The sequence below is a fragment of the Loxodonta africana genome, chromosome 5 (genome assembly GCF_030014295.1).
Source record: "Loxodonta africana isolate mLoxAfr1 chromosome 5, mLoxAfr1.hap2, whole genome shotgun sequence".
Lineage (NCBI taxonomy): Eukaryota > Metazoa > Chordata > Mammalia > Proboscidea > Elephantidae > Loxodonta > Loxodonta africana.
Window position 1 is genome coordinate 87,629,652 of NC_087346.1, and position 72,089 is coordinate 87,701,740.

Consider the following 72,089-nt stretch of genomic DNA (forward strand, 5'->3'; position numbering starts at 1 on the left):
AAATGTTCTAACATTAATCATGGTGATAGTTGTTCAACTCTGTGCATGCACTAACAACCATAGAATGGTACACGTTAAATTGAAGAATTGTTTGCTTTGTGAATTATATGTCAATAAAGATTAAGAAAAAAAAATTTTTTTTCTTAAAGATTTTACCAGACACAAAAAGCCTTGAATCATGATTTTCAAAAAAAATGTTGATGCAAATGTGTACGCACTTTGTCTTTAGTTTTTGTGTCAAAGAGATTGCAATCACAAGTGGCCTCACACTCACCAATGTTCTTAACACTATTCTAAAATCTATTATATAACACAGGTGAACTCTGAAATATTAGCTCTTCGATTCTTAGTTGTGTAACAATACTGATGATAAAAGGGATATTAAGTACGCTCAGGCAACCATAAGGTCATCTACACTTTGCTTTTTCCACTTGGCATCCACATGCTCTGACTATTAGTATAATGTATTTACTTTGTTGTGTACAAGTTATATTTTAACTCTTTGATAGATTTCCCCCAGGATATAAGTATGAGCAGTGGCATAAGGGAAGAGATTTTTGAAAGAAAGATATTCCTTTAACCAAGATGTCTATGAAATGGATTTCAGTTCTTCTGCTGATACAACTGAGTTGTTGCTTTAGCTGTGGAACTTGTGGGAAAGTGCTGGTGTGGCCACCAGAATATAGCCATTGGATGAATATGAAGACAATAGTGGATGAGCTTATTCAGAGGGGTCATGAGGTGACTGTTCTAACACCTTCAGCTTCCGTTCTTATTGATCCCAACAAACCATCTGCTATTAAATTTGAGGTTTATCCTACATCTCTTACTGAAGATGAGTTTGAGTATGTTTTCATGAAGTTGGTCAGGAGATGGACAAATGAAGTGCCGAAAGATACATTTTGGACATGTTTTTCAGTATTACAAGAAATCCTTTCAGAGTTTTCTGACTTTATGGAAAGACTTTGTAAAGATGTAGTTTTTAACAAGAAATTTATGATGAAACTACAAGAATCAAGGTTTGATGTCATTCTTACAGATGCTGTTTTCCCTTGTGGTGAGCTGTTGGCCGAGCTACTTAACATACCCTTTGTGTATACTGTCCGTTTCACTACTGGCTATACAGTTGAAAAGTATAATGGAGGACTTTTAACCCCTCCTTCTTACGTACCTATTGTTATGTCAGAATTACCTGATCGAATGACATTCATGGAGAGGGTAAAAAATATGATATATGTGCTTTATTTTGATTTTTGGTTCCAGTTCTTTAATGAGAAGAAGTGGGATCAGTTTTACAGTGAAGTACTAGGTAAGTTATATTTTTAGTTGGTAGAAGGAAGTCCTAACTTTTCTTGTGTCTTTGAAGGTGACTTTGTGTAAAAAAAAAGGCAGAGGAAACTTTTTTTTTTATAAGTAAAAGATGAAATGAAAAAAATGAAATGATCTATCTATCTCATGAATGTTATAGAGAGGCTTCTATTACAGAATCAGAAGAACCCGGTAGCTAATCACTAGGACAGGGGACTCCCGAGAATAAGAAACCCCCAAATGAAGACACTTGGAATTTCTTTAATCAATTACATATCCATTTTATTGTAGTTTTTATCTTCTAAAAAGGTCATTGTATATCTCCATGAATGTCTGGATGAACATAGACATGCAGATTGAAGAGTGATACATATTTCTAGAATAACTATGTATGTAGCGTTGGGAAAAATACTGTGTAGCAGTTTTGTTATTTATTTAATAGAATATTTTTCCATAGTAACTTCTCTGGATTCCTTCTCAGTTGAAAGATATACTGGCTTTATGCCAGATTCAAAAATTGTAATTTGTATCTACAATATTTTATTAATCTGCTAGCCAAATAGCCATAATCAAAATAATACAATTCTACATAGCTTGTGCTTAGTGGACCCTGAGATTTCTAATGATTCCACATTTCTTCACTAAGTGCTTACAAATCACCTGTCTCACAGGTCTACAATGTTGTGGAGGGATTGACATAAAAGTTATTAGTCTGAATTTTTTGTAAACTATGTCTCTCTGTTTAAAAAAATCCACAGTGAGCACATTTATCTCCATAATTTTTTGAAAATTTACAGCATTTACTTTCATGTAGTTTTATTAAATAATGAAATATTATTCAGCTCCTCACTTGAACTGAATACTGTAGTTGGTACAAGGGATTGAGCCATACTCACAAAAACCTCAAATTTCAGTTGGGAAACTGAATGTCAAAAATTGGCTTGCTAATTGGTAGAAACTAGACTGGGTACTTCCGGGAAAGGTGTTTCCATGGCTCTGGCAGGCTTAATTGACTGGGGAGTACAAATCCCAGTTGTTTGCATTGGTGGATCTGTTACTTTTGCAACTTTAGATAATGTAAATGCATAATTAATGCTACAGTGGCTTAGATTTAATAACTGTTTATGATGGTGGAAGTATTGATGTGACATTAGAGATGTAAGGCTCCTCTCACCCTTTTAAACATCTTTAGCCAACTATTGCAAGCTTCTCTCAGTAGATTACTTAGATGATCAGATATCAGTTTTTTCAAGTTGCCTCTACTTTTTGTTTTCTCTTTTCTTTGCAGGAAGACCAACTACATTTTCTGAGACAAGGGGGAAAGCTGAAATATGGCTTGTCCGAAACTATTGGGATTTTCAATTTCCGCGCCCTTTCTTGCCACATTTTCACTTTGTTGGTGGGCTCCACTGCAAACCTGCCAATCCCTTGCCTAAGGTAAACTTACTATAGTTGGTTTAGTATTTTCAAATGAAATCATTCTACTTTCTTCATTTAGAATGTTTGACTAAGTAAGAAAGATGTGGGATGTGTGCTAAAGTGACCTACAAATTAGAAATCTGTATATTTCCATGCCAACCCAAGTGTCTGAATATCATTATCATGATAGAATAAATGGGATACCTGTGAGACTTTGAGAATAGTGTGATAAATTAAAGCCTCCATTATCAGCACATAAGAAAGTATCAGTCATTCATTCAGAGATTATTTTTAGAGTGACTACCATATTCTGGATAAATTACTCGTGGTTGCATACACAGAGAAACTAAATAGACATGGTCCCTGCACCCTCCCATACCCCACCTCACACACACACATCTTATATTCTAGTTGGAAAAATAGAACAGATGGTAAACATACAGTGTGAAAAGTATTATAATAAGGAAAGACCACAGTGCTAAGGGAACACCCAGCAGGGATCATGGAAAGTAACCCACAGTCATTGATAATTAAGTTGAAGGGTGTGCAGGAATAGGTAGAGAAGGTGGGGGAAAGAGAAAGACAAAATGAAAGCAGGTATAGTAGTAATGGCGGTCCCCAAGATCTCCTAGTGACCAGGAAGAGGAGGTGTAAAGAGGCAGATGATATGGGGGAAGTTTAGTTGGATCCAGAAGGAGTTTGAAACATCTATTAAGAGCATTGGGGAGCCAGGGGAAAGAATGAAGCAAGAGAGAGATACGAGCAGATTTCTTTCACAAAAGAACCCTCAAGATGCAGTTACTGGATTGGATTGTGAAGGAGCAAGACTAGAATGGTGGATCTCTAAGGAGATTGTTTCAGGAGATCAGGCACAGATGATGGGAAACTAGACTAAAATGGTCATAGAATGAACACTGTTCCGGTAAGACTACCAACCTTATACGAGTGTTGTAAGAAAAATATTAGTTAATACATGAAAAACACTCCCAATGCCTCTGGCACAAAGAAAGTAATCCAAAAGTAGTATTAGCTACTATAATTATTGCTACTTTTGGCACTATTACTAATACTATTAATCATTTCATATGTGTCAGGCACTTTAAATACAAAAGAAAAAAATTTTTTTTTTTTTACTTTAGGTATACTTCTCATTAAATAAGAATTGGTTTTCAAGTAGATCAAAATTATATTCTCTAGCAAAGTCCTAAAGAACCGATATCCAGTGAAGTTTTTAAAAGTGCTTGTATACATTTTAGCAAAGAGATGAGCAGGTCAAAATGCTTAAATTTTGTTGTAAGAATTTAGGCTCTTCATCTGTTTTATAGCTAAGGGGCAGACCATTCCTAACCATTATAAACTGGTGAATATAAATGGGTGCTCCCAACAATATTCGCAGCCAACGCCATGTGTACTTTCTTGCAGCCTTAGTTTACAGCATTGAAACCATTCATTATTTGAAGCCTCACAGTTTTACATCTTTGAGAATAAAAGGGATGGTTTAGCCTATCAGAGGAAGTGTTTTCTACCATATACCAACCCTGCAGGAAATCACAGTAAAACTCCCTTGAGTATAAAAAAAAACTGAACTCACTCCACGGGATTTCCCAGGATGGGCTGGTGGATTCCAACTGCTGATCTTTTGTGTAGCAGCCATACATTTAACCATTGCAGCACCACAGCTCCCCTTTGAGTATATTTGTATCTATAGCATAGCTGCCTGATAGAATGAACACAGAAAATATATCCTGTGCATATAATGAATCCAAAAAAATTCTGTACACATAATCAAGACTAAAGAATTTCTACCACTTATACCTGAAAATTTCCCTTAGTCTGAACTTACAAAATAATTCTGTCAGCACATAGGATAATATTCCTTACGAAGGACAGCAAGAATCTATTTTAAATTACTACTACACCTTTTAGATATAAATGAAGAGCAAGCATTGTTTATGGCACTAGTATATAATTTATTAAAAGATCTGTTTTGTCTCTCTTCTTATTGGCAGCAACATAAAACTGAAATCCTCTTCAAGGATTAAAACTCAATAGTTACTCTGAGTGTAAAATTATATATATATAATGTCTTTCAAAGCGTGTAAATGCTGCGGTTAGATTAATGACTGTCTCTGCAATGTAACCTTATCCATGAAAGATTTTCCCATTCACATTAAAGGAAAATGACAGTCTTAGTACGAGGAGGAAAGAGAGGAGGGAAGAGAGGATGAATAGTAGTATAATAGTTAAAAGAAATAATATATTTACAGTTGTCATTTACATTGCAGAAACAAGATTTGAATCCAAGTCAATGATGTGAAGACTTTTCTCCATTATTATAAAAAGTGATTGTTCCCCCAATATTACTTGCTTTTCCATTAATTAGTAGACTCTCAGATTATTTGACTTTTTTTAAGAAAAGAAAGCATTTGGCAAAGCACATCAAAAGATTTAAAAATAATTATAACCTTTGACGTCATTATATACTTACACGAACCTACACAATCAAAAAAATAAGTAGTACAAAATCAATCTTTATGGCAGTGTTATTTATAAAAGTAAATAGTGACAGTAATTGAAATTCCAACATTTATGAGAGGTTAAATAACTTATGTGTATCTACACTACTGCAATTATTTCATCAAAAAATGCTTGATTACACAAAATCAATCATTATGTAAGATTAGTTGGAAACCAAGAGGCAAATTGTTAAAAAATTTACAATACCAAATTTATTGTAGAAAAAAGGTATATACAGTGGATTACAGTTTTCTAAATATATGTCGTATATAAACATCAGAAACCCTAGTGGCATAATGGTTAAGAGCTATGGCTGCTAACCAGAAGACTGGCAGTTTGAATCCACTAGGTGCTCCTTTTAAATTCTATGGGACATTTCTACACTGTCCTATATAGTCGCTATGAGTGGAATTGGCTTTACAGCAACAGGTTTTTTTTAATTTACGTTTCTGCATACGGGTAATATAAGCACTAGAATGAATGGGTACAGTGTTTAAACACTTCCAGGATGGAATTTATGGGTGAAACTTACTTTCTCTTTTACATTTTTCATACTTATCCAAAATTTTTTACAATGTGCTTCTATTATTATCATTAAGATGTCACAGAATTTGGAATGAACCAGTCCAAGTAAGCGACTAATCTATAAAAAAAAGTTGTATTGCTACAAAACTATCAGGGTCAGTCTTGTACAGCAAAGGGAGCACAAGTCAGAATAATTCTTAAACAATTCCAGATGAACATGTCTTCACCAGAAACTCTATATAGTTCCAAGTGAGCTTCTCAAGAGAGTGACCACATCCCTCCTGGAGAGAGGCCAGGTGGGCCTCTCCCATTGGGGAGAGAATGCTCTCCCCAGCACACAGTGAGATGATAATGAAGACCTCTTTTATCCACAGTTCTGCACAGCACATTCCACGGGTACATCAGTTTCATAATACAATTTTAGGACAAGAAATATCACAACTAAGAAGCCTTTCTTAGAAATATGGACATTCAGATATGTAATTACAAATGTGTATTTATGGGTTATAAATGGAAATTTTATGACACAGAAATTCTAAACTCAAAAGTTTTTTTGAATGTTAGAGAATCTTAACCTCTGGACATTAAACGGTATATTAGAGGAATATCTGGGAAACTATGAGAAAGTTTAAGGTGTGACATAAAGGATTATGTAACTGGGAGAAATATACAACCACCCCCACCATAACTAACTTTTCCTTAGTGTTCCTAGTCATGAAGTAAAATTCTAATGACTCCCAACCAAAAGAACTCATCAGAAAACCTTCTGGAATAAACACATGTGATTTGGTAGAACTGTAACCAAACAGGTGCAGTCTAGTTGATTCCAACTCATGGTGACCTCATGTGTATCAGAGTAGAACTGTGCGCCATACAGTTTTCATTGATTGATTTTTCAAAAATAGATCACCATGACTTTCTTTTGGGGCACCTCTAGATGGACTTGAACTTCCAAACTTTGGTTGGCAGCCAAGCACAGCAATTATTTGTACTGATCTGGTACTCCAGTAGAAAGAGAACTAAAGCTGAGTTAAGATCCTGCTATTGTGTTTCCTTCCTAGAATATATACTAGTAATTAATAACTGTAAATGAAGAGGGAGTGTCCTTCTCACTACTGCGTAACTGCTTAATTTCATTTCTTGCTTATATCACACCCGCATTCCCCCACACACATTTACACAATTATACATACTGAAGGCCATAGATCTCATATCACGCATCTCCTTCCAAAGGAACTGACTGATTAGTGCTGTAAAAAAGCAGCCACTATTCTAATAATTTGTCACTATCAATGAAAATCCCTGGGTGGCACAAATGGTTCAACCTTATGTACCAGTCAAAAGATTTGCAGTTCCAATGTACTCAATGGCACCACGGAAGAACGGCCTGGAGATAAGTGTCCTTAAATATTACAATGGAAAAGGAAACTGTGGAGATTTGCTCATGAGTCAGAACTGATTCTACAGCAGTGGGCTTGGGTTTGGTTGTCAGTTCTTGATTTTTCCTCTTAAGTTGTTTGTGGCCAAATCTTTAAATACTGTTCAATATTTTGTTGCTATTTCATGATGAAGCAAATGTTGTCTTCACAGGAAATAGAAGAGTTTGTCCAGAGCTCTGGAAAACACGGTGTGGTGGTGTTTACTCTTGGGTCAATGGTCAGTAACCTCACAGAAGAAAGGGCCAATATGATTGCATCAGCCCTTGCTCAGATTCCACAAAAGGTTAGATAAAGTTCCGTAATTGTGACCAACTACTTCACTAGTTTGTTCAACTCTATAAAGGGTCTGATTCTGGAAATTTCCTGTAACTACTATGACAGCCCCCCATGTGTCTGTCAGTTTGTCGCACTGTGGGGGCTTGTGTGTTGCTGTGGTGCTGGAAGCTATGCCACCATTACTCAGATACTAGCAGGGTCACCCATAGCAGGCAGGTTTCAGCTGAGCTTCCAGACATAGAGTAGGAAGAAGGATTCAGCAGTCTACTTCTGCAAGTCTGGAATAAGTGAACATAACTCCCTTCCATGTCATTTAAAAAGTAATAAGAAAGAAACAGGTTAAAATGAAATTTAGGAAATGAGAGCCAGGGTAACACATAGGTAAGAGAACATAAATATGTATATCACTGGGAATTCACACTGGTTTTTACACTAGATATAAGGTGACCCAACGGCAGTGGGTTTTTTGTTTTTTGTTTTTTTTGCTTACATGACTTCATAAAAATTCCCCAAATGCTTGAACTTGTCATTACTAATCTCAATGTTTTCAGCCACCATGTGAGAAACGTCATAATTACATATAAGGTAATTACCTGATGCTATATATGTTCCTTCAAACTGAGTATTCCTATTTACTTCAGTCTTTTAGTAGTTTTGATTTCTACCATCTCTTGTCCTCTTTTCCTCTGTCTTATGAAGGGGTTTGACTAGATGACCTTTTTTTTTTTTTTATTAACTTTTATTGAGCTTCAAGTGAACATTTACAAATCAAGCCAGACTGTCACATATAAGTTTATACACACCTTACTCCATACTCCCACTTGCTCTCCCCCTAATGAGTCAGCCCTTCCAGTCTCTCCTTTCGTGACAATTTTGCCAGCTTCCAACTCTCTCTACCCTCCCATCCCCCCTCCAGACAGGAGATGTCAACACAGTCTCAAGTGACCACTTGATATCATTAGCTCACTCTTCATCAGCATCTCTCACCTACACACTGTCCAATACCTTTCATGTCTGATGAGTTATCTTCGGGGATGGTTCCTGTCCTGTGCCAACAGAAGGTCTGGGGACCATGACCACCGGGATTCCTCTAGTCTCAGTCAGACCATTAAGTATGGTCTTTTTATGAGAATTTGGGGTCTGCATCCCACGGATCTCCTGCTCCCTCAGGGATTCTCTGTTGAGCTCCCTGTCAGGGCAGTCGTCAATTGTGGCCGGGCACCAACTAGTTCTTCTGGTCTCAGGATGATGTAGGTCTCTGGTTCATGTGGCCCTTTCTGTCTCTTGGGCTCTTAGTTGTCGTGTGGCCTTGGTGTTCTTCATTCTCCTTTGCTCCAGGTGGGTTGAGACCAATTGATGCATCTTAGATGGCCGCTTGTTAGCATTTAAGACCCCAGAAGCCACATTTCAAAGTGGGATGCAGAATGTTTTCATAATAGAATTATTTTGCCAATTGACTTAGAAGTCCCCTTAAACCATGGTCCCAAAACCCCTGCCCTTGCTCCGCTGACCTTTGAAGCATTCATTTTACCCTGAAAACTTCTTTGCTTTTGGTCCAGTCCAATTGAGCTGACCTTCCATGTATTGAGTGTTGTTGTTCCCTTCACCTAAAGCAGTTCTTATCTACTAATTAATCAGTAAAAAACCCTCTCCCACCCTCCCTCCTTCCCCCCCTCGTAACCACAGAAGTATGTGTTCTTCTCAGTTTATACTGTTTCTCAAGATCTTATAATAGTGGTCTTATACAATATTTGTCCTTTTGCCTCTGACTAATTTCACTGAGCATAATGCCTTCCAGGTTCCTCCATGTTATGAAATGTTCCATAGAATTGTCACTGCTCTTTATCGATGCGCAGTATTCCATTGTGTGAATATACCACAATTTATTTAGCCATTCGTCCATTGATGGACACCTTGGTTGCTTCCAGCTTTTTGCTATTGTAAAAAGAGCTGCAATAAACATGGGTGTGCATATATCTGTTTGTGTGAAGGCTCTTATTTCTCTAGGGTATATTCCGAGGAGTGGGATTTCTGGGTTGTATGGTAGTTCTATTTCTAACTGTTAAAGATACCGCCAGATAGATTTCCAAAGTGGTTGTACCATTTTACATTCCCACCAGCAGTGCATAAGAGTTCCAATCTCTCCACAACCTCTCCAACATTTATTATTTTGTGTTTTTTGGATTAATGCCAGCCTTGTTGGAGTGAGATGGAATCTCATCGTAGTTTTAATTTGCATTTCTCTTATGGCTAATGATCGAGAGCATTTTCTCATGTATCTGTTAGCTGCCTGAATATCTTCTTTAGTGAAGTGTGTGTTCATTTCCTTTGCCCACTTCTTGTTTGGGTTGTTTGTCCTTTTGTGGTTGAGTTTTGACAAAATCATATAGATTTTAGAGATCAGGCGCTGGCCGGAGATGTCATAGCTGAAAATTCTTTCCCAATCTGTAGGTGGTCTTTTTACTCTTTTGGTGAAGTCTTTAGATGAGCACAGGTGTTTGATTTTAGGAGCTCCCAGTTATCTGGTTTCTTTTCGTCATTTTCAGTAATGTTTTGTATTCTGTTTATGCCTCGTATAAGGGCTCCTAAGGTTGTCCCTATTTTTTCTTCCATGATCTTTATCATTTTAGTCTTTATGTTTAGGTCTTTGATCCACTTGGAGTTAGTTTTTGTGCTTGATGTGAGGTATGGGTCCTGTTTCATTTTTTTGCAAATGGATATCCAGTTATGCCAGCACCATTTGTTAAAAAGACTATCTTTGCCCCAATTAACTGACTCTGAGCTTTTGTCAAATATCAGCTGCTCGTATGTGGATGGATTTATATCCGGGTTCTCAATTCTGTTTCACTGGTCTATGTGCCTGTTGTTGTACCAATACCAGCTGTTTTGACTACTGTAGCTGTATAATAGGGTCTGAAATCAGGTAGAGTGAGGCCTCCCACTTTCTTCTTCTTTTTCAGTAATGCTTTGCTTATCAGGGGCTTCTTTCCCTTCCATATGAAGTTGGTGATTTGTTTCTCTATCACCTTAAAAAATGACATTGGAATTTGGATCGGAAGTGCGTTGTGTGTATAGATGGCTGTTGGTAGAATAGACATTTTTACTATGTTAAGTCTTCCTATCCATGAGCAAGGTACGTTTTTCCACTTAAGTATGTCCTTTTTAATTTCTTGTCGTAGAGCTTTGTAGTTTTCTTCGTATAGGTCTTTTACAGCCTTGGTAAGATTTATTCCTAAGTATTTTATCCTCTTGGGGGCTACTGGGAATGGTATTGATTTGGTGATTTTCTCTTCGATGTTCTTTTTGTTAATGTAGAGGAATCCAAGTGATTTTTGTATGTTTATCTTATAACCTGAGACTCTGCCAAACTCTTCTACTAGTTTCAGCAGTTTTCTGGTGGATTCTTTGGGGTTTTCTGTGTATAAGATCATGTCATCTGCAAACAGAGATAATTTTACTTCCTCTTTGCCAATCCGGATGCCCTTTATTTCTTTGTCTAGCCTAATTGCTCTGGCTAGGACTTCTAGCACGATGTTGAATAAGAGCAGTGATAAAGGGCATCCTTGTCTGGTTCCCGTTCTCAAGGGAAATGCATTCAGGTTCTCTCCATTTAGAGTGATGTTGGCTGTTGGCTTTGCACAGATGCCCTTTATTATGTTGAGGACTTTTCCTTCAGTTCCTATTTTGGTGAGAGTTTTTATCATAAATGGGTGTTGGACTTTGTCAAATGCCTTTTCTGCATCAATTGATAAGATCATGTGGTTTTTGTCTTTTGTTTTATTTATGTGCTGGATTACATTAATGGTTTTTCTGATATTAAACCAGCCTTGCATACCTGGTATAAATACCACGTGGTCGTGGTGAATTATTTTTTTGATATGTTGTTGAATTCTATTGGCTAGAATTTTGTTGAGGATTTTTGCATCTATGTTCATGAGGGATATAGGCCTGTAATTTTCTTTTTTTGTAATGTCTTTACCTGGTTTTGGCATCAGGGAGATGGTGGCTTCTTAGAATGAGTTGGGTACTATTCCGTCATTTTCTATGCTTTGAAGTACCTACAGTAGTAGTGGTGTTAACTCTTTTCCGAAAGTTTGGTAGAACTATGCAGTGAAGCCGTCCGGGCCAGGGCTTTTTTTTTGTTGGGAGTTTTTTGATTACCGTTTCAATCTCTTTTTTTGTTATGGGTCTATTTAGTTGTTCTACTTCTGAATGTGTTAGTTTAGGTAGGTAGTGTTTTTCCAGGAATTCATCCATTTCTTCTAGGTTTTCAAATTTGTTAGAGTACAATTTTTCATAATAATCTGATATGATTCTTTTAATTTCAGTTGGGTCTGTTGTGATGTGGCCCATCTCATTTATTATTTGGGCTATTTGTTTCCTTTCCTGTTTTTCTTTAGTCAGTCTAGCCAATGGTTTATCAATTTTGTTAATTTTTTCAAAGAACCACCTTTTGGCTTTGTTAATTCTTTCAATTGTTTTTCTGTTCTCTAATTCATTTAGTTCAGCTCTAATTTTTATTATTTGTTTTCTTCTGGTGCCTGATGGATTCTTTTGTTGCTCACTTTCTATTTGTTCAAATTGTAGGGACAGTTCTCTGATTTTGGCTCTTTCTTCTTTTTGTATGTTTGCATTTATCGATATAAATTGGCCTCTGAGCACTGCTTTTGCTGTGTCCCAGAGGTTTTGATAGGAAGTATTTTCATTCTCATTGCATTCTATGAATTTCCTTATTCCTTCCTTGATGTCTTCTATAACCCAGTCTTTTTTGAGCAGGGTATTGTTCAGTTTCCAAGTATTTGATTTCTTTTCCCTAGTTTTTCTGTTATTGATTTCTACTTTTATTGCCTGTGGTCTGAGAAGATGCTTTGTAATATTGTGATGTTTTGGATTCTGCAAAGGTTTGTTTTATGACCTAATATGTGGTCTATTCTAGAGAATGTTCCATGTGTGCTAGGAAAAAAAAGTATATTTTGCAGCAGTTGGGTGGAGAGTTCTGTATAAGTCAATGAGGTCAAGTTGGCTGATTGTTGTAATTAGGTCTTCTGTGTCTCCATTGAGCTTCTTACTGGATGTCCTGTCCTTCTCCGAAAGTGGTGTGTTGAAGTTTCCTACTATAATTGTGGAGGTGTCTATCTCACTTTTCAGTTCTGTTAAAGTTTGATTTATGTATCTTGCAGCCCTGTCATCGGGTGCATAAATATTTAATATGGTTATATCTTCCTGATCAATTGTCCCTTTTATCATTATGTAGTGTCCTTCTTTATCCTTTGTGGTGGGTTTGTCTAAAGTCTATTTTGTCAGAAATTAATATTGCTACTCCTCTTCTTTTTTGCTTATTTTTTGCTTGATATATTTTTTTGCATCCTTTGAGTTTTAGTTTGTTTGTGTCTCTAAGTCTAAGGTGTGTCGCTTGTAGGCAGCATATAGACGGATCGTGTTTCTTTATCCAGTCCGAGACTCTCTGTCTCTTTATTGGTGCATTTAGGCCATTTACATTCAGGGTAATTATAGATAAATAAGTGTTTAGTGTTGTCATTTTGATGCCTTTTTATGTGTATTGTTGACAATTTCATTTTTCCACTTTTTTGTGCTGAGACGTTTTTCTTAGTAAATTGTGAGATCCTCATTTTCATAGTGTTTGACTTTATGTTTGTTGAGTCGTTACATTTTTCTTGGCTTTTATCTTGAGTTATGGAGTTGGTATACCTCTTTGTGGTTACCTTAATATTTATCCCTATTTTTCTAAGTAAAAACCTAACTTGTAATGTTCTATATATCGCCTTGTATCACTCTCCACATGGCAGTTCTATGCCACCTGTATTTAGTCCCTCTTTTTGATTATTGTGATCTTTTGCATATTGACTTCAATGATTCCCTGTTATGAGCATTTTTTTTTAATTAATCTTAATTTGTTTTTGCGATTTCCCTATTTGAGTTGATATCAGGATGTTCTGTTTTGTGACCTTGTGTTGTGCTGGTATCTGATATTATTGGTTTTCTGACCAAACAATATCCTTTAGTATTTCTTGTAGCTTTGGTTTGGTTTTTGCAAATTCTCTAAACTTGTGTTTATCTGTAAATATCTTAATTTCACCTTCATATTTCAGAGAGAGTTTAGCTGGATATATGATCCTTGGCTGGCAGTTTTCTCCTTCAGTGTTCTGTATATGTCATCCCACTGCCTTCTTGCCTGCATGGTTTCTGCTGAGTAGTCTGAACTTATTCTTATTGATTCTCCCTTGAAGGGGACCTTTCTTTTCTCCCTGGCTGCTTTTAAAATTTTCTCTTTATCTTTGGTTTTACCAAGTTTGATGATAATATGTCTTGGTGTTTTTCTTTTTGGATCAATCTTAAATGGGGTTCGATGAGCATCTTGGATAGATATCCTTTCGTCTTTCATGATGTCAGGGAAGTTTTCTGTCAGGAGATCTTCAACTATTTTCTCTGTGTTTTCTGTCCTCCCTCCCTGTTCTGGAACTCCAATTACAAGCAAGTTATCCTTCTTGATAGAGTCCCACATGATTCTTAGGGTTTCTTCATTTTTTTTAATTCTGTTGTCTGATTTTTTTTTAGCTATGTTGGTGTTAATTCCCTGGTCCTCCAGATGTCCCAGTCTGCATTCTAATTGCTCGAGTCTGCTCCTCTGACTTCCTATTGCGTTGTCTAATTCTGTAATTTTATTGTTAATCTTTTGGATTTCTACATGCTGTCTCTCTATGGATTCTTGCAACTTATTAATTTTTCCACTATGTTCTTGAATAATCTTTTTGAGTTCTTCAACTGTTTTATCAGTGTGTTCCTTGGCTTTTTCTGAAGTTTGCCTTATTTCATTTCTGAGGTCATCCCTGATGTCTTGAAGCATTCTGTAAATTAGTTTTTTATATTCTGTATCTGGCAATTCCACGATTGTATCTTCATTTGGGAAAGATTTTGATTCTTTTGTTTGGGGGGTTGTAGAAACTGTTATGGTCTGCTTCTTTATGTGGTTTGATATCGACTGCTGTTTCCGGGCCATCACTAGTGGTTTATTCTATAATTGCTCACTGAGTCTTATCTTGTTTTGTTTTCTTTCAATATACGTGGATGGGCTACTAGATTGTGCTGTCTTGTTTGTTGTAGCCCTTGACTTACTTATGACCTATTACCAGCTGGTTTAGGCTGTTACCAGATGTATATGCCTGAGTCTATTCACTACTCTTGAGAGAATCTGATTTTGGGTTATCAAGTGTGTGCTGCACCCTAACACCTATCCACCTTGAGAAGTAGTGGTGACAGTTGTGTGCACCAGATTCTATTAGCTGCTGGGGTTCACACTCCGGGGGGGGCAGCATGCTGACAGGCTTCCCCCAAGTGTCAGTGAGGTAGGTGTGTCTCTATTCCTATAACACCTTGGTGGGAGGGCACTGCAGCTATACCTTAGGCCCACAATGCAAGTATCTCTACTGATTGGTAGGTGTCACCCTCCTCAGACCCCTAAGGCAAGAGACTAGGTGGTCTGGGGGGAGCTTCAGCCCTCAGTTCCCCGTTGTGGGTCAGTTAGGACTCTGTTGAATAAGCAGAGATATCAAACCTGGGAAACTTGTTTTTCCAGAAAATCCGCTGAGTGGGACGCTGGCTCCAGGCTCTGAAAACAATCGCTGCTTCCCCGTATTTGTTCGTTCTCCTCCGTCTCTAAATCTGTGTTTGTTGTTCAGGGTTCATAGATTGTTATGTATGTGATCGATTCACTTGTTTTTCCGAGTCTTTGTTGCAAGAGGGATCCGAGGTAGCATCTACCTAGTCCACCATCTTGGCCCCGCCTCCCCTAGATGACCTTTTAATGTTTACAAAGTTCTAACTTGCTATAACTTTTCAGTTGTATTCATGGAATAAAGTATTTTCTTCATCTTCCTAGGTGCTGTGGCGATTTGATGGCAAGAGACCAGATACCTTAGGACCCAATACTCGGCTCTATAAGTGGATTCCCCAGAATGACCTTCTAGGTAAGACTAGAGAGCAAATAATGAAAATATGGGTAGCAGCTAATCAGAGGGATAATAGTTAAACAGAAAATCAATTCTTGAGCATTTATTATAGAAGAATTTAAAAACTAAAGCATAAGTTCTGTATATTTATTTTCTAGTTCTAGGTAGAAAAAGATTAAATATAATAATTGGCGTTTTCTTATATACGGTCACAATCTTTTGGCCAGAAGTATGATATCTATATTTCACGTGTAATCACCTCTCAAACGAATTTTTTTTAAAGCCTCCTGGATCATCATCCTAATACTCTCACCTCATACCTTTTCTTTCCATTGCTGAAGCGGTATTTCAAATGCTGCTGAACAGTAAGAGCACCTCCTTTAGAACCAGTGACCCCCACCCCATTTTGTATCGGAAAATATCCACAATCTTTATCATGAAGTGATGAAACATTTCATGATAAAAGATCACCATCCCTTCTTCTGAGTCCAGCTCCACCATCATCACAGTTCCTCCCGCCTTGAACATACCACATATCAGACTCCATCTTTTTTCTCACTGTTTCTCTAAGACAATATGCTCTAATGTGTCCCTTTATTTGTTCATTTGTTACTTCTATCCAGAATATTCTCCTTCAACTTGTCCACCTGACAATCTTCTATTCTCTTTTCAAGTATCCAGGCACACATCATTTCTTTCATGAAGCCCTCATTTACTACTGCAGTAGGCCTAGTTATTCCTGCTCAGAGATCTAAAAACAATTTATATATAATTTCATGGGCATGATAATCTGTTTTCTAGAAAACACTGCCTCATTGAGTTCCCTGTATTTCCCATTTCTCATTTTATTTCTAAGAATTATAGTGAATAATTTTGTTAAATTTCACCCCTTCCTAGGTCATCCAAAGACCAAAGCTTTTATAACTCATGGTGGAGCCAATGGCATCTATGAGGCTATCTACCATGGGATCCCTATGGTGGGCATTCCCTTGTTTGCAGATCAACCTGACAACATTGCTCACATGAAGGTCATGGGGGCAGCAGTGAGACTGAACATGGACACAATGACAAGTACAGATTTGTTCAATGCTTTGAAGACAGTTATCTATGACCCATCGTGAGTAGTTAGAATAAGTTTTTTTTTTGCTTTTTTTGTGCGGAGGGTGATGTTGGGGAAATGATTAGTCAGAGGTTTCAGGACAATGAGAGGTTTGAGAACAAGGATGAAGTTTTGAAAAAGCCAGTAAGGAGAATGAGAAGAATTACTAAAGTTGGACATGGAAGAATTAGGAGATGAGATCGAAGTTGAAATAGGGACCATGAATGTTAAAACAACAGGACTCTGCAAGGCCGTGTAACTTTGTCTCAGCATGAGACTCGTTAATTCTTTTAAACTATTCTAAAATGTTTTAAATAAATCAGCAAGAGATAATCAACCTCAAATTTCTATTACATTTAACGCTTCCGAAAATTTCTACCCTAACATTTAGATCCCAGTACCGCAAATGGTTAACAACTAAAACCAAACAAACCAAACCCATTGCCATGGAGTCAATTCTGACTCCTAGTGACCCTATAGGACAGAGTAGACCTACTCCATAGAGTTTCCAAGGAGCGCCTGGTAGATTCGAACTGCTGGCCTTTTGGTTAGCAGCCATAGCACTTAACCACCAGGGATTCATTAAACAACTAAGGCTGAAAATTTATTCAATTGAAACCATGAAAAATGAGGATATCAAACCAAACTCATTGCTGTCATGAATGTATGAAAAGTCTTAGTTCTTCTGGGTGTGATTATTTTGATTATATTTGGAAGAGTTTTAAAGTTAAAAAGGGATTGATTTGGAAGATAAATACTGGACTGTGGTGGTTGTTAGGTGTCATCGTGTCCGTTCCCGACGTATAGCAATCCTGTGTACAATAGAAGGAAACACTGCCCGGTCCTGCACCATCCCCAGAATCATCGCTATGTGAAAGCCCATTGTTGCAACCAGTGTCCCAATTTATCTCGCTGACCCTTTACCAAACATGACATCCTTCTCCAGGGACTCTTCCCTTCTGATAACATATCCAAAGCACATGAAAGGAAGACAGTGTCATACTATAGCACTTTGGGATTCAGAATTCATAACCATTTGCCTTTTTACAGCTCTTCTTGCTTGACCATAATCATTTTCAAAAGAATGAAACAAACATAATTGCGATGCCTCAAAGTGAAATGTTGAGAACGCTCCAGATTCTAAAATAACAAAACTAACAAGAACAACAAGAATAATAGCAAACATTTACTGAGAGTCCACTATATGTTAGGAACAAGTCTAAGTATTCAAAGACTACATCCATTATTCTTCACAACAATCAGATTAAAAAACGCTATCCACATCCAGTTCATTTTAGCAAAGAGACGACTGAGCCATTAAGAGACAACTGAGGCACAAAGAGAATAAATAACTTGCACAAAGCAGACAGCTAGTAAGTTTCAGAATCAGGATTCAAACCAAGGCAATTCACTTTCACACTTTTAACCACTCAATCACTGATACAAAGTCAATACCAATTCCTGACCAGCCTTGCCTGGACATGTCCCTGGACCTCATCATGGACCTGCCTCCAATATTCAGATAATGATATTATTTTGAACCTTGTACACCAGATTCATTAACAATTCCTCACTGGATAATTCAAACTCTGCACAGTCAGATGATGATGTTTTTCTTTTCTTTGAATTTTTTTGTCATTAAGGCTTAGCACTTTCCATTCTCTATCCTAAAAATACATGGCCTCCCCCAACTCCTATCTTTCTTTACATCCTATAATCCTACACATTCAACAAATTCTAGCCCATATACTAAAATGTCTGTCATCATCTCGGAAGAAAATAATACATTTTTCTTCCAATCTTACGTGGCACATATTTTTGCCATCGGCATGAAAATTTCACTTATTGATCTTTTCTGGTTTCTTCTCTAAATTGATTTCTATTTGATTTTTCTTCAGCTATAAAGAGAACGCTATGAGGTTATCAGCCATTCATCGTGATCAGCCTGTTAAGCCCCTGGATCGAGCCGCCTTCTGGATCGAGTTTGTCATGCGCCACAAAGGAGCCAAACACCTTCGCCCAGCCGCCCTCAGCCTCACCTGGTACCAGTACCACTCTTTGGATGTGATTGGGTTTCTACTGGCTTGTGTGGCAATTGTTAGTTTTCTTGTCATAAAATGTTGCTTGTTAGGTTATCAAAAGTTTTATAAGACAAGAAAGAAGAAAAAGAGAGAGTAGGCCTCTTTAAGACAAAAGACTAATAGGCATGATAAGTGAGAGCGTTATATTTAATTCAACAATTATGGTTTAAGTTGTGGAAAGATTCTCCTCCATATTTTGCAGGAGCTGAGCCTTTTCTGATTTCCGAGGATATGCTATTCTTGGGTAATTTTTCTGGTGTTATTTAATTCTTGCCTAATTAAGAATAATCTTACATGTTTTAAATAAATTTCCCCTCAAAATTCCTCTTGAAATAGGCAGTTCCAGTCATCAGGTGGATTATATTCAAGGTATTATTCTCATTTGGTAAATCGTGAAAAAATTCTATGTTTGTGATGAGTTATGTATATTTTTATAACTGGAAAACAACATGAAACTCTCTGGAACCACAACCTGTTGATGTGAAAAGATCAGGAAGCTTGATGTTTTCACTGTGCATTTTTGGAAACATTTTCTATATAAATGATGTGCATTCATACAAAATATATGTATGCCTCATGAAACATGAAGTATTTCTTCCTGAAATTTTTCTTTCATTCAGAAGTTCTGAGTGGTTTTAAGTGGCTTCCTCCCTAAAATTATGTAATACTATGAAGTCCTTGGTTAGAAAGAGTCAAAATATTTTCCACACCACCCTTGAATATGCTTGAGTCATTGTTTTCCCTTTATTGAATGACTCTTTGGAATTGGATAGTAAAAACAAAAAAATCCCAGCCTATTGCTATCAAATCAATTCTGACCAATAGCGACCCTATAGGACAGAGTAGAACTGCCCCATAGGGTTTCTAAGGAGTGCCTGGTGGATTTGAACTGCCAAACTTTTGGTTAACAGCTGTAGCTCTTCACCACTACACCACCAGTGTTTGCAATTGGATAGTAAGACACAAAATAAAAGGAGTAGTTCCCTTGATTAGGAATGATAGGTGGGGCCCAAGAAGTGTAGCCCAGTGCCTCTGAGTTACAATGTTAAAAGCTCCTGTAATAATATCTCTTATTTTTGGCCTTAACTTAGCAATTCCCATACTTTAATACCTACCCCACTTAGGCTAGGAAAACCAGAATGCTATTTAAATCTTTTATATTGATTCTTCTCTCTTTTTGCATAGAAGAAGTAAATTGCAGAGAAAGAGCCAAATTTTGTTATGTGCAACAATTTTAAAAGCTATGCACCCGATGAGTCTGAATCGACTCAACAGCACAGGCTTTGGGTTTTTTTTTTTTTTTCATGCATTTTAAAGCTTTTGATAGGGCAAGAAGATCTCCAAAAAAGTCTTTGAATATCAGCAATTAGAACCTTAGGATGAGGAAATAATGAACCCCAGAGAAGAAAGAAACCCTTCCTTTGTAGTTTCTTCTGCCTGATAAGAGATAGTTTAAACATCTGGATGGAGGAAAGGCATAGCTAGCATTTTTGACACCTGGAAATATTTCTAAAACTCTTCTGTACGACAACCCAGGAGTTCCTGGGTGGTATAAACTTTTAAGTGCTCCACTACTCACTTAAAGGTTGATGATTTGAACCCACCCAGAAGTCCCTCAGAAGAGAGACTTGGCAATCTGCTTCTGAAAGATCACAGCTGTGAAAGCCCTATGGAGTACAGTTCTACTCTGTACTCATCGGGCGTCCATGATTCGGAATCTGCTGGACAGCATCTGGTTTGGTATTGGTTTTCATTTCTACATGGCAAAGACATTTTCAGTAATAATTGTAAATGATATTAATTATGACAATAATGGTTGGAAATTAAACAATGAATATTTTCATTATTAAACTTTTACATCTTTTATTAAACTTTGAATCATGTCACTAAAAAGTAAAAAATAAAATATTACAATACAAAAGAGAAAAAGTAATGCATTAATGCTTTTTTCTTACATTAACATTGTTTTTGTTTTTAAGTGGAGGGTAACCTATACCTACACACTAGTCTGAGACAATGAAGAAGCTCGACATGTACTACCTATGCCAAATTCCTATTGAGTTCTGTTTTAAAAAATAACTTCTGCAGGTTTGTTAATGACATTGTTCAAACTGATTTTCTTTGCAATTCTTAGACCACATAGTCAGATATATCAATCTATAGCTACTCATCGATGATCAAAGAATACTTTTATTCATTTTAATTTTGAAAGTTTTTTTTCCACATAAAGTGGCATATATATATATATATATATACACACACACACATATAGTTAGGAAATGCCACAAACATGAAGGTACATTTGGCAGAAATCATAAAAATCCCGCTATATATTAAATTGAACAAATTGTAATATTTTCCATGTGGTTTTTTCCTCAGGATTTTTCAAGCAACTTTCAAATGTCTCAGCAGTCAAAAATTTTTAATACAAATAAAAACTTGAAGTTTTCACATAGAATGACAGAATTAAGGTAACTGTCTTCACCTTTACCATCTGTGTGCTACTTTTGTTTATTTCTCATCTAACGTTTAATGGCAGGCATATACAAGTATCACAGTGGATGGAGACAAAAATCAATGATTATGAACTTAATCTTGAAAAGAACACAAGAAGCAGAGTCTTTCTATGTTGGAGACTGGCAATACAATTAGGAGTTTTCTGAATTAATTTCCATGTAAAATTAAATATTTATTAAAAGATATGTACTGCAAATATGCTAATCAGAACTTTCATATTTAATCTTATAATCCAACAATAATCACAGCCTTCACTCAATCATAAGAATAAAGCGGGAGTGACCTTGGCAGAGATTTGTCATTCTGGTGCTTTCTGTTGGTAAAGCTTACCATCCAACCAGCTAGCAAAAAGAAACATTTAGGGGTTCCAGAGTCAAAACACAGAGCTGAATTTAGAGCTGAGATACAATAACTCAAAAACTAGCACAACAGACAATATTCAAATTTTTCTTGACATCCCAAAAGCTTTTGAGCCTCTGAGCAGTGCCTTTGGATAAGATTCAGATGAGTGAGAGGCATGGTTTTCTTTTGAAATTAAATACGTGAAAGTGGGGGTACGTAGAAACCTAGTAATAGAGTCCTGACAAAAGTCAGCTTATAGAAGGTCCATTAGGTCTGCAGTCCCACCCATGGTCAAGTCCCTGTTCCCCAAATGTGTAGTCAGAATACTAGCATTTTGGATTGCAGGTAGCAGCAGTAGCTAGATCACATGGCTCATGACAGTCCATTCTGCTGGGCAATCCCATCACCACTCTGTTCATGCACCCAGCAAACCAGCACTGCAGTAACAAATGATTTGGTGCCGTCCCCACAGTTGGTAATAATTTTTACCAATTCAAGGTGCATGAAAATGTATCTCATCAATTTAATTGGCAAATCCTTCAGTATTAAACTGGTTGATCTTTTTTTTTTTTTTTTGTATGTTTAGTATCCAGGTGTTTTACTCTATGTCCATATATGCACTCAAGTTTTATTTTGGTGCTTTTCTGCTGACTCTAATTTGGTGTATAGAGGTTACAAAAGGCAAATTTGTTATTTATAAAACTCTAGAATCCCAGGTCATGGATGACAGTGGCTCAGAATGACTGGCAAAGACACAAGATCAATAAAGCTAAGGTAAACTCTGGAAAAAAATTAAAAATCTGAGGTCATGGCAGATAAGATTTTAGAGATGAGTAGATCAGTTATAGTGAGGACATGCAGGTTGCAGGAGTCAGGATAAAGTGAACTAAAAGTCATGGCAAACATGTTGAATAAACTCAAAAATACAGCAGTGAAGTGCAGATTGGGAGATTAAAACCAGGAAAACAATTAGAAGCAAAGGACCTTTAGAAGTACAGCAGGTTGTTAGGAGGGCCCTAATGTAAGATGTCAGCAAAGAACATATACGCTAAATCATTATCTGGCAACTCCTAGAGCCTTCAGGTGATTCTTAGTAGAAGGACTATCAGTCAAGTTTCACCCAGAAGAACAAATGTAAAATAAGTAAACAGATGCTTACAATACCATTTTCCAGTGTGCTAGAAGAACAAAAGTCTGGAAAGATCATCACCTATTTCGGATTTGCCTAAAAAAAAAAAAAAATTCAGGATATTTCTACTAATGCTGCTTAGGTCAGGAAACCCCATCATGGTTCACAGCTGTTCCACAGCCTTGGGGTGATTGTCGTGGAAAATGCCACATACCATAGTGTAATATCATATCTGCTAAAGCCCATTCATCTTCCCACTACTGCTCAATGAAGAATAATATGACTTCTTTCTCTATTTTGTCTTCCCAATCCTAAAAGAGTGCATCTCATTGACAGACTATGACTCACACCCAGGACCCTAAAGCAAGGACCCTAGAAAATTTAATCCCAAGTGAAACATGGGAGAACATAGAAGACAGTGGTCAATGCTGGTGCCAAAAACGAAGACCAAATAATTTCCAACACAGACACAGAACTCCATCTTAGAATTTGTTGCTAGACAAGACAGAAACAAGTTAAAAAGAGGGTCTAGTAATGTCATATCAGCTTCTCATAAGCCGACCCACCCAGAACTTTCTCCAGTTTCACATAAGTTCACATTTTCAGAAGCTAAGTTTCTTCAAGAATTGGAAAACTAATTTGGCCATTGCAAATAATTTGGTCAAGATCATGGGATGGCATCTAAAATTCATATTTTCCTACTCAATCAACAAGCAACTGTCTCTGACTCTTTTTTGACTTTATTTATCCAATTTGACTCAACATTCTTTTACCCAACAACAGGCAGGTTATCTGCCATGTATAGCATACCATGTCAGGCACTCTAGTGAATGATAGTATTAATAAAGTACTGAGGAGGCGGAGCCAAGATGATGGAATAGACAGACGCACAGGGCGAGCCCTCTTTACAACAAAGACATGAAAAAACAAGTGAAACGAGAATATGTATGACAAGCTAGGAGCCCTGAGCATCAAAGGCAAGCTTAGAAAATGAACAGAGTGGCAGAGGGAGGAAGAGACAATTCAGAGGCGGAGGGGAGTTACCGGACCTGAATCATGGGGAGCCCTGAGGCACCATTCCCGAGGGGCAGAGACAGGCTGGCACTAGCATTTCGCCGCAGTTTCCTTAGGGAGAAGCAGCCAGCCACACAGCCTACTCACACCTCGGCAACCAGAGAAAAACGGGACTCTTGGCAAAAGCTAAGTACTTGCGTATATTTTACCTTGCCCCTCCCACACCCAAGCCAGCTTCCACAGCTGAATTCCGTGGATCTGAGATAGGCACTGTTGAGCACCTAGAGGCATCTTTCCAGCCTTGGTGAAGGAAAAAGTTGCAGTTGGGGGAAAAGATAAATTGCCAAATCCAATAACCGTGGTAGCTCAGGACAAAAGCAACTCCTGCCCAGGCATAAATAGTCCATGGACTTTGAGCACCTTTTCCCTCTCCATGGACCTGTGTTGGCCTATTTCAGGAGAATAGGCCCTTGTTTGCAGACTCCAACCTTTTCACCTGTGCGGTAGAGAGGTGGCTATTTCATGTTTGAAATTGCTGTGCCTATTGAACAGAGTCCTCGCCTCCCCACCTCAGGGTCCTAAGGCCTGGTAGCTCCACTCAGGTCACCCAGCCACCCATGACAGGGGTCCAAGGGTAACTGGTACCTCCCAGTCCTTACAACCAAAAACATTGGGTGCCCATGGTCCATCTGCAAAACCCACCCACCTGCAAAACCCACCCACCTGCACGCTCTAGGGAACAGGGACGTGTTTTCCTCAGAGATACTCGGGGGTCAGTTCTCAGCCCTCTGCCTTCTTCAAAGCCTGACCCCCTGCTGCAATCAGATACCAGTACATACACCAAGCATTCCTGCTCTTCTAAGACTATAGGACAGAGCCTGTACCACACACTTGATGTTCAGCTCCATAGACACCTGAGCTGAATTCATACAAGAACACTGAATGGACTCCTAGACTGATATACATGATAACAGCTCTAGCCATCTGGGGGCAGGATGTCAGAGCTCCAAAGGTGAAAATAATCAAGCTAGCACACTCAAGCAAACCATTTGGGCATATCAAAACAAAACAAAGCAAGAAGCTACAACCCAGTAAGCAAACATAAACTAATACAATAACTTATAGATGGCTCGGACAACAGTCAATATCAAGTCACATAAAGAAACAGACCATGATCACCTCAACAAGTCCTCAAAACAAAGAATCCAGGGATCTTCTAGATGAAAGTGCATTCCTGGAATTACCAGAGGCTGAATACAAAAGATGAATATACAGAACACTTCAAGACATCAGGAAGGAAATGAGGCAATATGCAGAATGAGCCAAGGAATACACAGATAAAGCAACTGAAGAAATTAAAAAGATTATTCACGAAAATAAAAAAAAATTAATAAGCTGGAAAAATCCATAGACAGATAGCAATCAGAAATTCAGAAGATTAACAATAAAATTATAGAAGTAGACAACTCAATAGAAAGTCAGAAGAGCAGTATTGAGCAAGTAGAAGCCAGAATTTCTGAACTTGAAGATAAAGCACCTGACACTAATATATTTGAAGAAAAATCAGATAAAAGAATTTAAAAAAATGAAGAAACCTTAAAATCATGGGACTCTATCAAGAGAAATAACCTACGAGTGATTGGAACACCAGAACGGGAAGGGATAACAGAAAATACAGAGAGAATTGTTGAAGATTTCTTGGCAGAAAACTTCCATGATATACTGAAAGAGGAGAAGATATCTCTCCAAGATGCTCATCGAACTCCACACAGGGTAGATGTTAAAGAAAGTCACCAACACATATTATAAACAAACTTGCCAAAACCAAAGATAAAGAGAGAATTTTCAGAGCAGCTATGGATAAATGAAAAGCCGCCTAAAAAGGAGAATCAATAAGAATAAGCTTGGACTACTTGGCAGAAACCATTCAGGCAAGAAGGCAATGGGATGACTTATTTAAAAAATTGAAGGAAAAAAATTGCCTGCCAAGAATCACACAACCAGCAAAACTGTCTCTTAAATATGAAGGTGAAATTAAGACATTTCCAGATAAGTAGAAATTTAGGGAATTTGTAAAAAACAAACCAAAAGTACAAGAAATACTAACGGGAGTACTTTGGTTAGAAAATCAATAATATCAGGTATCAACCCAAGACTAGAACACTGGGCGGAGCAATCAGAAGTCAACCCAGACAGGGAAATCAAAAAAAAAAATAAACCAAGATTGAAAAAAAAAAAAAGCTGAAAATAGGGTAACAGCGATGTTGTTATAAAAAAGAAGACAGCGTTAAAACAATAAAGAGGGACTTAGAAATGTAATCATAGGTCTTCCACACAGAGAGGAAGATATGGTGATACAAAGAAATAAAAGTTAGGTTTAAATTTATAGAAATAGGGGTAAATAATAAGATAACCACAGAGGAGACAAACTATCCTACTCATAAAAATAAAATGCAAGAAGAAAATAGAGACTCAGCAGAAACAAGATAAACAACAACCAATATGAGGAACAGACAATATATAAAGATAATCTACACATCGAATAAAATTAAGTGGGAAAAAGAAACTGTCAACAACACACAAAAACAGACATGGAAATGATATCACTAAATTCATGCCTATCCATAATTACTCTGAAAGTAAATGGACTAAATGCACCAATAAAGAGGAGAGTGGAAGAATGGATTAAAAAACATGATCCGTCTATATGCTGCCTACAAGATTCATATCTTAGACTTACACACAAAAAAAACTAAAACTCAAAGGATGGAAAAATATATATCAAGCAAACAACAGTAAAAAAAGATCAGGAGTGGCAAAATTAATTTCTGACAAAATAGACTTTAAACTTAAATCCATCATAAAGGATAAGGAAAAACACGACATAATGATTAAAGGGACAATATACCAAGAAGATATAACCATATTAAATATTTATGCACCAAATGACAGAACTGCAAGATACTTAAACTCTATCAACATTGAAAAGTGAGATAGACAGCTCCACAATAATAGTAGATTTCAACTCACCACTTTCGCTGAAGGACAGGACATCCAGAAAGAGGCTCAATAAAGGCACGGAAGAGCTAAATGCCACAATCAACCAACTTGACCTCACAGACATATACAGAACACTCCACCCAACAGCAACCAAGTATTCTTTCTTTTCTAGTGCATATGGAACATTCTCTAGAAGAGACCACATATTAGGCCCTAAAGCAAGCCTTAGCAGAATCCAAAACATTGAAATATTACAAAGCATCTTCTCTGACCATAATGCCATAAAAGTGGAAATCAATAATGGGAAAAGAAATCAAACACTTGGAAACTGGGCAATACCGTGCTCAAAAAAGACTGGATTAGAGAAGACATTATGAATGGAATAAAGAAATTCAGAGAACCCATTGAGAATGAAAACATTTCCTATCAGAACCCTTGGGACACAGCAAAAGCAGTGCTCAGAGGTGAATTTATATCAATAAATGCACACATCCAAAAAGAAGAAAGGGCCAAAATCAAAGAATTATACCTACAACTTGAACAAATAGAGAGCAACAAAAGAAACCCTCAGGCGCCAGAAGAAAACAAATAATAAAAATTAGAGCAGAACTAAATGAAATAGAAAACAGAAAAACAACTGAAAGAATTAACAAGACCAGAAGTTGATTCTTTGAAAAAATCAACAAAATTGATAAACCATTGTTCAAACTGACAAAAGAAAAACAGGAGAAGAAGCAAATAACCCGAATAAGAAATGAGACTGGTGATATCACAACAGACCCAAATGAAATTAAAAAAATCATATAAGATTACTATGAAAAATTGTACTCAAACAAATTTGAAAACCTAGAAGATATGGATAAATTCCTAGAAACACACTACCTACCAAAACTAACACAAACAGAGGTAGAACAACTAAATAGACCCATAACAAAAGAAGAGATAGAAAAAGGTAATCAAAAAACTCCCCAAAAAAAAAAGCCCAGGCCCAAACAACTCACTGGAGAGTTCTACCAAACTTTCAGAGAAAAGTTAACACCACTACTGCTAAAGGTATTTCAGAGATAGAAAAGGACAGAATACTCCCAAATTCATTCTATGAAGCCACCATATCCCTGATACCAAAACCAGTAAAAACCCCACAAAAAAAAAAGAAAATTACAGACCTATTTCCCTCATGTACTTAGATACAAAAATCCTCAACAAAATTCTAGCCAATAGAATTCAACAACATAACAAAAAAATAATTCACCATGACCAAGTAGTGCATACCAGGTATGCAGGGATGGTTCAACATTAGAAAAACAATTAACGTAATCCATCATATAAATAAAACAAAAGACAAGAATCACACGATTTTATTAATTGATGCAGAAAAGGCATTTGACAGAGTTCAACACACATTCATGATAAAAACTCTCAGCAAAATAGGAATAAAGGGAAAATTCCTCAGCATAATAAAGGGCATTTATACAAAGCCAATAGCCAGCATCATCCTAAATGGAGAAAGCCTGAAAGCATTCCCGTTGAGATCGGGAACCAGACAAGGATAACTTTTCGACATTGTGCTGGAGGTCCTAGCCAGAGCAATTAGACTAGATTAAAAAATAAAGGGTACCCAGGTTGGCAAGGAAGAATTAAAAGTATCTGTGTTTGCAGATGACGTGATCTTATACACAGAAAAGGCTAAGGAATACTCCAGAAAACTACTGAAACTAATAGAAGAGTTCAGCAATGCATCGGGATACAAGATAAACACACAAAAATCAGCTGGATTCCCCTACACCACAAAAAACGTGAAAAAGAAAACCACCAAATCAATACCATTTACAGTAGCCCCAAAGAAGATAAAATACTTAGGAATAAATCTTACCAGAGATGTAAAAGACTTATACAAAGAAAACTACAAAACACTCCTGCAAGAAACCAAAGGAGACCTACACGAGTGGAAAAACATGTTGCTCATAGATAGGAAGACTTAACATTGTAAAAATGTCTATTCTAGCAAAAGCGATCTATATATTTAATGCAATTCTGATCCAAATTCCAACGACATTCTTTAACGAGATGGAGAAACAAATCACCAACTTCATACGGAAGGGAAAGAGGCCACGGATAAGTAACGCATTACCGAAAAAGAAGAACAAAGTGGGAGGCCTTACTCTACCTGATTTTAGAACCTATTATACTGCCATAGTAGTTAAAACAGCCTGGTACCGGTACAACAACAGATACATAGACTAACAGAACAGAATTGAGAATCCAGACATAAATCCATCCACATATGAGTAGTTGATATTTGACGAAGGTCCCAAAAAAGTTAAATGGGGAAAAGACAGTCTTTTTAACAAATGGTGCTGGCATAGCTGGATATCCATCTGCAAAAAAATGAAACAAGACCCATACCTCTCTCCGTGCACAAAAACAAGCTAAAACTTGATCAAAGACCTTTACATAAAATCTAAAATGATAAAGATCATGGAAGAAAAAATAGTGACAACGATAGGAGCCCTAATGCATGGCACAAACAGTACACAAAACATTACTAATAATGCAGAAGAAAAACTAGATAACTGGGAACTCCTAAAAATCAAACATCTATGCTCATCCAAAGACTTCACAAAAGAGTAAAAAGATTACCTACAGACTGGGAAAAAGTTTTTAGCTATGACAATTCCTATCAACGCCTGATCTCTAAAATCTACATGATACTGCAAAAACTCAACTGCAAAAACACAAATAACCCAATTAAAAAATGGGCAAAAGAGATGAACCATCACTTCACTTAAAGAAGACATTCAGGTAGCTAACAGATACATGAGGAAATGCTCACGATCATTAGCCAATAGAGAAATGCAAATCAAAACTACAATGAGATTCCATCTCACTCCAACAAGGCTGACATTAATCCAAAAAACACAAAACAATAAATGCTGGAGAGGCTGTGGAGAGATTTGAACACTTCAACACTGCTAGCGAGAATATAAAATGGTACAACCACTTTGGAAATCGATTTAGCACTTCCTTAAAAAGCTAAAACTAGAACTACTATACGATCCAGCAATCCCACTCTTTGGAACACAGCCTAGAGAAACAGGGGCCTTTACACGAACAGATATATGCACACCCATGTTCCTTGCAGCACTCTTTGTTGTTGTTAGGTTTTTAGGTGCCGTCGAGTCGGTTCTGACTCATAGCGACCTATGCACAACAGAACGAAACACTGCCTGGTCCTGCACCATCCTTACAATTGTTGATTTGCTTGAGCTCATTGTTGCAGCCACTGTGTCAACCCTCCTTGTTGAGGGTCTTCCTCTTTTTGACTGATGCTGTAATCTGCCAAGCATGATGTCCTTCTCCAGGGACTTATCCCTCCTGACAACATGTCCAAAGTATGTAAGACGGAGTTTCGCCATCCTTGTCTCTAAGGAGCATTCAAGTCGCACTTCATCTAAGACAGATTTGTTCGTTCTTTTGGCAGTCCATGGTATATTCAATATTCTTTGCCAACACCACAATTCAAAGGCGTCAACTCTTCTTCAGTTTTCCTTATTCATTGTCCAGCTTTCACACGCATATGATGTGACTGAAAATACCGTGGCTTGGGTCAGGCACACCTTAGTCCTCAGGGTGATATTTTTGCTCTTCAACACTTTGAAGAGGTCCTTTGCAGCAGATTTGCCCAATGCAATGTGTCTTTTGATTTCTTCACTGCTGCCTCTATGGCTGTTGATTGTGGATCCAAGTAAAATGAAATCCTTGACAACTTCAATCTTTTCTCCATTTATCATGATGTTGCTCATTGGTCCAGTTGTGAGGATTTTTGTTTTCTTTATGTTGAGGTGCAGTCCATACTGAAGGCTGTGATCTTTGATCTTCATTAGTAAGTGCTTCAAGTCCTCTTCACTTTCAGCAAGCAAGGTTGTATCATCTGCATAAAGCAGGTTGTTAATGAGTCTTCCTCCAATTCTGATGCCCTGTTCTTCTTCATATAGTCCAGCTTCTTATAGTATTTGTTCAGCATACAGATTGAATAGGTATTGTGAAAGAATACAACCCTGACACACACCTTTCCTGACATTAAACCAATCAGTATCCCCTTGTTCTGTCCAAACAACTGCCTCTTGATCTATGTAAAGGTACTTCATGAGCAAAATTAAGTGTTCTGGAATTCCCGTTCTTCGCAGTGTTATCCATAGTTTCTTATGATCCACACAGTGGAATGCCTTTGAATAGTCAATAAAACACAGGTAAACATCCTTCTGGTATTCTCTGCTTTCAGCCAGAATCCATCTGACATCGGCAATGATATCCCTGGTTCCATGGCCTCTTCTGAAACCAGCCTGAATTTCTGGCAGTTCCCTGTCGATATACTGCTGCAGCCGCTTTTGAATGATCTTCAGCAAAATTTTGCTTGAATGTGATATTAATGATATTATTCTATAATTTCCACATTCGGTTGGATCACCTTTCTTGAGAATAGGCATAAATATGGATCTCCTCCAGTCGTCCAGGAAGCTTTCTTCCATATTTCTTGGCATAGACGAGGGATCACCTCCAGGGCTGCATCTGTTTGTCGAAACATCTCAATTGATATTCCATCAATTCCTAAAGCCTTGTTTTTCACCAATGCCTTCAGAGCAGCTTGGACTTCTTCCTTCAGTACCATCGGTTCCTGATCATATGCCACCTCTTGAAATGGTTGAATATCGACTAATTCTTTTTGGTATAATGACTCTGTGTATACCTTCCATCTTCTTTTGATGCCTCCTAAGTCATTTAAAATATTCCCCTTGGAATTCCTCACTATTACAACTCGAGGCTTGAATGTTTCCTTCAGTTCTTTCAGTCTGAGAAACGCCAAGCGTGTTCTTCCTTCTCCAGCTCCTTGCAATGTCATTATAATACTTTACTTTGTCTTCTCGAGAGGCCCTTTGAAATCTTCTGTTCAGTTCTTTTACTTCATCAATTCTTCCCTTTGCTTTAGCTGCTCAACTCGCGAGAGAGAGTTTAAGAGTCTCCTCTGACATCCATCTTCGCCTTTTCTTTCTTTCCTGTCTTTTCAGGGACCTCTTGCTTTCTTCATGGATGATGTCCTTGATGTCATTCCACAACTCGTCTGGTCTTCGGTCACTAGTGTTCAATGCATCACATCTGTTCTTCAGATTGTCTCTAAATTCAGGTGGGATATACTCAAGGTCATTTTTTGGCTCCCGTGGACTTGCTCTGATTTTCTTCAGTTTCAGCTTGAACTTGCATATGAGCAGTTGATGGTCTATTCCACAGTCGGTCCCTGGCCTTGTTCTGACCGATGATATTGAGCTTTTCCTTCATCTCTTTCCACAGATGTAGTCAATTTGATTTCTGTGTATTCCTTCTGGTGAGGTCCCTTTGTACAGTCACCATTTATGTTGGTGAAAGATGGTATTTGCAATGAAGAAGTCGTTGGCCTTGCAAAATTCTATCATTCTATCTCTGGCATTATTTCTATCACCAAGGCCATATTTGCCAACTGCTGATCCTTCTTTGTTTCCACCTTTCGCATTCCAATCACCTCTAATTATCAATGCATCTTGATTCCATGTTCGATCAATTTCAGACTGTAGCAGCTGATAAAAATCTTCTATTTCTTCATCTTTGGCCCTAGTGGTTGGTGCATAAATTTTAATAATAGTCTCAATAACTGGTCTTCGTTGTAGGAGTACGGATATTATCCTATCACTGACAGCATTGTACTTCAGGACAGATCTTAAAACATTCTTTTTGACGATGAATGCAACACCATTCCTCTTTGAGTTATTCCCAGCATAGTAGACTATGTGATTGTCTGATTCAAAATGGCCAATAGCAGGCCATTTCAGCTCACTAATGCCTAGGACATCGATGTTTATGCGTTCCATTTCATTTTTGACAATTCCCAATTTGCCTAGATTCATACTTCGTACATCCCAGGTTTCGATTATTAATGGATGTTTGCAGCTGTTTCTTCTCATTTTGAGTCATGCCACATCAGCAAATGAAGGTCCCAAAAGCTTTATTCCATCCATGTCATTAGGGTCGACTCTACTTTGAGGAGGCAGTTCTTCCCCAGTCATCTTTTGATTGCCTTCTAACCTGAGGGGCTCATCTTCCAGCACAATATCAGACAATGTTCTGCTGCTATTCATAAGGTTTTCACTGGCTAAGGCTTTTCAGAAGTAGACTGCTGGGTCCTTCTTCCTAGTCTGTCTTAGTCTGGAAGCTCAGCTGAAACCTGTCCTCCTTGGGTGACCCTGCTAGTATCTGAATACCAGTGGCATAGCTTCCAGCATCACAGCAACACACAAGCCCTCACAGTACGACAAACTGACAGACACGTGGGGGGCAGCACTGTTTATAATAGCAAAGAGATAGAAGCAACCAAGGGGCCCATCAACAGATAAATAGATAAATAAATTATGTTATATTCACACAATGGAATATCACGCATCGATAAAGCACAGTGATGAATCAGTGTAACATTTCATAACATGGAGCAATCTGGAAGGCATTATACTGAGTGAAATTAGTCAGTTGCCAAAGGAGAAATATTGCATAAAACCACTATTATAAGAACTGAAGAAATGGTTTAAAGAGAGAAGAAAATATTCTTTGATGGTTTTGAGAGAGGGGAGGGAGGGAGGGCAGGTGAGGAGTATTCACTAATTAGATAGCAGAAAAGAACTACTTTAGGTGGCGGGAAAGATAACACACAGTACAGGCGAGGTCAGCACAACTGGACTAAAACAAAAGCAAAGAAATTTTCCTGAATAAATTGAATGCTTTGAAAGCTAGCATTGCAGGGGCAAGAGTTTGGGAACCTTGATTTCAGGGGACATCTAAGTCAATTGGCATAATAATATCTATTAAGAAACATTCTGCATCCCACCTTGGAGAGAGGCATCTGGAGTCTTAAAACCTAGCAAACGGCAATCTAAGATGCATCAATTGGTCTCAAACCACCTGGAGCAAAGGAGAATGAAGAACACCAAGGACACAAGGGAATTACGAGCCCAAGGAACAGAAAGGGTCACATAAACCAGAGTTTCCATCAGCCTAAGATCAGAAGAGTTAGATGGTGCTGGGCTACAACCAATACCTGCGCTGACAGGGAACACAACTGAGAACCCCTGAGGGAGCAGGAGAGCAGTGGGATGCAGACCCCAAATTCTCATAAAAAGACCAGACTTAATGGTCTGACTGAGACTAGAGGAATCCCGGTGGTCATGGTCCCCAAACCTTCTGTTTGGCCCAAGACGGGAAACATTCCCAAAGCCAAGTCTTCACACAGGGATTGGACTGGACAGTGGGTTGGAGAAGGATGCTGGTGAGGAGTGAGCTTTTGGGATCAGGTGGACACTTGAAATTTTATTGGCATCTCCTCACTGGAGGGGAGATGAGAGGGTAGAGGGGGTTAGAAGCTGGCAAAATAGACACAAAAATAGAGAGTGGAGGGAGGGAGCAGGCTGTCTTATTAGGGGAAGGGAATTGGGAGTATGTAGCAAGGCGTATATAAGTTTTTGTGTGAGAGACTGACTTGGTTTGTAAACTTTCACTTAAAGCATAATAAAAATTAAAATAATAATAATAAGATACTGAACCTACTCTCAAAGATCTTAGGATTTAGTAGGGAACAATAAACATCTATAGTGTGGCATAGCAAAAATCAGAATGTAACAAGTGTCAAATGTCAACTATCAAGTTCACGTAATTGTTTTTGCAGTGAAAACAGCTTTTGCACTTACTCTAATCGTGTCAATAACTCATATTCCAGGTAAGTAATTCAGATAATGCAAAAAGAATAAATAAAATTAACATAAATTTTCACCATCCTTTGGTAAGCATCATTAAAACTTTAGCAATTATAAGATCATATAACATCTTATCTTTGTGAATCTGTACACACAGGTATTTATTTTTACATAAATGTTACATCATAATTCTATCAAATATGCCTTTTTAAAAAGTATACTCTTTTCTGGCCTTCCTCCAATTTCCTCCCTACCCCTGCCCAACCAGCAGGCAGCGGCACCCCACCTTCCAGTGACTGGCGTTGATAACCTCATGTGTATCCTTCCCTTTCTTTCCCCACATACAAGCACGTACACATATGTAAGGGAGGTTGTCATGATTTGTTTTACTAAAGTCTATCATATGTCATGGGGGATTATTTTTTTGATAAGTTATTGAATTCTATTGCCTAGAATTTTGTCGAGGATTTTTGCATCTAAGTTCTTGAAGGATATAGGTCTGTAATTTTCTTTTTTGGTGATGTCTTTACTTGGTTTTGGTATCAGGGAAATGCTGGCTTCACAGAATGAGTTTGAGACTATTCCATGCTTTTCTATGCTCTGAAATGCCTTTAGTAGTAGTGGTGTTAGCTCTTCTCTGAAAGTTTGGTGGAACTCTCCAGTGAAGCTGTCAGGACCAGGTTTATTTGGCTGGGAGTTTTTGAATTACCTTTTCTATCTCTCCTTTCGTGATGGATTTATTTAATTGTTCTACCTCTGTGTTAGTTTATGTAGATAGTGTGTTTCTAGAAATTAATCCATTTCTTCTAGGTTTTCAAATTTGTTAGAGTGCAATTTTTCACAGTAATCTGATATGATTCTTTTAGTTTCAGTTGGGTCTGTTGTGATACCACCCATCTCATTTCTTATTTGGGTTACTTGCTTCCTCTTCTGTTTTTCTTTTGTCAGTTTGGTCAATGGCTTATCAATTTTGTTGATCTTTTCAAAGAACCAGTCTTGGTCTTGTTAACTCTTTCAGTTCTTTTCCTGTTTTCTATTTCATTTAATTCTGCTCTAATTTTTATTATTTGCTTTCTTCTGGTGCCTGAGGCCTTCTTTCAAAGCTCTCTTTCTATTTGTTCAAGATGTGGAGATAATTCTTTCATTTTGGCTCTTTCTTCTTTTTGGATATGTGCATATATTGCTATAAATTGAACTCTGAACACTGACTGCTTTAGCTGTGTCCCATAGGATCTGGTAGGAAGTGTTTTCATTCTCATTTGAGTCTATGAATTTCTTTATTCCATCCTTAATTTCTTCTACAGCCCATTGGTTTTTGAGCAAGGTGTTGTTCAGTTTCATGCCTTTCATTTTTTCTTCCTTGCTTTTTCTGTTATTGATTTCTACTTTTATGGCTTTAGGGTCAGAAAAGATGCTTTGTAATATTTCAATGTTTTGGATTCTGTTAAGTCTTACTTTCTGTCCTAACTTGTGGTCTATTCTGGTGAATGTTCCATGCACATTGGGAAAAAAAAAAAGTATACTTGGCTGCTGTTGGGTGGAGTGTTCTGTATATGTTTATGATGTCAAATTGGTTGATTGTGGCATTTAGATCTCTGTGTCTTTACTGAGCTTCTTTCTGGATGTTCTGTCCTTCACCGAAAGAGGTGTGTTAAAGTCTCCTACTGATATTGTGGAGCTGTCTCTCTCTCTTTTCAGTGCCATTAGCGTTTGTTTTATGTATTTTGAGTACCGTCGTTGGGTGTGTAAATATTTATGATGGTTATATCCTTCTGGTATCCTGTCCCTTTAATCATTACATAGTGTCCTTCCTTATCCTTTATGGTGGATTTTACTTTAAAGCCTATTTTCTTAGGAATTAATATTACCATTCCTGTTCTATTTTAGTTGTAACTTGTATGCTTGATATTTTTTTTTCCATCCTTTGAGTTTTAGTTTGTTTCTGTCTTTAAGTCTAACATATGTCTTTTGTAGGCAGCATACAGATGGAATCTGTTTTTTTTTTAATCCATTCTATCACTCTGTCTCCTTATTAGTGTATTTAGTACATTAGTGCTGTTATTTTGATGTCTTTTTTTTTTTTCTGCTGTTGACAGTTTTTTGTTCCACGTAATTTTCTGTGCTGAGTCATTTTCTTTATATGTTTTCTTTTTTTTGTTCTTGCTTTTGTATTTGCCGAGTCTTTATGTTTTTTTATTTTGTTGTGTAGGATTTGGAGTTTCCTTTGTGGTTACCTTAATATTTACACCTATTTTTCTTCTTTTAACGCTATCTTTTATTTCTTTTTGTCACCTTGACTTCATTTCCATATGCGAGATCTATGACTACATTTTTTAGTCCCTCTTTTTGTTTTCATGTTGTCCTCTTATACACAACGACATCTCTGTTTTCTGGTTCTGAGTGGTTTCTCTTGGATTTATTTTTGTGATGTTTCTTTCTGGGTTGCTATCTGGTTACTTTGTCCCATGTTTTACTCTTGGGTTGTTGTGTTACCGATTTTCTAACTGGAGGATTCCCTTTAGTATTTCTTGTAATTTTGGTTTGGTTTTTTGCAAATTTCCAAAACTTCTGTTTATCTGGAAACATCCTAATTTTGCCTTCATATATGAGAGACAGTTTTTCTGGATATATGATTCTTGGCTGGAAATTTTTTTCCTTCAAGGCGTTATGTAGGTTATCTTAGTGCCTTCTTGCCTGCATGGTTTCTTCTGAATAGTCTGAGCTTAGTTTTATTGACTCTCCTTTGTAGGTGACATTTCGTTTATCCCTAGCCACTCTTAAAATTCTCTTTATCTTTGGTTTTGGCAAATTTGATTGTAATATATCTTGGTGACTTTCTTATGAGATCTACCTTATGTGGGGTTTGATGAACATCTTGGATAGATATCTTCTCATCTCTCACAATTTCAGGGAAGTTTTCTGCCAACAAGTCTTCAGCAATTCCCTCTGTATTTTCTGTTATACCCCTCTGTTGTGGTACTCCAATCCCTCATAGGTTATTTCTCTTGTTAGAGTTCCACATAATTCTTAGGGTTTCTTCATTTTTTAAAAATTCTTTCATCAGATTTTTCCTCTAATAGGTTGGTGTCAAGTGCTTTATCTTCAATTCCACCAATTCTAACTTCCATTTTCTCAATTCTGCTCCTATGACTTTCTATTGAGTTGTCTAATTCTGAAATTTCTTCTGGATTTCTGTTTGCTGTCTCTCTATGGATTCTTGTAGCCTGTTAAATTTCTACTTATGCTCTTCTCAAATCTTCTTAAGTTCCTCTAATGCTTTTCCTGTGTCTTTCTTGGCTTATTCTTCATTTGACCTGATCTTCTCCCTGATCTCTTTAAGAGTTCTGTATATTAATCTTTTGTAATTTACCTCTAGTAAATCTGGGCAATTCTCTTCCTCCAGATTCTTGATTCTTTGCTTTGGGAGATTGGTGAAGCCATCATGGTCTGCCTCTATTAATGTGATTTGATATTGACTGTTGTTTCTGAGCCATCAATAATTTATTGCATTTGTTTATCTTATGTATGCTTACTCTGTTCTGGAAACCCTGGTGGCATACTGGTTGATATCTAAGCTGCAACCAAAGGTCAGCAGTTTGAATTCAGCAGTTTGGAAACTCTATTGAGCAGTTATACGCTGCCCTTCAGGGTCGCTATGAGTTGGAATCAACTCAATGGCAATGGATTTTTCTTTACTTTTTTTTGTTGTTGTTGTTGTTACTCTGTTCTAGCTTCTTGTTTAATTTTTTTTTTTTTTTTTTTTTTTGATATGCCCACATAGGCTGCTCGCGTGAGCTAGTTTGATTATTGGTGACTTTGAGACAATAAGGTCCTGCCACCATGAGGTTAAAGCTGCTAGTATGTAAAAACGCTCAGGACTCCATTTGATTTTCTTATATGAATTCTGCTTAGGTGTCCAGGTAGTTGATCACCAAGTGTGTGGTGAAGGCTCTCACCTACAGTCATAGATAAGCAGGGGTGATTGGTGTAGGCACAAATATCTGGCTGAAGTGGGGGTCACACAAAGAGCAAGACAGGGGCCTGAATATAACCCTTGAGAGTGTGTGATGAAAGCATGTCCGTGTTCCCTAGAGCACACAGGAGGGTGGGTTTTGCAGCTAGAGTACGGGCACTCAACCCTGTTGGCTGTAAGGACTGGGAGGTACCACTTATCCTTTGACCCCTGTCATGGGTGGCTAGTGGGGTGGGTGGAGCTTCCAGTCCTCAGGCTTCTGGTGTGGGTAGGTGAGGACCCTGTTTAATAGCCAGATGTCAAATATCAAAAACCTACATCTCCATCATACAACTGAAACAGTTTAGGTTAAATTTTGGGTATGTAATTACCCTATTGTACTGTGCTAAAGAGGCTCTATAATGTTGAAATGGGCCCACGCAGGTATATGCAGAGGTGAAAGGCATTCAAAGTCTGTGGACCCCTTATGCCTGTGCCTAAGCAAAGGAGCTGATTCTGCCCTGAGTTCCTGGCTTAGGGGAGCCAGCAGATTATTTTTCCCCCTATCTGTTAATCTGTTCCTTCTCCAAGGCTGAGAGAATGGCTCAAGCATGCAACAGGTCCTACTTGCAGCCCAAGGAATGTGGCTATTACTGATGCCAACTAGGGACCCTGTGCAGAGTGGGGAGGAGTTAGATACATGGGAGAGAGTTTTTTCCAAATGGGTGATTTTTGCTCTGCACAGTAGATTAGACACAAGTACTTAACTTTTTGCAAGTGTACACCCATTTTCACTGATTCTGGAGGTGTGCGTGGACTCTCCTTTACTTGGTCTCTTCCGATGTGGAAAATGCATTCCAAATGCCACTGCTTGCTTCACCGCACTTGCACCAATGAAACCAGTCTGCTAGGTGCTGGCTCCTGTCTGTTCGAGACTGGCAACTCTTCATTGCTTCTGAACAATTTTTCCCTCCCCTACCACTCATTTTGATTCCTCAACTTTGTCTTTGACTATCAGGCTTCCCAGATATTCCTGTATAATCAATACACTTGTTTTTTTTGGGGGGGGGTCTTTACTGTAAGAGGGGCCACAGGAAGCATGTGAGTACTCTGCCATTTTTGCTCCACCTTCTATTTTTATTTCTTAAATAAAGATTTAAGAATTTTACATTTTAAGTTTTTTTTTTTTTTGTTATATTTGGATGCTAGTCTTCTTTACAAATAAAACACCTAGATTTTTCTCGACCTGGACCACTTTGACCTTATGTACTGCCTCTGAAGTTCCAGTTTTAGGAAGACCTTGAAAATACTTCTGATTTGATTTTCTATAATTTTTTTTTTTTTTTTTTTTTTACTACTTATGTTGTAGATGATTGAGATTATGCATAGAGGGCCTACTTTGAAAAGAAAATGATAATTATATTATTTTACCTATGCCGAAGTGTTCAATGTTTCCTTATTAGGGGTGTAAGAGAGATGAGACAACAGATATTTTTTAAAATTGTAGTGAAAATATACACAACAAAACATAACACAATTCAAAAATTGTACATGTATAATTCAGTGACAGTGTTTCCATTCTTCAAGTTGTGCAACCATTCTCACTACCTGCAGCGTGATGGATCACTGTTGTGTGGCCTTTCTAGCCAGGGTCCTATAACTCACAGCCAAGTGACTGGGTGAGACTGAGTGATAGGGTAATTGTGACCCACCAAAGGAATTGGCCATTTTTGTCATTCCTTCCGGCTTGAAATGAGCCACTCCAGAGGCAAGAAAGAGAAGATATCACCACCACCAAGGAAGAACAGCCAGGAACCAGCACATCCTTTAGACTCAGGACCTCTGCACTGAGAAGCTCTTGAATCAGGAGACAGAGAGAGATGTAACACTGAAGACAGCAAAACCCAGTAGCAGAGACCCAGCAGCAGGAAACGGCCTGTTGGGCTTTCTGGCCCATGGGGAGAGACAGATGAGTGCCTTTGGGCAGAGGTCTAGGGCCAGGGAGAGATATGCCTGCGATCATGGCTGGGAAGAGGCTGTCCTGATGGAAGAACTGTATCCTTGGGTGTTCCTGAGCCTGAATTGTAAACTTTTCCTTTCCTAACAAGTCCCATGATCAAAGACTAAAAATGAGAGTGAAAGCAGCCAGATTAATCTTTTTAAAGGGCCTTGAAGAGAACAGGATTAGCTAGTGAATTCAAAGCCTTTCTCAAATAGCTCAGTTTTATAGTAGAAAGTACATAGGGATCATTGTATTTCAATTCCACATAAATTCCCCTTAAAAATGACTTAAGCTTGAAGAAGGAAAACATCTTACCACGTCTCTTATGTAAGGAGTGATGCTGAGGCTGGATGCATAGTAAAAGTTAAGCAACACTACTATTTATGTATTTGAAAATTCCAATTTATAAGCCAAATGTACTATGATGATCCAAGTAAAAATATATTTCTCCTTTTGAATCATTTGTATTTTTAATATTTTGTCAGAACTATTTTCAAAATGGGCTTGACATCCTTAAGCAAATTAATTTCTTTTGAATCTGTTGCCTTTTTTTTTTCTCCTTTAGCTATAAAGAGAATGCTATGAAATTATCAAGAATTCATCATGATGAACTAATAAAGTCTCTAGATGGAGCCATCTTCTGGATTGAGTTTGTCATGCGTCACAAAGGAGTCAAACATCTTTGGATTGTAGCCCATGACCTTACCTGGTTCTAGTACCACTCGTTGGATGTCATTGCATTCCTGCTGGCATATATGGCAACTGCTACATACATCATCACAAAATGTTGTCTACTTTTTTGTCTGAATTTTTCTAAGACAGGAAAGAAGAAAAAAAAAAAGGAGCGGTTGTATCTGAGGTCTGAATCTTGTATTCTGATATATGGAACTCCATTAGTTTATTCAAACAGGAATATGTTGCAATATCATATTATCTTCATCATGTAACAAAACAACTTTTCACATTTTACTGATTAAGTCAAAATTTTCTTTCAGGAGATTTATTACCTATTTAAGACTTTGAAAATTTTCATCCTCCCCAAAAAACTGGGGAAATATAAAAATAAATATACATGTAAGTGTATATTTATGTGTATTGTTCCAATACATGAGTTATACCCCACAAAATTATGGAGCTGAACTATCACACATTGTGCTAAGAGAAGAGAACATTAAAAATTATGTGTACGCATCAATATTATTTTATAAAAACTCAGTACATTTTGGCTTCATCTTGGTGCAGAAATTTCTATAGTTTCATCTGTTGCTGAAGAAACTATTGAAGAATTAGAACTGTGTAAAAAGATTCATCCATCCTTTTGGTTTGGGGAGACCAGCAGTGCTGCTTAACTTTTACCATGCATCCAGCCTCAGCATCACTTCTTACCTAAGAGACATAGTGAGATATTTTCCTTCTTCGAGCTTAAGTAATTTTCAAGTGGAATTTACGTGGAATTAGAAATATAATGATCCCTACGTACCTCCTACAATAAAACTGAGCTGTTTGAGGAGGCTTAAAATTCACTTGCTAATCTTCTTCTATTCACGGACCTTTAAAAGGCTAATCTGGGTGCTTTCACTCTCGTTTGTACTCTGATAATATTGTTTCAGTTGTAGTTTATAATAATACAGAGTCTGCACTCTAAAGGAACTTATTGAATTTTCATTCTATTCAAAGGCACATATGTCCACTTCTGTCAAAACATGACACACTATATCACTTAGCTAGTTTGTAAAAATGTTGCAAAATTTAATGTATTCTGAACACCGTTTGAAATGATGACTACTATTCTAAATAACTAAACTTTAGGTAAGAATGTTTGACTCTTACTTCCTTTCCTTGAAAATGCATTGCCCCATTCAAAGAACTTGAACAGACATGTCACCAAAGAGGATATCCGAATGAACAACGCTCACCTGAAAAGATGCTCATATTCATTAGTCATTCCAAAACAAACAAACAAACAAAACAGTAATGCCATCGAGTCAATGCCGACTCATAACGGTCCAATAGGCTAGAACTGAACTGCCCTACAAGCTTTCCAAGGAGCAACTGGTAAATTCAAACTGCTGGTCTTTTGGCTAGCAGCCAAACTCTTAAGCACTGTGCCACCAGGACTCAAACTATCCCTTAGGAAGATGCAAACCAAAACCACAACAAAGTACCATCTCAACCCTAATAGAATGGTATTGATCAAAAAAAAGGAAAACTTTAGATGTTAGCAAGATTTGTGTGGAAACAGAAAATCTCATCCTTTGCTGGTTGGAACGTAAAACAGCACAGCCACAGTGAAAAACAGCTTGGTGGTTCTTCAGAGTTAAACATAGAACTACCATATGGCTCAGCAATTTACACCTGAAAGAAGCTACGCATAGAGACACGTGTACACCAAAGTTCATTGCAGCACTATTCACAATAGCCAAAAGGCAGAAAGAACTAAAATGTCAACTGAAGAATGGATAAACAAAAAAGGTATATACATTCAAGGGAATACTACTGAGCCATAAAGAGGATTGAAGTCCTCTTATTGCCACAAGATGGATGAACCTAGAAAACATGATGAGTAAAACAAGACAGTCACAAAAGGACAAATAGTGTATAATTTAACATACATGAAATAAGCAAACGCATGGGAACCAAAAATTATTAGTGATTACCAGGGATGAGAGAGAGGGGAAAGAGGAGAATTTGCTTAGGGTGCATTGAATGTATGTTAATGGTGTTGAAATAATTTGAAAAATGGTAGTGTTAAAATGGCGTGGGGGTAGTGTCTGACCTCCTCTAACTTCACCAGGAGAAAGGATAATCAAGATCAACAGCCGAAGGTTGATTCCTATGAGACAGGGGTCAGATGTGCCTCCTCCGTCAACCATCTTTACCAAAACTGACACCAGCTGTCCATCCCACAGCATTCTCTAGTTCTCTGCTGGACTCAATTTTTCATTGCAATGGCCACACAGAAGTCAGAGACCATACACATAATTACGGGACTTGTTAGGAAAGGAAAAGTTTACAATTCAGGCTCAGGAACACCCAAGGATACAGTTCTTCCATCAGGACAGCCTCTTCCCAGCCATGATCACAGGCATATCTCTCCCTGGCCCTAGACCTCTGCCCAAAGGCACTCATCTGTCTCTCCCCACGGGCCAGAAAGCCCAACAGGCCGTTTCCTGCTGCTGGGTCTCTGCTACTGGGTTTTGCTGTCTTCAGTGTTACATCTCTCTCTGTCTCCTGATTCAAGAGCTTCTCAGTGCAGAGGTCCTGAGTCTAAAGGATGTGCTGGTTCCTGGCTGTTCTTCCTTGGTGGTGGTGATATCTTCTCTTTCTTGCCTCTGGAGTGGCTCATTTCAAGCCGGAAGGAATGACAAAAATGGCCAATTCCTTTGGTGGGTCACAATTACCCTATCACTCAGTCTCACCCAGTCACTTGGCTGTGAGTTATAGGACCCTGGCTAGAAAGGCCACACAACAGTGATCCATCACACTGCAGGTAGTGAGAATGGTTGCACAACTTGAAGAATGGAAACACTGTCACTGAATTATACATGTACAATTTTTGAATTGTGTTATGTTTTGTTGTGTATATTTTCACTACAATTTTAAAAAATATCTGTTGTCTCATCTCTCTTACACCCCTAATAAGGAAACATTGAACACTTCGGCATAGGTAAAATAATATAATTATCATTTTCTTTTCAAAGTAGGCCCTCTATGCATAATCTCAATCATCTACATGAGTAGTGAAAAATAATTTTATAGAAAATCAAACCACAAGTATTTTTTTTTTAATCTTTGAGTTTAAGATTTAAAATTCTTAAATCTGTATTTAAGAAATAAATTAAAATGCTGGGGCCAAAATGGCAGATTAATCAGATGCTTCCTGTGACCCCCTTACAATAAAGACGCCCTCCCCCAAAAAACAAGTGAATTGATTATACAGGAATATCTGGGAGCCGTGAACATCAAAGGTGAATTTGAGGAATCGAACTTAGCAGCAGCAAGAGGAAAAAATTGTTCAGAAGCAGTGAGGAGTTGCGAGACCCGAATAGACAGCCACCAGAATGTAGTAGGCTAGATTTGTTTGTCCAAGTGTGGTAAAGCAAGCATTGTTGTTCGTAATGCATTTTCCAAATCAGGAGAGACCTCCAGAATCAGCGAAAAGTGGCATGCAATTGGCAAAAGATAAATACTTGCATCTAATCTACTGTGCAGAGCAAAAACCACCATTTGGAAAAAAAAAAAAAAAACCCTCTCCCTTTTGTCTACCTCCTCCCCACTCTGCACAAGGTCCCTAGTTGGCATCAGTGATAGCCACATTCCCTGGGCTACAAGTAGGACCTGTTGTATGTCCTGAGCCATATTCTCAGCCTTGGAGAAGGAACACACTAACAAATAGGAGAAAAAATAATCTGCTGGCTCCCCTAAGCCAGGAACTCAGGGCAGAATCAGCTCCTTTGCTTAGGCACAGGCATAAGGGGCCATGGACTTTGAATGACTTCCGCCCCTGCATAGACCTGTGTGGGCCCATTTCAACATCACAGATGCACATTAGGACAGTAGAATAGACTAAAAAAAAATTGCCGTAGATTTGGTTGCGACCCATAGTGACCCTATAAGACAGAGTAGAACTGCCCTGTAGAGATTCCAAGGAGCACCTGATGGATTAGCAGCTGTAGTACTTATCTACTATACCACCAGGGTTTCCATACAACAGAGTATATACCCAAAATCTAACCTCAACTGTTTCAGATGTGTGGTGGAAATGTATGTTCGTGACATTTGACACCACTCTGACTATTAAACAGGGTCCTCAATTACCCAAATCAGTGACCTAAGGACTAGCGGCTCCACCCACGGCACCTAGCCACCCACAACAGGAGTCCAAGGGTAAGTGGCACACCCAGTCCTTACAACCAACAGCATTGAGTGCCCATAGTCTAGCTGCTCTTATGTGCTGTGAGGAACAGGGACACACTTACCTCACATGCTCTTAAGGGTTCTTGTCAGGGCCCTGCCTTGCTCAGTGTGTGACCCCCTACTCCATCCAGATAGTTGTGCCTACCTATGCCAATCACCCCTGTTTATCTATGACTGTAGGTGAGAGCCTTCACCACACACTTGGTGATCGACTACCTGGACACCTAACCAGAATTCATACAAGAAAAGTAAATGGACTCCTGAGCTTATATACATAGTAGCAGCTCTACCCTCCTGGTGACAGGAATTTAGAGCTTCAAAGTCACAAATAATCAAACTAGCTCACTTGAGCAGCCTACGTGGGCATATCAAAACAAAGTAAAACAAGAAGCTAGAACACAGTAACCAAAAAAAAAAAAAATCCATTGCCATCGAGTCAATTCCAACTCATAGCAACCCTATAAGACAGAGTAGAACAGCTCCATAGAGTTTCCAAGGAGTGCCTGGTGGATTCGAGCTGCTGACCTTTGGTTAGCAGCTTAGACCTTAACCACTACACCACCAGGGTTTCCAGAAAACAGTAAGCAAACAAAGAATCAAGAAATCTTCCAGGGGAAGAGAATTGCCCGGTACTACCAGAGGTAAATAACAAAAGATTAATATACAGAACTCTTCAAGAGATCAGGAAGAAGATCAGACAAAACGACAAGCAGCACACAGAAAAAGCATCAGAGGAACTAAAGAAGACTAGAGAAGAGCATAATGAGAAATTTAATAGGCTAGAAGAATCCATAGAGAGACAGCAAACAGAAATCCAGAAGATTAACAATAAATTTCAGAATTAGACAACTCAGTAGAAAGGCACGGTAGCAGAATTGAGAAAATGGAAGTTAGAATTAGTGGAACTGAAGATAGAGCACTTGACACCAACATATTTGAGGAAAAATCAGATGAAAGAATTAAACAAAAATGAAGAAACCTTACAAATTATGTGGAACTCTAACAAGAGGAATAACTTATGAGGGCTTGGAGTACCACAACAGAGGGGTATAACAGAAAATACATAGAGAATTGTCGAAGGTTTGTTGGCAGAAATTGTGAGAGATGAGAAGACATCTAACCAAGATGCTCATCAAACCTCACACAAGGTAGATCTCAAAAGAAAGTCACCAAGATATATTACAATCAAATTTGCCAAAACCAAAGATAAAGAGAATTTTAAGAGTGGCTAGGGATAAATGAAATGTCACCTGCAAAGGAGAGTCAATAAAACTAAGCTCGGACTACTCAGAAGAAACCATGCAGGCAAGAAGGCAATAAGATAACCTATATAACACCTTGAAGAAGAAAAAAAATTTCCAGCCAAGAATCATATACCCAGGAAAACTTTCTCTCATATACGAAGACAAAATTAAGATGTTTCCATACAGACAGAAGTTCGGGGAATTTGCAAAAACCAAACCAAAATTACAAGAAATACTAAACGGAGTCCTCCAGTTAGAAAATAAATAACAACCCAAGCCTAAAGCATGGGAGATAACAACCAGATATCAACTCGAAAAGGAAAACCACAAAAATAAATCCAAGCCAAACCACTCAGAACAGGAAACAGAGATGTCATTCTGTACTAGAGGACAACATTGAAACAAAAAGAGAGACAAAAAAATGTAGTCACAGATCTGTCAATGGAAACTAAGTCAAGGTAATATAAAGAAATAAAAAATAGTGCTAAAAGGAGAAAAATAGGGGGAATGTTAGGTAACCACAAAGGAAACTGCCAATCCTACACAACAAAATAAAAAAACAAGAAAAACATAAAGACTCAGCAAATACAAAGGCAACAAAAAAAGAAAATATATAAAGAAAAATGACTCAGCACAGAAAATTAAGTGGAACAAAAAACTGTCAAAAACAGAAAAAAAGGACATCAAAATAACAGCACTAAACTCATACCTATCAATAATTATGCTGAATGTAAATGTACTAAATGCACCAATAAAGAGACAGAGAAAGAATGGATAAAAAAACAGGATCCATCTATATGCTGCCTACAAGAGACATATCTTAGACTTAAAGACACAAACTAAAACACAAAGGATGGAAAAAAAATATCAAGAATACATGTTACAACTAGAAAAGAACAGGAGTGGTAATATCAATTCCTAACAAAATGGACTTTAGAGTAAAATCCACCACAAAGGATAAGGACGGACACAATATAATGATTGTTGTTGTTGTTAGGTGCCATCGAGGCGGTTCCGACTCATAGCAACCGAATGCACAACAGAATGAAACACTGCCCGGTCCTGAGCCATCCTTGCAATCTTTGTTATGCTTAAGCTCATTGTTGCAGCCACTGTGTCAATCCACCTCGTTGAGGGTCTTCCTCTTTTCTGCTGACCCTGTACTCTGCCAAGCATGACGTCCTTCTCCAGGGACTGATCCCTCCTGACAACATGTCCAAAGTATGTAAGACACAGTTTCACCACCCTTGCCTCTAAGGAGCATTCTGACCACACTTCTTCCGAGACAGATTTGTTCGTTCTAGCAGTCCATGGTATATTCAATATTCTTTGCCAACACCACATTTCAAAGGCGTCAACTCTTCTTCGGTCTTCCTTATTCATTGCCCAGCTTTAACATGCATGTGATGCAATTGAAAATACCATGGCTCGGGTCAGGCACACCTTTGTCTTCAGGGTGACATCTTTGCTCTTCAACACTTTGAAGAGGTCCTTTGCAGCAAATTTGCCCAATGCAATGCGTCTTTTGATTTCTTGACTGCTACTTCCATGGCCGTTGATTGTGGATCCAAGTAAAATGAAATCCTTGACAACTTCAGTCTTTTCTCCGTTTATCATGATGTTGCTCATTGGTCCAGTTGCGAGGTTTTTTGTTTTCTTTATGTTGAGGTGCAGTCCATACTGAAGGCTGTGATCTTTGATCTTCATTAGTAAGTGCTTCAAGTCCTCTTCACTTTCAGCAAGCAAGGGTTGTTTCATCTGCATAAAGCAGGTTGTTAATGAGTCTTCCTCCAATTCTGATGCCCTGTTCTTCTTCATACAGTCCAGCTTCTTATAGTATTTGTTCAGCATACAGATTGAATAGGTATTGTGAAAGAATACAACCTTGACACACACCTTTCCTGACATTAAACCAATCAGTATCCCCTTGTTCTGTCCAAACAACTGCCTCTTGATCTATGTAAAGGTACTTCATGAGCAAAATTAAGTGTTCTGGAATTCCCGTTCTTCGCAGTGTTATCCATAGTTTTTTATGATCCACACAGTGGAATGCCTTTGCATAATCAATAAAACACAGATAAACATCCTTCTGGTATTCTCTGCTTTCAGCCAGAATCCATCTGACATCAGCAATGATATCCCTGGTTCCACATCCTCTTCTGAAACCAGCCTGAATTTCTGGCAGTTCCCTGTCGATATACTGCTGCAGCCACTTTTGAATGATCTTAAGCAAAATTTTGCTTGTCTGTGATATTAAAGACATTGTTCTATAATTTCCACATTCAGTTGGATCACCTTTCTGAGGAACAGGCATAATTATCTATCTCTTCCAGTCAGTTGGCCAGGAAGCTTTCTTTCATATTTCTTGGCATAGAGGAGTGAGTACCTCCAGTGCTGCATCTGTTTGTTGAAATATCTCAATTGATATTCCATCAATTCCTGGAGCCTTGTTTTTTGCCAATGACTTCAGAGCACCTTGGACTTCTTCATTCAGTGCCATCTGTTCCTGATCATATGCCACCTCTTGAAATGGTTGAATATCAACTAATTCTTTTTGGTACAATGACTCCGTGTATTTCTTCCATCTTCTTTTGATGCTTCCTGGGTCGTTTAATATTTTCCCCCATGGAATCCTTCACTATTGCAACTTGAGGCTTGAATTTTTTCTTCACTTCTTTGAGCTTAAGAAACGCTGAGCATGTTCTTCCCTTTTGGTTTTCCATCTCCAGCTTTTTGCACATGTCATTATAATACTTTAATGTCTTCTTGAGAGGTCCTTTGAAATTTTCAGTTCTTTTACTTCATCAATTCTTCCTTTTACTTTAGCTGCTCGATGCTCAAAAGCGAGTTTCAGAGTCTCCTCTGACATCCATCTTGGTCTTTTCTTTCTTTCCTGACTTTTCAGTGACCTCTTGCTTTCTTCATGGATGATGTCCTTGATGTCATTTCACAACTCGTCTGGTCTTCGATCACTAGTATTCAATGCATCAAATTTATTCTTGAGATTGTCTCTAAATTCAGGCGGAATATACTCAGGGTCATATTTTGGCTCTCATGGACTTGCTCTGATTTTTTTCAGTTTCAGCTTGAACTTGCATGGAGCAATTGATGGTCTATTCCACAGTCGGCCCCTGGCCTCGTTCTGACTGATAATATTGAGCTTTTCCATCGTCTCTTTCCACAGAGGTAGTCAATTTGATTTCTCTGTGTTCCATCTGGCGACGTCCATGTGTATAGTTGCCGTTTATATTGGTGAAAGAAGGTATTTGCAAGGAAGAAGTCGTTGGTCTTGCAAAATTCTATCATTTAATCTCTGGCATTGTTTCTATCACCAAGGCCACATTTTCCAACTACTGATCCTTCTTCTTTGTTTCCAACTTTTGCATTCCAATCGCCAGTAATTATCAATGCATCTTGATTGCATGTTTGATCAATTTCAGACTGTAGTAGCTGAAAAAAGCTTCTATTTCTTCATCTTTGGCCCTAGTGGTTGGTGCATAAATTTGAATAATAGTCGTATTAACTGGTCTTCTTTGTAAGAGTATGGATATTATCCTATCACTGACAGCGTTGTACTTCAGGACAGATCTTGAAATATTCTTTTTGATGATGAATGTAACACCATTCCTCTTAGAGCTGTCATTCCCAGCATAGTAGACTATATGATTGTTCTATTCCAAATGGCCAATTCCAGTCCATTTCAGCTGACTAGTGCCTAAGATATCGATGTTTATGTGTTCCATTTCATTTTTGACGGTTTCCAATATTCCTAGATTCATACTTCATATATTTCAGGTTCCAATTATTAATGGATGTTTGCAGCTGTTTCTTCTCATTTTGAGTCATGCCATATCAGCACATGAAGGTCCCAAAAGCTTTACTCCATCCCCCACGTGTCTGTCAGTTTGTCATACTATGGGGGCTTGTGTGTTGCTGTGATGCTGGAAGCTATGCCACCAGTGTTCAGACACCAATCAGGGTCACCCATGGAGGACAGGTTTCAGCTGAACATATAGACTAAGACAGACCAGGAAGAAGAATCTGACAGCCTACTTCTGAAAAGCATTAGTCAGTGAAAACCTTATGAATAGTAGCCAAACATTGTCTGATATAGTGCTGGAAGATGAGTCCCACAGGTTGGAAGGCATTCGAAACATGACTGGGGAAGAGCTGCCTTCTCAAAGTAGAGTCAACCTTAATGTAATGATTAAAGAACAATATACCAGGAGGACATAACCATAATAAATATTTACACACCCAAAGACAATGCTCAAAATACATAAAACAAACCCTAACAGCACTGAAAAGAGAGATAGACAGCTCCACAGCAACAGTAGGAGATTTCAATGCACCACTTTCAGTGATGGACAGAACATCAGGACAGAAGCTCAGTAAAGACACAGAGGATCTAAATGCCACGATCAACCAATTTGACATCATAAACATATACAGAACACTCCACCCAACAGCAGCCAAGTATACTTTCTTTTTTTTTCCAATGTGCATGGAACATTCACCAGAATAGACCACATGTTAGGACAGAAAGCAAGACTTAACAGAATACAAAACATTGAAGCATCTTTTCTGACCCTAAAGCCATAAAAGTAGAAATCAATAACAGAAAAAGCAAGGAAGAAAAAACCAAACACATGAAACTGAACAACATCTTGCTCAAAAACCAATGGGCTGTAGATGAAGTTAAGGATGGAATAAAGGAGTTCATAGACTCAAATGAGACTGAAAACACTTCCTACCAGATCCTATGGGACACAGCTAAAGCAGTCAGTGTTCAGAGTTCAATTTATAGCAATATATGCAACTACTCAAAAAGAAGAAAGAGCCTAAATGAAAGAATTATCTCTACAACTTGAACAAATAGAAAGAGAACTTTGAAAGAAGGCCTCAGGCACCAGAAGAAAGCAAATAATAAAAATTAGAGCAGAATTAAATGCAATAGAAAAAAGAAAAGAACTGAAAGAGTTAACAAGACCAAGACTGGTTCTTTGAAAAGATCAACAAAATTGATAAACCATTGACCAAGCTGACAAAAGAAAAACAGAAGAGGAAGCAAATAAACCAAACAAGAAATGAGATGGGTGATATCACAACAGACCCTACTGAAATTAAAAGAATCATATCAGATTACTATGAAAAATTGCACTCTAACAAATTTGAAAACCTAGAAGAAATGGATTAATTTCTAGAAACACACTATCTGCATAAACTAACACAGAGGTAGAACAACTAAATAAAAACATCACAAAAGAAGAGCTAGAGAGGCGGGGCCAAGATGGCGGACTAAGTAGACGCTACCCCGGATCCCTCTTGCAACAAAGACTTGGAAAAACAAGTGAATTGATCACATACATAACAATCTACGAACCCTGAGCAACAAACACAGATTTAGACACGGAAAACGAACAAATACAGGGAAGCAGCAACTGTTTTCGGAGCCTGGAGCCAGCGTCCCAGTCAGGTAACCTGGGCGTCGGGCATCTGGGCCCAGGGGAGCTGAACTCATAAATCTTGTGACTGCGCAAACAAGGGATGCAGCCCTGCCCCCATGAACTGAACCCGGGAGGGGGCCCAGCCAGTCCGTGGGGGCAGCGTGGCGACGCGGCTGGTGGGAGAACTCCCCGGGAGGCAGTGACTGGCTTTGGAGCCGGGAGTGCTGCGTCCCAGCCGGGGAACCCTGGCGCCGGGTATTTGACTGGGCGCTGTCACGGCGCAAGCACGGGGCGCAGCCCTACTCCCCTGAACTAACTCCGGGAGAGGGCCCAGCCAGTCTGCGGGGGCAGCGCGGTGACGCGGCTGGCAGGACAAGAAATCCCCGGGAGGTAGCAACTGATTTTGGAGCCGGGAGTACTGCGTCCCAGCAGAGGAACCTTGATGCTAGGATTTGGACTGGCAGCAGAGGATCTGACCACGGCTTCAGGGGGCCAGACCCCGGGGGGCAATCTCCACACAGCCAACACACATAGGCAACACGCCCCTCGGTAATCTCAGATATAATAGTCATTCCAAGCAAGACAAGAAACTCTGGCTATATTCCGAGGTGCTACTCTCCTACCTCTCTGATCCCTCCCCCACCCTCCCCAGTCGGCTTCATTAACATTGGAATTTCCTGAGCCAGAGGGAGAACAGCTCCGGCTCCGCGGCGGCTTTGCTTCCCTCCCTTTTTTTTTCTTTTGGTCTGTTCCTAACCCACTCTTCGGGCCTGAGAGAAGGAACCACAAAAACCCCAGGGACCAAAAATCCTTCCCTAATTTTTTTTTATTTAATTGGACTAAAAACACAGAACCAGCAACAGCCAAGCATATATGATCCAAATCTCAGACTTTCATTCTCACAGGGAACAAGGTGGCAGTTATAATCCAAAGGCACTTCTGATAGGGATCTGACTGCATTTTTTTTTAGCAGAATTTCTGGAAAAACAAGCTTACCGGTGATGGCTCAGAGACAGCAGTCAATATCAAACCACATAAAGAAGCAGACCATGACAGCTTCTACAATCCCCCAAACAAAAGAATCAAAATCTTTCCCAAATGAAGATACAATCCTGGAATTATCAGATACAGAATATAAAAAACTAATTTACAGAATGCTTCAAGACATCATAAAAGAAATAAGGCAAACTGCAGAAAAAGCCAAGGAACACACTGATAAAACTGTTGAAGAACTCAAAAAGATTATTCAAGAACATAGTGGAAAAATTAACAAGTTGCAAGAATCCATAGAAAGACAACATGTAGAAATCCAAAAGATTAACAATAAAATTACAGAATTAGACAACGCAATAAGAAGTCAGAGGAGCAGACTCGAGCAATTAGAATGCAGACTGGGAAATCTGGAGGACCAGGGAATTAACACCAACATAGCTGAAAAAAAAAAAAAAAGATAAAAGAATTTTAAAAAATGAAGAAACCCTAAGAATCATGTGGGACTCTATCAAGAAGGATAACTTCCGAGTGATTGGAGTCCCAGAACAGGGAGGGGGACAGAAAACACAGAGAAAACAGTTGAAGAACTCCTGACACAAAACTTCCCTGACATCATGAAAGACAAAAGGATATCTATCCAAGATGCTCAACGAACCCCATTTAAGATTGATCCAAAAAGAAAAACACCAAGACATATTATCATCAAACTTGCCAAAACCAAACATAAAGAGAAAATTTTAAAAGCAGCCAGGGAGAAAAGAAAGGTTTCCTTCAAGGGAAAATCAATAAGAATAAGTTCAGACTACTCAGCAGAAACCATGCAGGCAAGAAGGGAATGGGATGACATATACAGAGCACTGAAGGAGAAAACTGCCAGCCAAGGATCATATATCCAGCAAAACTCTGAAATATGAAGGCGAAATTAAGATATTTACAGATGAACACAAGCTTAGAGAATCTGCAAAAACCAAAACAAAGCTACAAGAAATACTAAAGGATATTGTTTGGTCAGAAAACCAATAATATCAGATACCAGCACAACACGACGTCACAAAACAGAACATCCTGATATGAACTCAAATAGGGAAATCACAAAAACAAATTAAGATTAATTAAAAAAAAAGCTCATAACGGAATCACTGAAGTCAAAATGTAAAAGATCACAATAATTAAAAAGAGGGACAAAATACAGGTGGCATAGAACTGCCATGTGGAGAGTGATACAAGGCGATATATAGAACAATACAAGTTAGGTTTTTACTTAGAAAAATAGGGGTAAATATTAAGGTAACCACAAAGAGGTATACCAGCTCCATAACTCAAGATAAAAGCCAAGAAAAACGTAACGACTCAACAAATATAAAGTCAAAAACTACGAAAACGAGGATCTCACAATTTACTAAGAAAAAAGTCTCAGCACAAAAAAGTATGTGGAAAAATGAAATTGTCAACAACACACATAAAAAGGCATCAAAATGACAACACTAAACACTTATTTATCTATAATTATGCTGAATGTAAATGGCCTAAATGCACCAATAAAGAGACAGAGAGTCTCGGACTGGATAAAGAAACACGATCCGTCTATATGCTGCCTACAAGAGACACACCTTAGACTTAGAGACACAAACAAACTAAAACTCAGAGGATAGAAAAAAATATATCAACCAAACAAGTAAAAAAGAATAGGAGTAGCAATATTAATTTCTGACAAAATGGACTTTAGACTTAAATCCACCACAAAGCATAAAGAAGGACACTACATAATGATAAAAGAGACAATTGATCAGGAAGATATAACCATATTAAATATTTATGCACCCAATGACAGGGCTGCAAGATACATAAATCAAATTTTAACAGAACTGAAAAGTGAGATAGAGACCTCCACAATTACAGTAGGAGAATTCAACACACCACTTTCAGAGAAGGACAGCACATCCAGTAAGAAGCTCAATAGAGACACAGAAGACCTACTTACAACAATCAACCAACTTGACCTCATAGACTTATACAGAACTCTCCACCCAACTTCTGCAAAGTATAATTTTTTTTCTAGCACATATGGAACATTCTCTAGAATAGACCACATATTAGGTCATAAAACAAACCTTTCCAGAATCCAAAACATCGAAATATTACAAAGCATCTTCTCAGACCACAAGGCAATAAAAGTAGAAATCAATAACAGACAAACTAGGGAAAAGAAATCAAATACTTGGAAACTGAACAATACCCTCCTGAAAAAAGACTGGGTTATAGAAGACATCAAGGAGGGAATAAGGAAATTCATAGAATGCAACGAGAATGAAAATACTTCCTATCAAAACCTCTGGGACACAGCAAAAGCAGTCCTCAGAGGCCAATTTATATCAATAAATGCACACATGCAAAAAGAAGAAAGAGCCAAAATCAGAGAACTGTCCCTACAATTTGAACAAATAGAAAGTGAGCAACAAAAGAATCCATCAGGCACCAGAAGAAAACAAATAATAAAAGTTAGAGCTGAACTAAATGAATTAACAACAACAAAAAAAAATGAATTGGAGAACAGAAAAACAATTGAAAGAATTAACAAAGCCAAAAGCTGGTTCTTTGAAAAAATTAACAAAATTGATAAACCATTGGCTAGACTGACTAAAGAAATACAGGAAAGGAAACAAATAACCCGAATAAGAAACGAGAAGGGCCACATCACAACAGACCCAAATGAAATTAAAAGAATCATATCAGATTATTACGGAAAATTCTACTCTAACAAATTTGCAAACCTAGAAGAAATGGTTGAATTCCTGGAAAAACACTACCTACCTAAACTAACACATTCAGAAGTAGAACAACTAAATAGACCCGTAACATAAAAAGAGACTGAAACGGTAATCAAAAAACTCCCCCCTAAAAAAAGCCCTGGCCCGGACGGCTTCACTGCAGAGTTCTACCAAACTTTCAGAGAAGAGTTAACACCACTACTACTAAAGGTATTTCAAAGCATAGAAAATGACGGAATACTACCTAACTCATTCTATGAAGCCACCATCTCCCTGATACCAAAACCAGGTAAAGACATTACAAGAAAAGAAAATTACAGACCTATATCCCTCATGAACATAGATGCAAAAATCCTCAACAAAATTCTAGCCAATAGAACTCAACAACATATCAAAAAAAATAATTCACCACGATCAAGTGGGATTTATACCAGGTATGCAAGACTGGTTTAATATTAGAAAAACCATTAATGCAATCCACCATACAAATAAAATAAAAGACAAAAACCACATGATCTTATCAATTGATGCAGAAAAGGCATTTGACAAAGTCCAACACCCATTTATGATAAAAACTCTCACCAAAATAGGAATTGAAGGAAAATTCCTCAACATAATAAAGGGCATCTATGCAAAGCCAGCAGCCAACATCACTCTAAATGGAGAGAACCTGAAAGCATTTCCCTTGAGAACGGGCACCAGACAAGGATGCCCTTTATCACCGCTCTTATTCAACATCGTGCTAGAATTCCTAGCCAGGGCAATTAGGCTAGAAAAAGAAATAAAGGGCATCCAGATTGGCAAGGAGGAAGTAAAATTATCTCTATTCGCAGATGACATGATCTTATACACAGAAAACCCCAACAAATCCACCAGAAAATTACTGAAACTAATAGAAGAGTTTGGCAGAGTCTCAGGTTATAAGACAAACATACAAAAATCACTTGGATTCCTCTACATCAACAAAAACAACATCGAAGAGGAAATCACCAAATCAATACCATTCACAGTAGCCCCCAAGAAGTAAAATTCGTAGGAATAAATCTTACCAAAAATGTAAAAGACTTATACAAAGAAAACTACAAAGCTCTACTACAAGAAATTAAAAAGGACCTACTTAAGTGGAAAAACATACCTTGCTCATGGATAGGAAGACTTAACATAGTAAAAATGTCTATTCTACCAAAAGCCATCTATACATACAATGCACTTCCGATCCAAATTCCAATGTCATTTTTTAAGGTGATAGAGAAACAAATCACCAACTTCATATGGAAGGGAAAGAAGCCCCAGATAAGCAAAGCATTACTGAAAAAGAAGACGAAAGTGGGAGGCCTCACTCTACCTGATTTCAAAACCTATTATACAGCCACAGTAGTCAAAACAGCCTGGTATTGGTACAACAACAGGCACATAGACCAGTGGAACAGAATTGAGAACCCAGATATAAATCCATCCACATATGAGCAACTGATATTTGACAAAGGCCCAGTGTCAGTTAATTGGGGAAAAGATAGTCTTTTCAACAAATTGTGTTGGCATAATTCGATATCCATTTGCAAAAAAATGAAACAGGACCCATACCTCACACCAAGCGCAAAAACTAACTCCAAGTGGATCAAAGACCTAAACATAAAGACTAAAATGATAAAGATCATGGAAGAAAAAATAGGGACAACCCTAGGAGCCCTAATACAAGGCATAAACAGAATACAAAACATTACTGAAAATGATGAAGAGAAACCAGATAACTGGGAGCTCCTAAAAATCAAACACCTATGCTCATCTAAAGATTTCACCAAAAGAGTAAAAAGACCACCTACAGATTGGGAAAGAATTTTCATCTATGACATCTCCGACCAGCGCCTGATCTCTAAAATCTACATGATTCTGTCAAAACTCAACCACAAAAAGACAAACAACCCAATCAAGAAGTGGGCAAAGGAAATGAACACACACTTCACTAAAGAAGATATTCAGGCAGCTAACAGACACATGAGAAAATGTTCTCGATCATTAGCCATTAGAGAAATGCAAATTAAAACTACGATGAGATTCCATCTCACTCCAACAAAGCTGGCATTAATCCAAAAAACACAAAATAATAAATGTTGGAGAGGCTGCGGAGAGATTGGAACTCTTATACAGTGCTGGTGGGAATGTAAAATGGTACAACCACTTCGGAAATGTATCTGGCGTTATCTTAAACAGTTAGAAATAGAACTCCCATACAACGCAGAAATCCCACTCCTCGGAATACACCCTAGAGAAACAAGAGCCTTCACACAAACAGATATATGCACACCCATGTTTATTGCAGCTCTGTTTACAATAGCAAAAAGCTGGAAGCAACCAAGGTGTCCATCAACGGAAGAATGGTTTAATAAATTATGGTATATTCACACAATGGAATACTACGCATCGATAAAGAACAGTGACGAATCTCTGAAACATTTCATAACATGGAGGAACCTGGAAGGCATTATCCTGAGCGAAATCAGTCAGAGGCAAAAGGACAATATTGTATAAGACCACTATTAAAAGATCTTCAGAAATAGTATAAACTGAGAAGAACACGTACTTTTGTGGTTACGGGGAAGGGGGAAGGGAGGGAGGGAGGGAGAGGGTTTTTTACTGATTAATTAGTAGATAAGAACTGCTTTAGGTGAAGGGAAAGACAACACTCAATACATGGAAGGTCAGCTCAATTGGACTGGACCAAAAGCAAAGAAGTTTCTGGGATAAAATGAAAGCTTCAAAGGTCAGCGGAGCAGGGGCTGGGATTTGGGGAACATGGTTTGAGGAGACTTCTAAGTCAACAGGCAAAATAATTCTATTATGAAAACATTCTGCATCCCACTTTGAATTGTGGCGCTTGGGGTCCTGAATGCCAACAAGCGGCCATCTAAGATACATCAATTGGTCTCAACCCACCTGGAGCAAAGGCAAAGGAAGAACACCAAGGCCACACGACAACTAAGAACCCAAGAGACAGAAAGGGCCACATGAACCAGAGACCTACATTATCCTGAGACCAGAAGAACTAGTTGGTGCCCGGCCACAATCGATGTCTGCCCTCCTAGGGAGCACAACAGACAACTCCTGAGGGAGCAGGAGGCCAATGGGATACAGACCCCAAATTCTCTTAAAAAGACCATACCTAATGATATGAATGCGACTAGAGGAATCCCAGAGACAATGCTCCCCAGAACTTCTGATGGCACAGGACAGGAACCATCCCCGAAGACAACTCATCAGGCATGAAAAGGACTGGTCAGCGGAGGGGAGAGAGATGCTGATGAAGAGTGAGCCAATTAAATTAGGTGGACACTGGAGAGTGTGTTGGCAACTCTTGACTGGAGGGGGGATGGGAAGATAGAGAGAGAGGGAAGATGGCAAAATTGGCACGAAACGAGAAACTGAAAGGGCTGACTCAATAGGGGGAGATCAAGTGGGAGAAGGGAGTAAGATGTATGTAAACCTACATGTGGCAGACTGATTGGAATGGTAAATGTTCACTTGAAGCTTAATAAAAATTAATTAAAAAAAAATAAACTAACCCTTTCATAAGAAAAATTCAATAACTTATCAAAAAAAAATTCCCCATGACATATGATAGACTTTAGTAAAACAAATCATGACAACCTCCCTTACATATGTGTATGTGCTTGTATATGGAGAAAGAAAGGGAAGGATACAAGTGAGTTATCCATGCCAGTCACTTGAAGGTGGGGTGCTGCTGCATGCTGGTTGTGCAGGGGGAGGGAGGAAATCAGAGGAAGCCCAAAAAAGAGTATAATTTTAAAAAAGGCATATTTGATAGAATTATGATGAATCACTTTTGGAAAAATAAATATCTGTGTGTACAGAATCACAAAGATGTTATATGATCTTATAATTGTTAAAGTTTTGATGATTACCATAGGATGGTGAAAATTTATGTTAATTTTATTTATACTTTTTGTATTATCTGAATTATTTACCTGGAATATGAATTATTTACACAATTAGAGTAAGTGAAAAAGCTATTTTCACTGTAAAAAAAAATTATGGGAGGCGAGGCCAAGATAGCTGACTAGGTAGACGCTACCTCGGATCCCTCTTGCAACAAAGACTTGGAAAAACAATTGAATCAATCACATACATGACAATCTACTAACCCTGGCCATTAAACACAGATCTAAAGAGTTGACCTGAGTGACAGATGAGCGAAAACCTGCGCCCTGAACCAGAGGCTGCTTCTGGAACCTGCGACCTGCTCCACAGCCTTGAGCCCTAGCGGTTCCCTGGTGCCGAGTGGCGGGGCTGATTGTGGCTTGCTGAGGCGGGACAGGCTCAGGACACAGCCCTAACCCCTAGCCCCCTGGGGTAACCTCCTTAGAGACTCAGCCACCACAAGCAGGCTGCACACTGACCCGGCTAACAAGAGAACGAACAACCAGGGGGAAGCAGCGACTGTTTTCAGAGCCTGGAGCCAGCATCTCAGTCAGAAAACCAAGGCGCCAATGTTTGGACTGGGCTCAGGGGAGCTGAGCATAGCATACTGAGAAGGCACAAACACGGGATGCAGCCCTAGCCACCTGACGTGACCTCGGGGGAAGCCCAGCCAGTGTACGCAGGTAGCACAGCAATGCGGCTGACAGGAGGAGAAGTCACCAGGAGGTAGCAACTGGTTTTAGAGCCTGGAGTGCGGCATCCCAGCCAGGGAACCTTGGCTCTGGGCTTTGGACTGAGAGCAGAGGAACTGACCACGGCTTCTGAGACAGCACAAGCACAGGACTTGGGCCTGACCCTTGGGGGGCAATCTCGACCCAGCCAGCACACACAGGCTACACGCCCCTCGAGAATCTCAGATAAAACAGTCAATACCAAACAAGGTAAGTAACTTTGTCTATATTCCTGGGTGCTACTCTCTCCTATCTATCTGATCACTCCCCCCACTTCCCAGGCGGCTTCATTAACATTGGAATTTCCTGTGCCAGGGAGTGAAGTGCTCTGCGGTTTTTTGTTTTGTTTTGTTTTTGTCTTTTCCTAACCCATTCTACTGGCCTGAGAGAAGCAAATACAAAAAACCCAGGGACCAAAAATCCTTCCCTGACTTCCCGAAATTGGACTAAAAACACAGAACCAGCTCCAGCCAAGCATATGAGATCCACAGTCTTGGGCTTTCATGCTTACAGGGAACAAGGTGGCTATTGTAATGCAAAGGCATTCTGATAGTGATCTGACTGTAATTGTTTTAGGGGATTACTGGAAAGACAAGCTTCCCAGGTCTGATATCTCTACCTATTAAATAGAGCTCTCACTGACCCACAACGGGGAACTGAGGGCTGAAGCTCCACCCAAATCACCTAGCCTCCTGCCATAGGGGTCTGAGGATGGTGACACCTACCAATCTGTAGAGGTACATGCATTGGGTGCCTAAGGTACAGCTGCAGAGCCCACCCACCAAAGTGCTTTAGGAATAGAGACACACCTATCTCACAGGCACTTGGGGGAAGCCTGTCAGCATCTTGTCCCCCCTGGAGTGTGACCCGCTGCTGCTACTAGAATTTGGTGCACACAACTATCACCACTACTCCTCTAAGTGAATAGGTGACACTTTACACCACACACTTGGTGACCCAAAATCAGATTCTACTCAAGAATAGTGAATGGACTCTTAGGCTTATATTTCTGGTAACTGCCCAAACCAACTGGTAATAGGACGTAAGTGATTCAAAGGCAACAACAATCAAGAAGCGCAATCTAGTAGCCCATCTAAGTATATTGAAAGAAAACAAAACAAGATAAAACCCAGTGAGCAAACATAAAATAAATCATTGCAATATGTTATAGATGGCTCGGAGACAGCAGTTGATATTAAACCACATAAAGAAGCAGACCATGATTGTTTCTACAACTCCACAAATAAAACGATCAAAATCTTCCCCAAACGAAGATACAATCCTGGAATTGCCAGACGCAGAATATAAAAAAACTAATTTACAGAATGCTTCAAGACATCAGGGATGACCTCAAAAATGAAATAAGGTAATCTACAGAAAAAGCCAAGGAACACACTGATAAAGCAGTTGAAGAAATCAAAAAGATTATTCAAGAACATAGTGGAAAAATTAATAAGCTGCAAGAATCCATAGAGAGACAGCATTTGAAATCCCAAAAGATTAACAGTAAAATTACAGAATTAGACAACTCAATAAGAAGTCAGAGGAGAAGAATCAAGCTATTGGAATGCAGAGCGGGGGAGGTGGAGGATAAGCAATTGACACCAATATAGTTGAAGAAAAATCAGATAAAAGAATTTAAAAAAATGAAGAAACCCTAAGAATCATGTCGGACTCTATCAAGAAGAATAACTTGCGTGTGATTGGAGTTCCAGAACAGGGAGGGATAACAGAAAATACAGAGAGAAGAGTTGAAGATCTGTTGGCAGAAAACTTCCCTGGCATCATGAAAGATGAAAGGGTATCTATCCAAGAAGCTAATCAAACACCATATAAGATTGATCCAAAAAGAAAATCACCAAGGCATATTATCATCAAACTTGCCAAACCAAAGATACAGAGGAAATTTTAAAAGCAGCCAGGGATAAAAGAAAGCTCTCCTACAAAGGAGAATCGATAAGAATAGGTTCAGACTACTCAGCAGACACCATGCAGTCAAGAAGGCAATGGGATGACATATACAGAGCACTGAAGGAGAAAAACTGCCAGCCAAGGATCATATATCTAGCAAAACTTTCTCTCAAATATGAAGGTGAAATTAAAACATTTACAGATAAACACAAACTTAGAGAATTTGCAAAAACCAAACCAAAGCTACAAGAAATATTAAAGGAAATTGTTTGGTCAGAAAATCAATAACATCAGACACCAACACAACACAAGGTCACAGAACAGAACATCCTGATATCAACTCAAATAGGGAAATCACAAAAACAAATTAAGATTAATTTTAAAAAGAAAAAATGCTCAAAACAGGGAATCATTGAAGTCATTATGTAAAAGATCACAATAACCAAAAAGAGGGTCGAAATACAGGTGGCATAGAACTGCCATATGGAGAGGAAAACAAGGCGATATAGGATGATACAAGTTGAGTTTTTACTTAGAAAAATAGGGGTAAATATTAAGGTAACCACAAAGAGGTCTAACAATTCCATAACTCAAAATAAAAACCAAGAAAAACATAATGACTCAGCAAACATAAATTCAACTACTATGACAATGAGGAACACACAATTCACAAAGAAAAAGTATCAGCACAAAAAAGTAAGTAAAAAAATGAAATTGTCAACAACACACACACAAAAGAATCAAAATGACAGCACTAAACACATACCTATCTATAATTACACTGAATGTAAACGGGCTAAATGAACCTATAAAGAGACAGAGAGTCTCAGACTGGATAAAGAAACACGATCCGTCTATATGCTGCCTACAAGAAACACACCTTAGACTTAGAGACACAAACAAACTAAAACTCAAAGGATGGAAAAAAATATATCAACCAAACAATAAGCAAAAAAGAGCAGCAGAAGCAATATGAATTTCTGACAAAATAGACTTTGAAGTTAAATCCAGCACAAAGGATAAAGAAGGACACTACATAATGATTAACGGGACAATTGACCATGAAGATATAACCATATTAAATATTTATGCACCCAATGACAGGGCTGCAAGATACATAAAACAAACTTTAACAGAACTGGAAAGTGAGATAGACACCTCCACAATTATAGTAGGAGACTTCAGCACGCCACTTTCGGAGCAGGATAGGACGTCCAGTAAGAAGCTCAATAGACACACGGAAGACCTAATTGCTACAATCAACCAACTTGACCTCATAGACTTATGCAGAACACTCCACCCAACAGCTGCAAAGTATACTTTTTTTTCTAGTGCACATGGAACATTCTCTAGAATAGGTCACATATTAGGTCATGAAACAAAATTTTGCAGAATCCAAAACATCAAAATATTACAAAGCATCATCTCAGACCACAAGTCCATAAAAGTAGAAATTAATAACAGAAAAATCAGGGAAAAGAAATCAAATACTTGGAAACTGAACAATACCCTGCTCAAAAAAAGACTGGGTTATAGAAGACATTAAGGAGGGAATAAAGAAATTCATAGAATGCAATGAGAATGAAAACACTTCCTATCAAAACCGCTGGGACACAGCAAAAGCAGGGCTCAGAGGTTCAATTTATATCAATAAATGCACGCATACATAAAGAAGAAAGAGGCAAAATCAGAGAACTAGCCCTACAACTTGAACGAATAGAAAGCAAGCAACAAAAGAATCCATCAGGCACCAGAAGAAAACAAATAATAAAAATTAAAGCTAAACTAAATGAATAAGAGAACAGAAAAACAATTCAAAGAATTAACAAAGCCAAAAGCTGATTTTTTGAAAAAATAAACAAAATTGACAAACCATTGGCCACACTGACTAAAGAAATACAGGAAAGGAAACAAATAACCCGAATAAGAAACGACATGGGCCACATCAGAACAGACCCAATTGAAATTAAAAGAATCATATTAGATTATTATGAAAAATTGTACTCTAACAAATTTGCAAACCTAGAAGAAATGGATGAATTCCTAGAAAAACACTACCTACCTAAACTAACACAATCAGAAGCAGAAGAACTAAATAGTCCCATAACAAAAAAAGAGATAGAAAAGGTAATCAAGAAACTCCCAACAAACAAAAGCCCTGGCCCGAACGGCTTCACTGCAGAGTTCTACCAAACTTTCAGAGAAGAGTTGACACCGCTACTACTAAAGGTATTTCAAAGCATAGGAAATGACAGAATACGACCTAACTCATTCTATGAAGCCACCATCTCCCTGATACCAAAACCAGGTAAAGACACCACAAAAAAAGAAAATTACAGACCTATATCCCTCATGAACATAGATGCAAAAATCCTCAACAAAATTCTAGCCAATAGAATTCAACAACATATCAAAAAAATAATCCACCATGACCAAGTAGGATTTATACCAGGAATGCAAGGTTGGTTTAATATTAGAAAAACCATTAAAGTAATCCACCATATAAACACGAAAAAAGACAAAAATCACATGATCTTATCAATTGATGCAGAAAAGGCATATGACAAAGTCCAACACCCATTCATGATAAAAAAACTCTCAGCAAAATAGGAATTGAAGGAAAATTCCTCAACATAATAAAGGGCATCTATACCAAGCCAAGAGTCAACATTATTCTAAATGGAGAGACCCTGAAAGCATTTTCCTTGAGAACAGGAACCAGACAAGGATGCCCTTTATCACTGCTCTTATTCAACATTGTGCTAGAGGTCCTAGCCAGAGCAATTAGGCTAGACAAAGAAATAAAGGGTATTTGGATTGGCAAGGAAGAAGTCAAATTATCTCTATTTGCAGATGACATGATCTTATACACAGAAAACCCTAAGGAATCCTCTAGAAAACTGCTCAAACTAATAGAAGAGTTTGGCAGAGTCTCAGGTTACAAGATAAACATACAAAAATCACTTGGATTCCTCTACATCAACAAAAAGAACATCAGAGAGGAAATAACCAAATCAATACCATTCACAGTAGCCCCCAAGAAGATAAAATACTTAGGAATAAATCTTACCAAAGATGTAAAAGGCCTATACAAAGAAAACCACGAAGTAGTAGTGCAAGCAACTAAAAGGGAACTTCATAAGTGGAAAAACATACCTTGGTCATGGATAGGAAAACTTAACGTAGTAAAAATGTCTATTCTACCAAAAGCCATCTATACATACAGTGCACTTCCGATCCAAATTCCAATGACATTTTTTAAAGTGATGGAGAAACAAATCACCAACTTCATATGGAAGGGAAAGAAGCCCCGGGTAAGAAGAAAAAAAGCATTACTGAAAAAGGAGAAGAAAGTGGGAGGCTTCACTCTACCTGATTTTAGAACATATTATACAGCCACAGTAGTCAAAACAGCCTGGTACTGGTACAACAACAGGCACATAGATCAATGGAACAGAATTGAGAACCCAGATATAAATCCATCCACATATGTATGAGCAGCTGATATTTGACAAAGGCCCAGTGTCAGTTAATTGGGGAAAAGATAGTCTTTTTAACAAATGGTGCTGGCATAACTGGATATCCATTTGCAAAAAAATGAAACAGGACCCATACTTCACACCATGCACAAAAACTAACTCCAAGTGGATCAAAGACCTAAACATAAAGACTAAAACGATAAAGTTCATGGAATAAAAATTAGGGACAATGTTAGAAGCCCTAATACAAGGCATAAACAGAATACAAAACATTACCGAAAATGACGAAGAGAACCCAGATAACTGGGAGCTCCTAAAAATCAAACACCTATGCTCATATAAGGACTTCACCAAAAGAGTAAAAAGACCACCTACACATTGAGAAAAAATTTTGAGCTATGACATCTTTGACCAGAGTCTGATCTCTAAAATCTATATGACTCTGTTAAAACTCAACCACAAAAAGGCAAACAACCCAATCAGAAAGTGGGCAAAGGAGATGAACACGTACTTCACTAAAGAAGATATTCAGGCAGCTAACAGATACATGAGAAAATGCTCTCGATCATTAGCCATTAGAGAAATGCAAATACAACTACAATGAGATTCCATCTCACTTCAACAAGGCTGGCATTAATCCAAAAAACACAAAATAATAAATGTTGGAGAGGCTGCGGAGAGATTGGAACTCTTATACACTGCTGGTGGGAATGTAAAATGGTATAACCACTTTGGAAATCTATCTGGTGTTTTCTTAAAAAGTTAGAAATAAAACTACCATACAACCCAGAAATCCCACTCCTCGGAATATACTCTAGAGAAATAAGAGCCTTTACACAAACAGATATATGCACACCCATGCTTATTGCAGCTCTGTTTACAATAGCAAAAAGCTGGAAGCAAGCAAGGTGTCCACCAACTGTTGAATGATTTAATAAATTATGGTATATTCACACAATGGAATACTATGCATCAATAAAGAGCAGTGACGAATCTGTGAAACATTTCATAACATGGAGGAACCTGGAAGGCATTATGCTGAGTGAAATTAGTCAGATGCAAAAGGACAAATATTGTATAAGACCACTATTATAAGATTTTGAGAAATAGTATAAACTGAGAAGAACACATGCTTTTGTGGTTACTAGATGGGGGAGGGAGGGAGGGTGCGAAAGGGTTATTTACTGATTAGTTAGTAGAGAAGAACTACTTTAGGTGAAGGGAAGGACAATACTCAATACAGGGAAGGTCAGCTCAACTGGACTGGACCAAAAGCAAAGAAGTTTCCAGGATAAACTGAATGCTTTGAAGGTGAGCGGAGCAAGGGCGGGAGTTTGGGGACTATGGTTTAAGGGGACTTCTAAGTCAATTGGCAAAATAATTCTATTATGAAAACATTCTGCATCCCACTTTGAAATGTGGTGTCTGGGGTCTTAAATGCTAACAAATGGCCATCTAAGATGCATCAATTGGTCTCAACCCACGTGGATCAAAGGAGAATGAAGAACACCAAGGTCACACGATAACTATGACCCCAAGACAGAAAGGGCCACATGAACCAGAGACTTATATCATCCTGAGACCAGAAGAACTAGATGGTGCCTGGCCACAAATGATGACTGCCCTGACAGGGAGCACAACCGAGAACCCTGAGGGAGCAGGAGAACAGTGGGATGCAGACCCCAAATTCTCATAAAAAGACCAGACTTAATGGTCTGACTGAGACTAGAAGAATCCTGGCGGTCAAGGTCCCCAAACCTTCTGTTGGCCCAGGACAGGAACCATTCCCGAAGACAACTCATCAGACATGGAAGGGACTGGACAATGGGGTGGAGAGGGATGCTGATGAAGAGTGAGCTACTTGTATCAGGTGGACACTTGAGACTGTATTGGCATCTCCTGTCTGGAGGGGAGATGGGAGGGTAGAGAGGGTTAGAAACTGACAAAACGGTCATAAAAGGAGAGACTGGAAGGAGGGAGCGGGCTGACTCATTAGGGGGAGAGTAAATGGGAGTATGTAGTAAGGTGTATATAAGCTTATATGTGACAGACTGACTTGATTTGTAAACTTTCACTTAAAGCACAATAAAAATTATTTTTAAAAAAATTACGTGAACTTGATAGTTGACATTTGACACTTGTCACATTCTGATTTTTGCTATGCTACAAAAAAAAAATTTTTGTAGGTGTTTAGTGTTTCCCATTAAACTTAAGATCTTTGAGAGTAATTTCAGTATCTTATTAATATTATTATTCACTAGAGTGCCTGACATGGTATGCTATACATGACAGATAAGCTGCATGTTATTGGGTAAAAGAATGTTGAGTCAAATTGGATAAAGTTGAAAAAGAGTCAGAGACAGACGCTTGTTGATGGAGTAGGAAAATATGAATTTTAGATGCCATCCCATGATCTTGACCAAATTATTTGCAATGGCCAAATTAGTTTTCCAATTCTTGAAGAAACTTAGATTCTGAAAGTGTGAACTTATGTGAAACTGGAGAAGGTTCTGAGTGGGTCGGCTTATGAGAAGCTGATATGACATTACTAGACCCTCTTTTTAACTTGTTTCTGTCTTGTCTAGTGACAAATTCTAAGATGGAGTTCTGTGTCTGTGTTGGAAATTATTTGGTCTTCATTTTTGGCACCAGCATTGACCACTGTCTTCTATGTTCTCCCATGTTTCACTTGGGATTAAATTTTCTAGGGTACTTGCTTTAGGGTCCTGGGTATGAGTCATAGTCTGTCAATGAGATGCACTCTTTTAGGATTGGGAAAACAAAATAGAGAAAGAAGTCATATTATTCTTCATTGAGCAGTAGTGGGAAGATGAATGGGCTTTAGCAGATATGATATTACACTATGGTATGTGGCATTTTCCACGACAATCACCCCAAGGCTGTGGAACAGCTGTGAACCATGATGGGGTTTCCTGACCTAAGCAGCATTAGTAGAAACATCCTGAATTTTTTTCTTTTTTTTAGGCAAATCCGAAATAGGTGATGATCTTTCCAGACTTTTGTTCTTCTAGCACACTGGAAAATGGTATTGTAAGCATCTGTTTACATATTTTACATTTGTTCTTCTGGGTGAAACTTGACTGATAGTTCCTCTACTAAGAATCACCTGAAGGCTCTAGGAGTTGCCAGATAATGATTTAGCGTATATGTTCTTTGCTGACATCTTACATTAGGGCCCTCCTAACAACCTGCTGTACTTCTAAAGGTCCTTTGCTTCTAATTGTTTTCCTGGTTTTAATCTCCCAATCTGCACTTCACTGCTGTATTTTTGAGTTTATTCAACATGTTTGCCATGACTTTTAGTTCACTTTATCCTGACTCCTGCAACCTGCATGTCCTCACTATAACTGATCTACTCATCTCTAAAATCTTATCTGCCATGACCTCAGATTTTTAATTTTTTTCCAGAGTTTACCTTAGCTTTATTGATCTTGTGTCTTTGCCAGTCATTCTGAGCCACTGTCATCCATGACCTGGGATTCTAGAGTTTTATAAATAACAAATTTGCCTGTTGTAACCTCTATACACCAAATTAGAGTCAGCAGAAAAGCACCAAAATAAAACTTGAGTGCATATATGGACATAGAGTAAAACACCTGGATACTAAACATACAAAAAAAAAAAAAAAGATCAACCAGTTTAATACTAAGGATTTGCCAATTAAATTGAAGAGATACATTTTCATGCACCTTGAATTGGTAAAAATTATTACCAACTGTGGGGACGGCACCAAATCATTTGTTACCGCAGTGCTGGTTTGCTGGGTGCATGAACAGAGTGGTGATGGGATTGCCCAGCAGAATGGACTGTCATGAGCCATGTGATCTAGCTACTGCTGCTACCTGCAATCCAAAATGCTAGTATTCTGACTACACATTTGGGGAACAGGGACTTGACCATGGGTGGGACTGCAGACCTAATGGACCTTCTATAAGCTGACTTTTGTCAGGACTCTATTACTAGGTTTCTACGTACCCCCACTTTCACGTATTTAATTTCAAAAGAAAACCATGCCTCTCACTCATCTGAATCTTATCCAAAGGCACTGCTCAGAGGCTCAAAAGCTTTTGGGATGTCAAGAAAAATTTGAATATTGTCTGTTGTGCTAGTTTTTGAGTTATTGTATCTCAGCTCTAAATTCAGCTCTGTGTTTTGACTCTGGAACCCCTAAATGTTTCTTTTTGCTAGCTGGTTGGATGGTAAGCTTTACCAACAGAAAGCACCAGAATGACAAATCTCTGCCAAGGTCACTCCCGCTTTATTCTTATTATTGAGTGAAGGCTGTGATTATTGTTGGATTATAAGATTAAATATGAAAGTTCTGATTAGCATATTTGCAGTACATATCTTTTAATAAATATTTAATTTTACATGGAAATTAATTCAGAAAACTCCTAATTGTATTGCCAGTCTCCAACATAGAAAGACTCTGCTTCTTGTGTTCTTTTCAAGATTAAGTTCATAATCATTGATTTTGTCTCCATCCACTGTGATACTTGTATATGCCTGCCATTAAACGTTAGATGAGAAATAAACAAAAGTAGCACACAGATGGTAAAGGTGAAGACAGTTACCTTAATTCTGTCATTCTATGTGAAAACTTCAAGTTTTTATTTGTATTAAAAATTTTTGACTGCTGAGACATTTGAAAGTTGCTTGAAAAATCCTGAGGAAAAAACCACATGGAAAATATTACAATTTGTTCAATTTAATATGTAGTGGGATTTTTATGATTTCTGCCAAATGTACCTTCATGTTTGTGGCATTTCCTAACTATATGTGTGTGTGTGTGTGTGTATATATATATATATATATATGCCACTTAATGTGGAAAAAAAAACTTTCAAAATTAAAATGAATAAAAGTATTCTTTGATCATCGATGAGTAGCTATAGATTGATATATCTGACTATGTGGTCTAAGAATTGGAAAGAAAATCAGTTTGAACAATGTCATTAACAAACCTGCAGAAGTTATTTTTTAAAACAGAACTCAGTAGGAATTTGGCATAGGTAGTACATGTCGAGCTTCTTCATTGTCTCAGACTAGTGTGTAGGTATAGGTTACCCTCCACTTAAAAACAAAAACAATGTTAATGTAAGAAAAAAGCATTAATGCATTACTTTTTCTCTTTTGTATTGTAATATTTTATTTTTTACTTTTTAGTGACATGATTCAAAGTTTAATAAAAGATGTAAAAGTTTAATAATGAAAATATTCATTGTTTAATTTCCAGCCATTATTGTCATAATTAATTTCATTTACAATTATTACTGAAAATGTCTTTGTCGTGTAGAAATGAAAACCAATACCAAACCAGATGCTGTCCAGCAGATTCTGAATCATGGACGCCCGGTGTGTACAGAGTAGAACTGTACTCCATAGGGCTTTCACAGCTGTGATCTTTCAGAAGCAGATTGCCAAGTCTCTCTTCTGAGGGACTTCTGGGTGGGTTCAAATCATCAACCTTTAAGTGAGTAGTGGAGCACTTAAAAGTTTATGCTACCCAGGAACTCCTGGGTTGTCGTATAGAAGAGTTTTAGAAATATTTCCAGGTGTCAAAAATGCTAGCTATGCCTTTCCTCCATCCAGATGTTTAAACTATCTCTTATCAGGCAGAAGAAACTACAAAGGAAGGGTTTCTTTCTTCTCTGGGGTTCATTAATTCTTCATCCTAAGGTTCTGATTGCTGATATTCAAAGACTTTTTTGGAGATCTTCTTGCCCTATCAAAAGCTTTAAAATGCATGAAAAAAAAAAAAAAAAAACCCAAAGCCTGTGCTGTCGAGTCGATTCAGACTCACCGGGTGCATAGCTTTTAAAATTGTTGCACATAACAAAATTTGGCTCTTTCTCTGCAATTTACTTCTTCTATGCAAAAAGAGAGAAGAATCAATATAAAAGATTTAAATAGCATTCTGGTTTTCCTAGCCTAAGTGAGGTAGGTATTAAAGTATGGGAATTGCTAAGTTAAGGCCAAAAATAAGAGATATTATTACAGGAGCTTTTAACATTGTAACTCAGAGGCACTGGGCTACACTTCTTGGGCCCCACCTATCATTCCTAATCAAGGGAACTACTCCTTTTATTTTGTGTCTTACTATCCAATTGCAAACACTAGTGGTGTAGTGGTGAAGAGCTACAGCTGTTAACCAAAAGTTTGGCAGTTCAAATCCACCAGGCACTCCTTAGAAACCCTATGGGGCAGTTCTACTCTGATCTATAGGGTTGTTATGGGTCAGAATTGATTTGATGGCAATAGGCTGGAATTTTTTTGTTTTTACTAT

General features: G+C 38.2%; 1 protein-coding gene across 5 annotated transcripts; it reads left to right on the forward strand.

Annotated features, from left to right (window-relative positions):
- Positions 1-585: 585 nt before the first annotated feature.
- Positions 586-18,951, forward strand: LOC100664768 (UDP-glucuronosyltransferase 2B4-like). Of its 5 annotated transcripts, XM_010595715.3 has the most exons (7): positions 586-918; positions 1,276-1,309; positions 2,597-2,745; positions 7,360-7,491; positions 15,382-15,469; positions 16,349-16,568; positions 18,449-18,951. In XM_010595715.3, the coding sequence occupies exons 1-7, from the start codon at positions 586-588 to the stop codon at positions 18,726-18,728; spliced, it is 1,236 nt and encodes a 411-aa protein (XP_010594017.2). In that variant the 3' UTR covers positions 18,729-18,951. The 5 variants fall into 5 exon arrangements, with proteins under 5 accessions (XP_010594017.2, XP_023410878.2, XP_003415960.2 ...); XM_023555110.2 differs by having other exon boundaries at positions 586-1,313; positions 2,601-2,745; XM_003415912.3 differs by having other exon boundaries at positions 586-1,309.
- The last annotated feature ends 53,138 nt before the right edge of the window (positions 18,952-72,089 follow it).

Bases quoted from the DNA above. Each gene is read 5' to 3' on its own strand.
- LOC100664768 (XM_023555110.2), top strand. From the start codon at position 586: ATGTCTATGAAATGGATTTCAGTTCTTCTGCTGATACAACTGAGTTGT. The intron at 15,470-16,348 runs GTAAGACTAGAG...ACCCCTTCCTAG, and splicing joins TCCCCAGAATGACCTTCTAG to GTCATCCAAAGACCAAAGCT. The intron at 16,569-18,448 runs GTGAGTAGTTAG...ATTTTTCTTCAG, and splicing joins ACAGTTATCTATGACCCATC to CTATAAAGAGAACGCTATGA.